We start from the raw sequence: 50,965 nt of genomic DNA, 5'->3' as shown, positions 1-50,965 counted from the left end.
CAAACATACACCCTTATTCATAAAAACTGATATGAGGACTTGGACATCTTTAATTTGTTTTCTTGGAGGCCACAATGTCTTTGCAGTCGCATCAAAATAGAATGTTATAGGTCATATGTTATGTTTTAGATAACGGATTTCTGATGGCAGCATGGTATACTGATGGCATTAGATGGAAATAACATGGTACTTTGACATTTACATAAGGGTACTCCGCCATTATCTACCTATGTATCTATTTATGTATCTATGTATCTATCTATCTAAGAGCCTGACATACATGGTGGTAATTAATATAATATATAATAAACCATGATGTCGGGCTCTTGAAATCTTATCAAAGAACAGAGTATCACTACACACTCAAAGCACTTCAGACACACGTGTGTTAAACAATGTTAAGAACAGATTGCACAGGGCTTGAGTGTTAACGTATTACAGTAAGTGAATATCTTAAAATTGGTTAATCTCACATCATCAGTTTAAGAAAGAGGAGGAAAAATGCAATACAGCTTTAGTAATTGATATTTTTCAGCATCTGTTTAATAACCAAACATACAAACAGTTGGTCAGGCTATTATTTAAAATTCTGGATCACAGAGAATGAATATTAGTAAACCAGCTTTCAATTATCAATTAAATTAAATTGTTCTTGCTTATTTTTTCCCACAAATCATTCCCACATTAGTATTCAATTATAATAAAATCCATCTTTTCAAATACAAAATATTGAGAAATATATATATATATATGAAAAGAAATTATTCAATAAGAGGTCTGATAAATAAATCTGATTTAATAATCTCTTAATTCATCACTTTGGAAGGTATCCATTCATAGTTACACACTTTGTTTTTTATTAATACTTTTCATTAAAGGTGCCCTAGAACTTCTTTTTAAAAGATGTAATATAAGTCTAAGGTGTCCCCTGAATGTGTCTGTGAAGTTTCAGCTCAAAAATACCCCATAGATTTTTTTAATAAATTTTTTTAACTGCCTATTTTGGGGCATCATTAACTATGCACCGATATATAGGTTGCGGCCCCTTTAAATCTCATGCTCCCCGCCCCAGGAGCTTGCGCTTGCCTTAAACAGCATAAACAAAGTTCACACAGCTAATATAACCCTCAAAATGGATCTTTACAAGCTGTTCGTCATGCTTGCTGGATGCATACATCGGATCATGTGAGTATAGTATTTATTTGGATGTTTACATTTGATTCTGAATGAGTTTGATAGTGCTCCGTGGCTAAAGCTAACATTACACACTGTTGGAGAGATTTATAAAGAATGAAGTTGTGTTTATGAATTATACAGACTGCAAGTGTTTAATAATGAAAATAGCGATGGCTCTTGTCTCTGTGAATACAGTAAGAAACGATTTTAACCACATTTAACAGTACATTAGCAACATGCTAACGAAACATTTAGAAAGACAATTCACAAATATCACTAAAAATATCATGATATCATGGATCATGTCAGTTATTATTGCTCCATCTGCCATTTTTTGCTATTGTTCTTGCTTGCTTACCTAGTCTGATGATTCAGCTGTGCACATCCAGACGTTCTGCCCATGTGTAATGCCTTGAACATGAGCTGGCATATGCAAATATTGGGGGCGTACATATTAATGATCCCGACTGTTACGTAACAGTCGGTGTTATGTTGAGATTCGCCTTTTCTTCGGTCTTTTAAACAAATTAGATTTATATAATAAGGAGGAAACCATGGAGTTTGAAACTCAGTGTATGTCTTTTCCATGTACTGAACTCTTGTTATTTAACTATGCCGAGATAAATTCAATTTTTAATTCTAGGGCACCTTTAAACAAACAGGACAGGAAAGATTTGTGTTATATTTTTCAAATATTGCTCCTTTGAGCATTCTGTTCATCAAGGAAAATCTATCATTTAAGCAGAGCAACTGTTTTCAAATTCATAATAATATAAAAATGTTTCTTTTTGAGCAGCAAATCAGTATATTAAAATGATTTCTGAAGGATCATGTGAAACTAAACACTGGAGTAATGATGCTGAAAATTCTGCTTTGCCATCAGAGGAATAAATTACATCACAATAATATGTTGTTACTGTATTTCTGAAAAATAATAAATGCAGCCTTGGTAAACATAAGAGAGTTCTTTCAAAAAATACCAACCCCAAAAACGCACCAGCATGACCCATGTTGTTATTCCTCCTGAACACTTCTAAACTCTAACATACTAGGTTATATCACAAATCATTGCGCAATCAGTCTTGTTTAAGTGTTTAATTGTGTTGTTATTCCCAATCCAGACACATGCTTACAGATCTAGTCCTGTTCTGGCACAGAACCTGAAGCATTCTTGAATGGAGATATGGAAAACGTCCAGAGTGTCAGCTTTCTAAAGTCAGTTAAATATAACTTCACTAGTATGTGTTGTCGCACAGGGCATCTTCTCGCCGCACCCTATGAATTACTGTATACGCGATATACGTGCACGGCAGGGAGTTAAAGGAGGGTAAGAGGGACTTCAGCAGAAAGTGGGGCACCCTTTGACTTAATTCTCAGGACTACACTCCAGCCGGCCCCAAAAAAAGCACTCTTTAATGAAAAAATGTCAGGACAAAGTGACTCAGAGGGGCTAACTGGACCAGACCTTGATTTGAATTTGTCATATGTGAATTCATCCATGATACTGAATAAGAAGACTGATCTAAGAAGCATCCATCAACAGCTGGAAGACATTCTGACAAATAAAGTCACCATGCAGTTATCACACTGTGTACAAGACCACCTGCTAAAACAGTTTCACAGCTCTCAAATAGCTAATGATTACTTAAGACTAACGTCATAAGTACAGTGCCAGTAAAGCATACTTTAGTGTAGGAGTCATGTTATGCTCATAACCAAAAGTGGTAGGCTATGCAATCCTGATAACGTTTCTTAATCATATTCATCTTTTGGAAACACGTAATTCTTCATTTTAACCACAAGGTAGCGCTTTAGACCTATTATTTATCATGGAAGATTTTACATTATAACCTTAAACGGAATTGAATGTTTTTTTCTTGAAAAGACTAACGTTAAGCACATCATCGAATAACAAATATTAAATGTAAACGATGTGTTCTAAATAGGCCATTTTTTCAAAGCTGGATGTCAGGCTTCAGACACTTTTTTCCTCTATCGACTAACCTGAATAAACCTTCACTTCACTGACTATAGAAATGTCTTACCTTTCATGTACCTTTTTAACTTTGGAAAGTCCGATTCTTAGTAGCGAGATGTCATATATTTCAATTAATCGATTCGAAGAAACTGATTCACTGATTTGTATCATTCAAGTAAGTGTCCTCTGAAGTTCCCGCCTCCCATAGGGTTTTACGTCTTTTTTTGTGTGTGTGTATTTTTTTGTATTTTTAACGTGTGTGTGTGTGTGTGTGAGAGAGAGAGTTGAGTTATATGTGTGTTAATTTGTGTGTGTGTGTGTGTGTGTGTGTGTGTGTGTGTGTGTGTTTGAGGGGGTATGGGGGGCATAGTAGCCTTATCCACAAGTTTCCTACGCCCCACGAGGCCTTGCGTCAAACGTGGGAGCGTCTTCCGGTTCGAAGTAAACAAGCTGGACGTGACACTCATTCATTCAACAGTTGACAGTGATTCAAGATTTAACGATCCAAACTTGCGAACGTTTGTTTTTTACTTAAAGATTTAAGATCCCGGCATCAATATTTGAACAATGTTTTACAATAAAAAATTTTTTTACAGTAATAGTAATGTATTAATTTATGTCAGGAGTGCACATCAATCATGCTAAATCTAACTGATATTTATATTGACAAAAAGAAAACACAGACCTATTCAGTTAGGCCTGCTTCCATTTATTTGCGATCACAAGAATGCAAAAAACAATTCCATTAAGGCTTTTAAATCTAAAGGCTTACACATTTAGAAATATATTGATAACATACCCTATGTTAACGTCACTTTTCTGAGCATTTCTATTTATTTTCCTCTAAATTATGCGATGATTGATATCCGAGGATGTTTGCGCGATCTCTCCGTCTATCTATCCTGATCCTTTCAGCCAGAGCAACAGAGGGAGCTCATGAGAAGACAACAAGAGTTATGAGTTATACGAGTTAACCGGAGTGTGAATCTGTGAAATATGCATTTGTCAGGAATCAACAGGCCCAGGGAAGAGACAGATAAAACATTAAACCATATAAATACACGATTATAATCATATAAGAACTGTCTTCATTCCTCAAGCAGTCTCTGATATTTTCCATAAGTGTATTTTCGCAGTGGTTAACACAAGTAGCCTTTAGCATCGCATACAGTGGAAACGCGACTGGTTCTGGTGCGCACGACACGTTAGGAGCCAATAACATCATAAGGCTTTGGTGCTAGCATCAGTGACGGGAAGTACAGACCGCGGGTTGTTCATGTATTGCAGGGTCTGGATGCTCTAGTCATGCAGCAGCACTTTTGTGGAAGGTCAGTAAAGTAAAGAGCAATTAAGGGCACGAAAACTGTTTATTGTATTGTGATATTAATGTAGTAAACTGAGATGTTGTCCCTGAGCGCCGCAACGACATCTCTCATAAAGATTTGCAACTTTACAAAGTAAACAATGATCCAAAAAACACTTAGCCTCTTCGCTAATTAGAACACAAAATACCATTGGTATGCTACTTCCGCCGCCTCACCGGAAGTTGTACCCACGTTCTCTTTTACAGTAGCGCCCCGCGGAAACAGGTGGATACCACAAATGTTTGATCTTGTGGGTAATTTTTTTGGTACCCCGGAGGAAAACAGCTTATAAATCATGCTAAATGACGATTTATTTTTTTATTTATTTTTTTTTTTTGTTCAGAAATATTTCTAAAAAGATATTTGTTATATGAGTGAAACAAATTTGCCCAAATCAAAACAAGAAACTTAAGAAACTCAGTAAACTAAGAAACGAAAGTTTTGTATTTTTTTTTTTTTCTACAACGCAGTCATTAGAAGGCTAAACAAAAAAGCTTGCTGCATACTACAGTACGTATATAGTGTGCAGCATATGCTGTGCACAATGTGTGAATTTTCTGTACCCAGAATTCCTGGATGACCTCCTACGTTTGCCAAAATGAACCATATACTCAAACAGAGCATACTAAAAAAAAAAAAAAAGGAAGGAAAAACAAAAAGCATACTTACTAGAATACTGTATCTCACAATGCAATGCATTTGACTGCTTTATTGGACCTGCACTTCTTTTTTTTTTCTTTTTCTTTTTTTAAACGTTTTAACACAATTTTGGAAATATTAATTAGATTAAAATTGAATTTTTCAGTAAATTGAGGTTTATTGCTTCTATTACTTGTACTAGGCAGTAGGCTATTGTATAGTGCAGTAAGTTGGTGTTAAGTTAGAGTTATTGCATTCCTTTAATTTGAGCTTGAACTTGTTACACAAAAGTCAAAATGAGTTGCATGAAGTTTTAAAGTAGTTCTGTAATTTCTAAGTTGTCAAATAACTAACTTGGCCTCTTGAAGAGTTGATTGAGCACTTGATGTTGATTGTCTTCATATGATTCAGATGTTGTGGCTTGGCTGATTACAGTGGGCACACAAGTGGGTTATATACTCTCTTTTGATTATAGTACATTTACTGTGTTAGAATCTAACGAGAATAAAAACTTAAAATAAATGAGTGCATTACTAAATGATGCTTCTGTTTCATTTTCTTTTAAATGTTGATGTTGATTGTCCTGATATGATTCAGATGTTGTGGCTTACTTGATTACAGCAGGCACTCAGGTGGGAACATAACATGTTTGTTCAGAAATATTTCTAAATTTGTAAATATATATGAGTTATGTGTTTTTTTCTCAAGCAAGCTTTCTTTTCTGAATTAACTAATGGGATGATTTGTGATTTTTTTATTTACAATGATGGATTGTTAAATGACTCATCTTTCACTTCCTGCTATTAAGATGTGGTCGCCTCAACTTCAGATGCTGACGTCTGGTCAGTGTTTTATTGTCTTGAGCTGCTCATACTTGAGGTCGTGTTTATCCATGACATCAGCTCATTTCACGCAGGACATCATTTCATCATGAGACACATTTCCTGCTTCATAATATGCATACTTCCCTGCTACACAGTATGCAAAAAAACAGTACCTCAAACAGTCAGTGACAACCATATGACAACATACACTAATGCATTGGGACTTTGCAATTCAACTATTAATTCTGTACATCAATATAGGCTATCATTTATTTTATGCATTCAAATAACAACACCAAAGCTCTCTAACATGTTCATAAACAGTAATCTACAGCTTTCACAGAATGAAATGAGGTACAAGGGGAATAAATGAATAAATATACTGCAATTGGTCTCTTAAATATATATAAATCTTCTCTTCACCTTCCAGTTTTGAGGGAATGAAGCAGGACTTATCGTTTTGACAGGAAGAGATACGGCTTTTCAATTAGCACAGTTAACACGTAACCTATAGGGATTGTCAACAGCAGATGACCCAGAAACAGGTAGAACTGAGGACAGAAAACGAGAGAAAAGAAGACAAAATGCTAATTAAAAATGCCATAACTTGACTTGATCAAAAGTGACAGTAAAGACATTTACAGTGTTGCAAAAGATTTCCATTCCCAACAAATGTTTGAACTTTCTATTCATCAAAGAATCCTGGAAAAAAACATATCAGTTTCCACAAAAACATCAAGCATAACAACTGTTTTCAGTATTGTTAATAAGAAATGTAACACTGAATGCTGGAGTATAATGATGCTGAAAATTCAGCTTTGTCATTAAAGGACTACCATTTTAAAATAGAAAACGATTATTTGAAATTGTAGTGATATTTCACGATATCAGCTTTTACTGAATTTTTTGATCAAATAAATGCAGCCTTGGTGAGCATAAGAGATATTTTTCAAAAACATTAAATGTGCTATATGTAAGCATTTTCATGTATTAATCTCTTTTTTTATTGCCACTGTGTTAACAGCTTGTAACTAATCTTAAAGGGTTAGTTCACCCAAAAATTAAAATAATGTAATTTATTACTCACCCTCATGTCGTTCCACACCCGTTGTTTATCTTCAGAACACAAATTAATATATTTTTGTTGAAATCCGATGGCTCAGTGAGGCCTGCATAGCCAGCAATGACATTTCCTCTCTCAAGATACATTAATGTATTAAAAACATATAACAAAAAAAACAAAATAACAACTTATATAGTGATGGCCGATTTCAAAACACTGCTTCATTAAGCTTCGGAGCGTTATGAATCTTTTGTGTCGAATCATGATTCGGGTCATGTGTCAAACTGCCAACAGCTGAAATCACGTGATTTTGGCGTTCCGAACCACTGATTCGGCACAAAAGATTCATAACGCTCCGAAGCTTACTGAAGCAGTGTTTTGAAATCGGCCATCACTATAAGTTGTCATTTTGTTTTTTTTGGCACACCAAAAAAATTCTTGTCGCTTTATAATATTAATATTGAACCACTGTACTCACATGAACTGATTTAAATATGTTTTTAGTACATTAATGGATCTTGAGAGAGGAAATGTCATTGCTGGCTATGCAGGCCTCACGGAGCCATCGGATTTCAACAAAAATATCTTAATTTGTGTTCCGAAGTTTAACGAAGGTCTTACAGGTGTGGAACGACATGAGGGTGACTAATAAATGACAGAATTTTCATTTTTGGGTAAACTAACCCTTTAAAGAACGAGACCTTCCCCCAACTTTGTAGGCTGTAGAAGACTAAATTTTTATGAGAAGGACTCCAGACGGTTTTGCGGGGAAAATCCAAAGGAATCATAACATTGTAATTTTAATCAAGCTCATCTTTAAAAAAAAAAAAAAAAAATGTTGGTGAATCATGTTCAGCACGAGCTCAAGCACAAGCAATGAGCTGCTGGCTGCAGTTCACTTAACGGCCACCGGTGTCGCTAATAACAATGGTTTCTGAATTCTGCATGTAGCCCCTTTTAGAAAAATGGTAACAATTTACAACAAGGTTTCATTTGTTAACATTAGTTAACTATTAGTTAACATGAACTAACAACAATGAACAATGCTTCTACAGCATTTATTAATCTTAATAAATAAATAAAGTGAGCTTATATGATGTGTGAGCTTAATCAGTCCATTTACTATACATCCACATGCATTTTGATGTGAAATACCTTAACTAAATAGTGTAACTGTCCTGCACACTCTCATCTGCATTTATTTGGAGAGAATACTTACAAAGTTGAAGTCAGTGTAGTGCATGGTTGTCTCTTGTTTGCCGTTGTACAGTATAATAATGATGGGGTGGATCAGATAACAGGCAAAGCTGATGTTAGACAGAGGAGTCCACAGGCCTAAAGACAGAATTTTATCCACAAACCCTGTACAGACAGATAAATATTTAGGGACTTCTGAACGAACACCACTTACATGCATTTTTATTTGGCTGACACTTAGCTGACCAATTATGGTGCTTATTAAAATCATTTGTTATTATTACACAGCTGGTTCTTGCCTCATATCGCAATTTAATCTTTTTCCTCTCACTTAAAATAATTTCAATTCAAATCAATGTTCATTTATTTAGTAGCAGCTATGTAATAATGTAAGGTCAGCTAGTCTTTACCACATAAATAAACCCCAACAAGTGGCTCTTCTTGTTACCTCCGTGTCCTTCCTCACAGGCGAGGATGATCCAGACCAGAGCCAGGGCCCAAAGCGAGCGGTGCATTCCTTGATAAACAGCATGAGGAAGAGATGGATAAGGCGGGACTTCTCTCAGCACATAGGCCAATCCCACTAACAGCGCCATGATTGACAGGGAGCAGAGCCAACCTATGACTACCTGCCACTGTCACATAGAAAAATTGATCTGTTATGTGACTGAAAACTCATTTTTGATCTAAAAAAGAACACTGAGACTTGTATGTATTCAAGACATTGCCTGTTGTTTTATAAGCATCTCTTTCTTGTTTGTCATGTATATTCCAGCAAGAATGCCCAGCAGATACGGCCCATATCTTGTGTAGGGTTTGTTGTAGTAATATTGAAAGTAGCTTTCATATGCCCTGAAAACAAGCCAACCAGTACAGAATATCAATGAATGACATTTCAAAAGCAATTTGAAACAATTAAGTAACTTTTAAAGGGTTAATTCACCTGACTATGTAAATTCTGTCATCAGTTACTCACCCTGGCGTTCCAAAGGCTTAATTTTTGTCCCTCCACTGACAGTCCATGCAATTACCACAAAATAGTCAAATTGACTACAGTGGTTCAACCTTAAAGGAACACTCCACTTTTTTTGAAAATAGGCTCATTTTCCAACTACCCTAGAGTTAAACAGTTGAGTTTTACCGTTTTCGAATCCATTCAGCCGATCTCCGGTTCTGGCGGTACCACTTTTAGCATAGCTTAGCATAGTTCATTGAATCTGATTAGACCGTTAGCATCGCGCTTAAAAATGACCAAAGAGTTTTGATATTTTTCCTATTTAAAACTTGACTCTTCTGTAGTTAAATCGTGTACTAAGACCGACAGAAAATAAAAAGTTGTGATTTTCTAGGCTGATATGGCTAGGAACTATACTCTCATTCAGGCGTAATAATCAAGGAACTTTGCTGATGTTCCATGGCTGCAGCAGTGCAATGATATTACGCAGCGCCCGTGAACCCCTGCTTGCACAGGGAACGTGCCGTGCAACCATGGAGACGTTTGTGAGAGACTCTGTGTAATATCATTGCACTGCTGCACCCATGATACGGCAGCAAAGTTCCTTGATTATTACGCTGGAATGAGAGTATAGTTCCTAGCCATATCAGCCTAGAAAATCGCAACTTTTCATTTTCTGTCAGTCTTAGTACATGATTTAACTACAGAAAAGTCATTTTTTAAATAGGAAAAATATCAAAACTCTTTGGTCATTTTTAAGCGCAATGCTAACGGTCTAATCAGATTCAATGAACTATGCTAAGCTATGCTAAAAGTGGTACCGCCAGAACCGGAGATCGGCTGAATGGATTCGAAAACGGTAAAACTCAACTGTTTAACTCTAGGGGAGTTGGAAAATGAGCCTATTTTCAAAAAAAGTGGAGTGTTCCTTTAATGTTATGAAGCGATGAGAATACTTTTTGTGTGCAAAAACAAAACAAAAATAACTACTTGAACCTTTGTCAAGGAAACAAACAAGGAAGCATGCACTGAGTTCACTACGTATGACAAATTGTTATTAATTGTAATTATTCAAATTGTTGAATAAAGTCATTATTTTAGTTTTTGCGCATAAAAAGTATTCTCTTCGATTCATAACATTAAGGTTGAACCACTGCAGTCATGTTGACTATTTTAACCATGTTTTCAACTACCTTTCTGGACGTCAAAAGGTGCAATGACTTTGCTGCCTCTGTGTGGATCAAATACCCTTGGATTTCATCAAAAATATCTTAATTTGTGTTTCAGAAGATGAATGAAGGTCTTACGGGTGTGGAACGATATGAGGGTGAGTAATTAATGACAGAAATTTCATTTTTGGGTGAACTTATCCTTGAAGGGAATAAAAATCAGATTCAAACTGACTCTGCATTGCATTGGCAGCTGTTAGAGGCCATAATCAAAGCATTTTAAAAATGCCTGCTTTGGATGTGTGATTTCGTCTCATTGCGGTAAAAAAAAGAAGATCTCTTACAGTGTGGATGGCTGGTGCACAGGGAGATGCAGGAAACCAGTGATCAGGGCTCCTGTTACACTGGAGAGCATTAGGAGAACTGACGACACAACGACAAGCACACGTTTGTTCCTGGAAATGAGCAAAGAGCTGTTGATTATGGCCTGGAAACGACTGGCAACCTTTATATGGTTCAATTTCACAAAACCTGTCAAGAGCATTTCATATTTTATACTAGAAAAAATAGAAATGAGAAATAATGGCTTGTTTAAAGAAAACAAAGCCAGTTTTTAAGACTATTAAGATGGCTTGCATGGCATTCTCATAACTGTAATGAGAAAAATCTTAAAATTAAATACTTTTAATCAGCAAGGATATATTAAATCGATTTCTATTTCAAATAAATGCTTTTATTTTGAACTTTTTGAGAAAAAAAGTATCACAATTTCCACAAAAATATTAATTAGCACAACTGTTTTTAACACTGATAATAAGAAATGTTTTATGAGTACCAATATTAGAATATTAGAATGATTTCTGAAGGATCATGTGACATTGAAAACTGGAGTTATGGCTACTGAAAATTCAGCTTTTCCATCACAGGAATAATTGCATTTTAAAATGTATTAAAACAGAAAACAGTTCTTTGCAATAATATTTCACAATATTGCTGTTTTTACTGTATTTTTGACCAAATAAATGCAGCTTTGGTGAGCACAAGATACTTTTTTCTGAAACATAAAAATAATAATCTTATTGTGCTCAAACCTTTGAGCCTATGAAATTATTTTATTTGTAAATACTTTTTTTGTACTGCTTTTAATCTATTTTTATTACATTACTTTATTCATTTATTATAGTGCCTTTACTGTGTTAGAATCCAGTGAAAATCACAATTAATAAAAAAATAATAAAATAAGTGAGCAAATTACTGTAATTACGATACTAAAAAAAAAAAAAAACATTTAAAAAGGGCAAATTTTCTTCTTCTTCTTCTTTTATTTTAGGGTTACCTTGACCTTGACATGTTTTCATAAAATTCAACCACATGTCTAATATGAGATATAAAGGGTGGTGTGGTAATAAATTCTGTATTTATGATACAGGCATTCTTACATTCTGTATAGGAAGATCAGAAAAGGTGTTGTTGCATAGAACTGGAAGTCAATGGAGAGATACCATGTCCAGGGTGCACACTTCAAAATAAAATAAAAAATCATTCTCATAATACCATTTTAACCATATTCTGCAATTACATAAGTGAAGTGATCAGATCAATCGAGACGTACAATGTCTGTGATGGTGAAGAGGTTGTTGATGAGGAGCAGGTTTGACCACCAGTATTTCTTACAGCTGAAGACCTCATCCTCTGCTATGAACCAGAACACCCCTCTCTGTACGACAGAGAAGAGTCCAATGGTTAGGCACACGATAAAGAGGTGGAGAGGCTGGATCCTGACAAGAAACAGACAGCGTAAAGGCAGATGATTATCAGTAAATCAACCCTGAAAAAAATGGTGTAGAACTAACATGCGCCTTGACTGGAAGCTATGAAGATAAAACTAACCGCTTGAACCGCTTGAAGAGGAAATGAGCCACCAGACTGAAGCTAAGCGTGTTATCTGACCTCTGGATGGAGTTCAGCAGTGATTTGGCACTCAAAAGACCACTGACACAACCAAACAAACAAGACACGGTCAATATTAATAAGCCAGTTATTCTTACAAGCAAGATTATATCAAGCAACATGGTTAAACAATGTTTTGGTAAAACTATTTTAAGGTGATGTTAAAGTTTAATTACACAAATAAGTAATGAGTATTAATTAACTGCATGTACTTACTATATAGGGTTTGGTTTAGGGTTAATTGCTTTTAATAATTATGTATAATTTAGTAAATTACAGATAAATACCCTACTTATCATAAGCCAATTGTACACAATTATTCTGGGCATTTTCTGTACAATATACCTGCATTTATTTTTCTGAAACATAAATCACAACTTTTACTCATGAATAAATATAAGCTAGTATTTAAAAGGCAAATGCAAATAAATAAATACAAATAATGCCATTACTTAATTTCCAATAATTCTCAAAATTTTTCCAATGGGAAGAGATGGTTTTCTCGATTTAGGTCTTGTGTCCACCAAAGCGTTTTTTAGCCAGCTGAAAACGCCAATGTTTTTGTTTTTTTCAGATGAGAGTCAACGCGCTGTTACGAAATATTCACAGAATTATTATCTGATGTCAACCAAAGTCCCTTTAAGACAAGTCATTTCACTCGGCGGCCATCTTTGAAACGCATCTCGGGCATCCATGTCTCATATTTTTTTTTCCCCAAACGCTCGAATCATGACAAAAAAAAAAAACACTATTTTTTAGGCTGGATCAAGCTAATGCGCATGCGCAGACCTAAATACGCGTCTCTTGTGCCTCATTTCGGAGGCGCGCCTCTGACTGTTTCTAATAGACCCCTTAATCGCCTACGTCACTGTGACGTCACCGCTCTAGCTGGAGGCAAAACATGAACAAGAACTAATAGCGGTCGCTCTAAAAGTTTGAGGTTTTGACTTTAAAATGTCGTCTTGTTGTGTTTTTGGCTGCCAGAATAAAAGGAACAGGACTTTTGGTTCACAACTAAAGTTTTACCAGATCCCGGCAGACATTCCTTCACAGAAATCAAAAAGATAATTGTGGTTGAAAGCAATACAGCGTACAGACTGGACGGAGACGATCATAAATAATACTCTTGTTTGCAGTGCACACTTCATATTAGGTAAAATAATCGATGCATATGTAATGGTTTGTTGGTTTTATCTAGTACAAATCAGCAAGTTTCTGTTTTATAGGTGAAAAGTCGCCAACTTTCAGCGCACTAGCTAAATGTTAAACAAACATACAGTGATAGATGTGTGTGCCATCAATGAATGGTCTCTTAAAATAATCCACATTGCAAGCCATAATCATAGTTAGCCCAGCGTTAGGTTACATTAGACAATAAGCCTTGACAAAATTCCCCGAACCACCCGAAAGTAATTCATATGTTGTCTAGGAAATATCCAAAACTTAAGTTAATTTACAAAAATAGCTGTCACGGTCCCGCAGAGTCAGTGACTGTACATATTCGAACAGTTCTGAACCTTCTTCTGCATCTATGTTTAATAAATCCCTCCTAAAACATGCTAGCTTACGCTTGTCAACATTGAGTCCAGCGTCTCTTTTTGCCTCCAGCTAAGCCCCGCCCACCAGGAAACGTTGCAATGTTTACAAACTTTTAAGGGGTCTATAGAAACCAGTGTTTCTAACGGCCGCTGCAGTGACGCGTGACTTTACCAGTCGGCGATTGGCTCTTATTTTGAAGGTGGGACTTATTCCGCCATATCCGGTTGTTAAGTCTGACGTCACGCGGCAGCGCTTCCGGGTCCTAATGCTCTATCTCATACCACAAGAAAACAACAAATGGTGCTAATATTCATACACTATGTGGTGTAATACTACAAAAAATATATAATTATAACCTTTATCTCCATACCAAAATTCCAGATGGCCAGACAGTGATTCATCTTTTATTAATCGTTAAAATATTAATATCTGTGACGCTGCAAGCACGGAGCGTTGTGTAGACTATAAGTATTTAAAATGTTTAACTTTTTAAAATGATTGATGTTTAAAATGAATAAATAGCGCTCATAAACAGCCGTCGATGGCATTCTCAAGTGAAACGAGTCGAGGCTCGTTCAAAACAATACGAGTGACATGTCTTGTGTTATTCTAGTCTTTGTGTCGACACAATGTAACATACTTGCTCTGGCACTCGTTTTGATTCCCTCTAAAGTAGATTATTTCTGATAACAAGCAAAATAAATAACAAGTACATTACATTAGCTAGCAAGTTAAACTATGTCTAAAGTTAAAACCAGTATTATTTTGGGTTACCAGTAGAAGAAAAGAACCGTTACTTGGCCAAACTTAAATGCCACAAAGTTACTACTAGACCCATTCAACAAACACAGACCGGAAATTACTGTAAACTGTGAGTTGGCATTCTGACGCAGAACCCAGAAGCCTGCACTGTACACTGCGTAGGAGAATAAGGGGAGAGAAGAAATTGTTGAATAAAGTCGTTATTTTTGTTTTGTTTTTGCACACAAAAAGTATTCTCGTCACTTCATAACATTAAGGTTGAAACACTGTAGGACTATGTATATATAGAACATGTGGACTATTTTCACGATGTCTTTACTACTTCTCTGGACCTTGAATGTTGTAATTACATTGCTTTCTATGGGAGATATAAAAACCTCTTGGATTTCATTAAAAATATCTTAATTTGTGTTCCAAAGATTGGAAAAATGAAAGGTTTTACGGGTTTGGAACGACATGAGGGTGAATAATTAATGACAGAAATTTCAGTTTTGGGTGAACTAACCCTTTGCATTTTCGCGTACAGAAGAAAATGTTACCGATGATCACACAGATCAGCGGAAACGTTTAAAAACGCCGTATAATTCATATGCAGTTGTTGGCAATGTCACTAAAGAAACAGTGTCTATAGACTGAACATGATGTCTCCGTTTCACAAATTTGCATTTTTGTAGTTTACAAGATGATATCAGTATCGTTTTGTTTGTTTGTTTTTTTCAAAAACTTTGTATACCGTTAAAAGGCTGTATTTCCAGCCCCCAAAACGCTGTTGTCGTGTAAATTACCAAAATCCATAAAATATTTTTTTCTCCTGGCTAAGACTTGACATTTGTCAAAGTTTTCGTCTACTATGACATGAGCCATTGCTAAGGTGGTCTTACCCCAGCAGCAGAAAAGAGTCAACCGCTAGATACACGGGCCCACTGAAGGCTAAGACATACAGAGGGTTCTTCTCTACCATGTCCTTCCACCTCTTATCATTATCTACATGGAAACAAATCAGGTGAAACTGATGAATTCAGGTGAAAGACACAAACAAAACTTAGTATAATAGTGCGTGGATACGGATATCTCCCCCTCACTCTCACCCAGGTTACTCCAGGCACTGAGCTGCACGGTGTGGCCTGAGATGATCCAGAGGAGACTGAGGATACGGATGCCATTCAAAGAGGAATAACTGCTTCCAGAGCTTTCTGTGGCGAGCAACCCCTGACTGCTGTTCTGCACAGAGAGCGCCTGAAGACACGATAACACAGCTGAGAAAAGAGAATATGAGGACAGAAGAGGGGAAAAGGTGGAAATAATGCGAGGAAAGGGTGAAAAAATAATCAATTAAAATGGGTCAAATCGGCATATGTATTTGCTATAAATGCTAAGAAGAGTATTTGTGTGTCTCTTTGTGTGTACTTGCTCTTTGAGATGCCGTGCTGGACATTTTCTGCATTTTGATTCTTCGTTTGTGTGGCATCGGGGGCGCCACTGCATTCTTTACTCTGATTGGCCGAGCCATTAGTCAAGATGGCGCCGTATTGGTTGGTGTTTGAGGTTTGAGCAAAACCCACCGCTGGCCTCACCTCTCTGTTTCTCTTCCTTTTTATTAACGCCACACAGATGGAAGCTATGAGAGGAAGTGCCAATAATGCACAGCACACAAACCTGAGACACAAAACACTCATTCAGTCTTTACAGTATTACTTACTGTTTTTGTTTCAAGAAAAAAAATTTGTACTTATATTTGCAATCTCATTCACCCAAAACACCTAGCAACCACCCAGTACAACCTAGTAATGCCCTAGATAGAAACCATGCATCTACCTAGCTATGCCCTAGCAACCACCAGAACCACCTAACAACTGCATCAAAAGTCTCAAACCACTTTAGTAACTACATAGCAATGCCCTAGCAACCACCAGAACACCTTATCATATAACTAGATACACCATAGCAACTACCAGAACAACGTAGCATCTGTATAGTCTCAAAAATACCTTAGATACTGCAACCTAAAATTTACCTACCCAGAACAACCTGGCACCTGTATAGTCTCAAAACATATTAGTTTTTGCATAACAGTGCCTTAGCAACCACCCAAAACAACCTAGCATATATCAAGCAATGCCCTAACAACCACCAAGAACAACCCATCAACTGTATAGACTCAATAAACCTTAGCGACTCCATAGCAACGCCCTAGGAACCACCCAGAACAACCTAACGACTGCATCAAGTTTCAAAATACCTTAGTATATGCATAGCAATGCCCTAGCAACCACCCAGAACACCCTATTTTCTACCTGGCAACACCCTAGCAACCACCCAGAATGTTCTATCATCTGTATAGTCTCAAAACACCTTAGCAATTGCATATCAATGCCCTAGCAACCACCCAAAACATCTTATAATCTACCTAGCAATGCCCTAGCAACCACCCAGAACAACCTATCAACTGTATTAGGTCTCAAAACAACTGCATTGCAATGCCCTAGCAGCCACCCAGAACAATCTAGCATTTAGCTAACAACAATGCCCTGGCAACCACCCAGAACAGGCAGCTGCATAAAAAGTCTCAAAACTTCTTAAAAACTTCTTAAACATTCTTAACTTCTTATTCACTTCATTGCAATGCCCTAGCAACCACCCAGAACACCCTAGCAACTGCATAAGAGTCTTAAAATACTTTAGCAACATTGCGAGTTCTTTGCGAGCAAATGCAAAGTTTCTTGGGGAAACACAAAAGTTTCGAAAGAGAATGCAATGTTTCTCAGGGGAGAGCAAAAGTTTCGAAACATTTTTTCCTCCCATCTCACTCCATCCCCATATCCCTTTAGGGGTCCCATACATGTGCAAGTACCACAAGTCAAATGGTACTTCTAAAAATAAACCATATATACAAGTATGTATGTGTGTGTGTTACTCACAGGCAGACTACAGCAGACAGGTCTGGATGGGGGGAATCACTGAGGCATTGTGTCATAAATATGCCCAATGTGGAATCCGACATCAAGATTGAAGGCACAGAAGGAAGCAAAGAGATGTGTTTCTGTTCAAATGCCTCTGCAGACACAAACACACAAATGTAGACAGGTGTACATTACACATGCCCCACACAAAAATGATGAAGAAGCACAGTAAATCTATATCTCTTTTATTATCTTGCATCAAGGGTCAATCATTTGTCTAATCTAATGCAATGACAAAGACATTTTAAGGGTAGCATGATTGTTTAAATACTGTTGTGTACATTAGACACAATGATTTCACTCACCATAAACCACTAGCGTCTGGACTTCTGATTCTGTACAAGAGTCTGGAACACAAAGACCCACAAAGTACTCCACCCTATCCTGCATAACAGAAACAAATATCACCAATAATCACTCTTTCAACTCAATTCAAGACCATATCAGGTTGTTTAATCAAATTGCAATATTTGTTTAACACACTGGCATGATACATGGCACACTTATAATACAAAATATGCAATATTATAAAATATTTTTTCTTAGTGAACTGAGGTGTATATATTGTGCATTTGCATGGTTTGTGTGAATGTACCTGTTTGAGGAACACCTGGCAGTACTGTCCCCTGAACTCTGGGCCCTCCACGGACAGACACTCTCTGAGAGATCCGGGTCGGTTCACATTCCCTCCCACAACATCACTGCCAATCTTACCAAATGCATCATACACTACAACAACAAGTGGAGAAGGACATATATATATATATATATATATATATATATATATATATATATATATATATATATATATATATATATATATATATATAAAACAAATGGATAAAATAAAAAAAAAGATTGATAAAGTGATGAAGAGAAAAAAATAGGATACATTATATGAACAATAAACCCACCCAGGCCAGAACACCATATCATCCAAGCAACACCCTAGAAACCACCCAGACCAACCTAGCAACTGTATAAAGTCTCAAAAACATATGGAGAAAAAATATCAGAAAACAAAGAGAAAAAAAAATTATATATATAAAAAATAAATAGAATACATATTAAAAATAAATAGCACTACGATATTTTAAATGTTTCAAATCTTATAAATAATTGATAAAATAATAATAATGCAAAAATAACTGAAAAAGATAAAAAATTATGAACATAATATACATAAAAAATACTATATATATATACATATATATATATATATATATTATATATATTAAATAATAAATAAAATAATAAAAATGAATATAAATATATAATGAAATATTATAAATCGATATTGGGTAAAATAATATAAGTAATAAAAATATTATATGAAATTTAATAAAAAATAAAATTATACATAATATCAAAAATAAATAAATAAATAGTTCTAAGATATTCTAAATAATGTTTCAAATAATATAAATATTGTTAAATAAAAATGACTGATAACAGTGTTACATGATTCTGGGAGTAAAAAGCAAAGCTCAACCTGAAAACATGAGCCCCATTAAGAATTATGCTTCAGTAAAAGTCTGGCATTATTACTTACTCAAGACTGCATATTTGCTTGGAGTTTCTTTCTGTAATTCCTTGAGGAACGTTGTTGTGTCCTTCATGCATTTTAGCGTCACGTTCCAGGCACATGCGTTGTGGCAAACAAACAGGTACATCAGAGTGACAGCACTCCATGTTAACCGTAGCATCTTGTACAGTATTTCATTTTTGCCGTTTCACTGGTTTAAATAATGTGAGAGCAGGACACATGATGGGTGAAGAGGTGGACATGTGACCCGTCATACTCTCGCACCATTAAAATGACCGTGGAAATCAAAACGCCACGCTCAGATGCTAGTCTGCTCATCACACCCAAAACCAAACATAATCAGCCCTTTACCACCAGGAGGCTAATGAACAACATTGTTTGTTTTGTGAATGTGGTCATGATTAGGTCTCTGCTTTGAAGACCAAAATCTGCTGAAAAAAAAAAAGGCCAAATCATCTGAGCTATGCAAACCACATATGGTTAGTTCCGTGTCAACTCAACCCGAGGTCCCTGGATCAAATTTTTGATTCTGTTAACATTTGTTTTTCTGTACAAAGACAAACATAAATAGTGATGAAAGCCAAAATATTAAATGTCAAAGATATATAATTACTGAGTAATCCACTATTTTGTAGAGGGGGTTCAAATGTCAATTTTCACCTGAGATTTGGAGCCAAATTAGAGGGGTGTAAAATGACTTTAGAAAGATGGCAGCATCATTATTTTATTTTTACACCGAGATTGGTAGGTCTATTAGTGAAATCTGTTGACTTTAGCAATCTTTGTTTTATTATATGCATCTTGAGACAAAAAAATGACACTGACATATTTTAAGATATATCAGTACAAGTTGCTTTCAGTTAAAATCATGAATTTTAGACTCGGACTAGCTTAAGCCTTGTCTGTGAAACCAGGGGAAGAAGTATTAAATATATCTTAATATCCTTTTAGATTCTGGTTCTTAACTAACTTTCCTTTTGGTATCTTCATTTTAAATGCCCTCGATGGCTCAATCCCAGAGATATGGAGATCTTAATGTGGCTTCATGTGTAAATTGGTAAATTGTTCACATTTCCAGTGGTCAAAAACCAAATGTGGGTCACTTTGCATACAGCTGAGACTTTTTTTTATTTTACAGAGGACTATCTGAAGAACAAATAACTGCATATTTGAACTCTTGGTAGCTTCAGAAGCTGTTAAAATGAACAAAATCCCATTTTCCAAATATCCCTATAACTGATTGAAATATAGATTCTTATAAATAGACTTTTGAGAGCAAGTTAATGTGCCTCAACCATTTTCAGTGGATTTTTGGTACTCAGGGAGTTATGTTTTATGCAATTCTTTTGATAGAAGGAAACAAGATACATTTCTAGTTTAAACATTATTTATTCTTCAGACATTCCTCTTTAGATGCAAAATGTATCAGCTGTATGCAAAGTGACCCACATTTGTTTTTTGACCATTGAAAATGTGTACAATTTACTCATAGAGCGGCATTGAGATCTCCATATCTCTGGGATTGAGCCATCAAGGGCCTTTAAAATGAAGATATATCTTTAATACTTCTTAAGTTACAGGCACACAAACTTGAGGCAAAAAAACACAAGAAGTGCTTTTTACCGTTTTTGAACTGTCACCGTTGGCATATAACGAAACAAAGATGGCTGAAGTCAACAGATTTTACTAATAGACCTACCAATCTCTGTGTAAAAATAAAATAATGATGCTGCCATCTTTCTAAAGTCATTTTACACCCCTCTAATTTGACTCCAAATCTCAGGTGAAAATTGTCATTTTGACCCCCCTCTACAAAATAGCGAATTACTCAGTAATTATACATCTGCGACATTTAATATTTTGGCTTTCGACACTATTTATGTTTGTCTTTGTACAGAAAAAAATATTAACAAAATCAAAAATCTGAGCCGAGGAAGTTTCCGAAATTTGTTTGATTTGAAACTAAATGACCCATATGTTTTATATTGCTATACTCTTAATGAATATCAAAAATTATCTCATTAAAGGAGAAACAAAAGACAAATTAATATTTCAATAAAACCTAAAAAATTTAAAGAATTAAAACTATTAAGAATAAAAAAACTAAAAAAAGTGAGAACATTTGCCAGAAAAAATATTAAGACAGAAGAAATTTTACAAAATATATTTTCTCTAATGCCTCAGATTTACAGTACAGCGATTGATTTTAAAGTCACATTACATTTCACGCCGGTCCCTTATTCTGAGAATCCTGACGTTTAATTCCCTTGTAACAATGGTAACCAAGACCAGTGGCTAACAGGACAATGCTTTCAAGCTAATGAAACAGACATTTTTGAAGCACAGAATAAACTCGATACCCATTTAGACACGTAGTATTGTTTATGTATCATTTATTAATGATAACTATTTTTTGCACAAACATAGAACAAGGTCTACCGAACATCAGCAAGACATTCTATAAAACAGAACCACTGTGAATGGCTTCTCTCATGCACATATGCGTCCTCAATAGTACTCATATATATCCGTCCAAAGGAAAAGGAGAGCAAAATACAGCGTTTTCGAGATGGAATGAGGGACAAATAAAAAAAAGAACCTTTGTACTTTCACAATTGAGCTCATCATGAAGTGAAACATTGAAATTATATGCTACAGCTGAGTCAGAGCAAAAAAATGTAAAGAAATTTTACAGCTCTTTCACATTTGACCAAAACATTCATTTATAGTGAAGGCAGCATTTGTTGCCCCCCCTTTTTATCACACTTGGCATGTGAGTCAGTGGAACACTATCCTGGAGAATTTTTCCATAACATGCTGCTCTAAAAAAAACACGCACATTAGGATGTTGATGTCAAATCTACATTTGGCTTTTGAGCGCCGGAGGCACTTGAGCACAATGTATAGTATATAAGCACTTATGATTTACTGATTCCATGAACGAGAAAACAAGTGGGGTGTCACATATAGGAAAGGAACTTTGGTTTCAAATGAAATGGGCTAAATGGACATATTCAGTATTTGTTTCATTTATACTTTCACATATCTGCAGGGCAAAGTGGTTTTGGATTCAAATTACAAATAAAAGCTTCCCAAAGTACCACAAAATTAAATGGGCATGAATTTGAAATGTGGTTCTTGATAACAGGCCAAAGCTAACACACTCTTAATAATCCAAAATACAAATGCAGTCAAACATAACTCAAACTGATGATGATTTGAAACAAGCTGCCTGAGAAGAAATGAAGTGAGGAGAATCGTCCGGGTGTGACGACACCTTAAAGTTAAAAAGCACATATTGATTCAACACGACCTCTTGGCAGTGGCTGAGATATATAAATTTAAAGAACTACTTTCATGTCTTGTTCTTCCGTAGTGCTAAATTATAGTAGACTAATTCACAGAACAGAAATGCACCATAAAAAAAAAGCTTTCGGGCTCAATTCCATGACCAAATTCATTCAAACGCCATTTTCGGCTGCTTTAGGAGACACTTTTCCTGCTCGTGTTGTAGGTTGTGGACTGATTGTCCTTTTTGGAGTGCAAAATGTCTCACTGAGAAGTGTAACTGTGACATTCCGTGCACTTTTATTAGCAGCAGTTCGGGAATTAGGACCGAAAGTGCATCCCAAGACTGAGACAGCCGTTTGGACAGTATCTGCTCTCACGAGAAAACAACGAGAACAGTCTAAAATAGAAAATAAAAAGGAATCTATAAAAAGGTCTATCCAACACGCATACAAACATCTATCATAAAGTATACAAAATGTGTTCTCATAGATAATTAAATACACATAAATCAGTTTTTAATATATTACACATCTTTAAACACACATTCTGTGTGTATAGATTTATACATTTCGTATATATGTATATTTATATATATATGTATATACGTATGCACAACAAATGAGCATACAAAGAGGCCAAAGTGGATACAATGTGAAACATTTCTACACGTTCAACATACAAACAATCCCTTGCAAACCAACATCCATCCACTAGGGGACACTACCTCGCTCTTACTTCTCAGCTGCACTCAGCCGTTTGGACTTAATGAAGGCCATTCCATGTGTCCGCATGTGTGTGTTTAAGGCTCCCTCCGTTTCAAAAGTTTTGGAACATACTTTACATTGAGTATCCGGGATTCCATCGTTGGACTCCGGGTTAGGCGTATTCTCCTGCTGACCGTTGTGACGTCCGAGTCCTTGGGCCTCCTTCATCTTGTGCACGATGAACAGGTGCCGGGAGAGGGAGTGGTGCGAGGTGTAGCACAGGCCGCATTCACGGCACTGGTAGGACGAGACGTCGGTCTTGTGCTGGGGAATGTGCTCGTGGAAACGCACAATGTCCTCGGTGGTGAAGCTACACACGGCACATTTGTGTGTTTTGAAGACATTGATCTTTAGCTTCTTCAGAGGTTGCGAGGATGAGCTCTTGGACCGCTGACCAGGGGTCACGTCCCCTCCGGCCTCCTCCGCTTGCTCTTCCCTCTCGGCATCCTCATCTTCAGAGTGGTGCTTTCGTTTTGGACTGGGTAACTGAGGATACAAAACAAAATGAAAACAATTGTATATTTTGTTAGCAAGTTATTCTTGAAAAAAAACAAAAAAACATTTAAGATTAAAATTAATGGTTTTAAGGCATCACAGCATTTTAAAAGTTTAGAAGAAATTAGAAAAAAATCTAATATACAATATGGTACTGGTAATTTTAAAGAAATTAATACTTTTATTCAGCAAGCATGTATTAAAATGATTACAAGTGACAGTTAAGACTGTTTTAATGTTACAAAATATTTCTATTTCAAATAAATGCTGTTCTTTTCAACTTTCTATTCATCAAAGAATTTGTGGAAAGGTTTCCACAAAAAAAATTAAGCAGCACGGTTGTTTTCAATATTGAAAACAAGAAATGTTTCTTGAACAGCAAATCAGCATATTAGAATGAATTTTGAAGGATCATGTGACACTGAAGAATGGAGTAATGATGTAATCACAGGAATTTTAAAATATATTAAAATAGAAAGCATATAATAAAAATTATATTTCACAAAATTTTACTGTGTTTTTTATCAAATGCAGCCTTGATGAGCACATTCTTTCAAAAACATTTAAAAAAAATCTTACAGATTTCAAACTTTTGAACAGTAGTGTACATCTGTCTAATACACTTGCAAGAGTCCCAGACAATACAAATGCAAATGTGCTAGTCTGTCTGTTGGTTACCTGCTCTTTATCCACGGTGACCTCTGTGCTGCTGGAATCTGCTGGAAGCTTGGCCTCTGTGTCTTTGATGCCATGCACCAACTGAATGTGTTTCTCTAGCAGCAGTCTTTTGGTGAAAGTGCGACTAAGTTCTGGACAGTGTCTGAGAAAACCAAAGAGATCTGTTTGACACTCATAAATGTTTGTGATTAGCTTTAGAGTAAAATAAAGTGTTTTAAGCATGAACATGCATGCGTGAGGAATCTAGAATTGAAGTCACAAGCATGGATGAAACTAATGGATGGTCCAGAAACACATGATACTCACGGACATGAGTAGACCTTCCGTAGTCCCTTGTGTTTGATTCGGTTGTGTCTACATAAACTGTGAGAGGAACTGAAGGACTTTTCACACTGTCGACATGGATGCTTTTTCAGTTGCTGTTGTAGCAGAAAGAAAAAGACTTATCATAATCATGCCCATACGGGTGCAATAATGTACATACATTCAATAAAGTTCATAATGTGTCTTCCATACTTTTCAGATTGTTCCTATAGCCCTGGGTATAGCTGTGAGCAGCAATTATCGAAATTCAAGTGCTATAATGCTAAGGCAGAAAGAGTATAGGCATAATGTTTTAATTAGCAAGCCTGTAACTACCTCGATCAGAGATGGAAAAGAACATTTACAGGCAATACAGGCAATTTACCATAGGAAATTTATGGTTTAAGCTTTTGAACAGTTATCGAGGTTGAGCCAAAAACCTAGTATGCCAAAGTTAAAAATAACCTCCAATATTTAACGATATTTAACGAACGATTCGGTGGACAGCTGCGGTCCTAGAGGCAAAGTTGCTTAGAATGAGGAGGACGAATGTCGTGGATGTGCGCGAAAAATCCTTTACGGACATTAAAAAGTGTCCGATTTATTTCGAATTTCTCACAGGCCTCTAGGGCCGTGATTCAAACAGGCCCAGTGAGTTTTGTTTCTATCGGCCTGTTAACCTTGTCTGATAGCTGCTCAAACTTCAGCGGCCAATGGCGGACATGGTTTTGAGATGCGTCAGTGTCCTCAAACATAATCATGGCACCTCAGACGAAGACACTGCATGTCAATTTTCAAGTCGATCAGACTAACGGTGAAGTAGTTATAGCCATGTTCATGTTTTTTCCTGTTATAGCGCCACCAAGTGGCCAGTCACCGCGTCCTTTTTCACACGACCACAGAATGAGCTCTTACATACGTGTGCCAAGTTTGGTGAAAATATCTCATTCCGTTCACGAGTTATAGCCATTTTAGTAAAAGCGGCTCCACCCACCTCAAATGTTTTGACGGCACTTAGAGACCGTGAATCAGAATTTCAACTTTTTTTGATAATTGTTGACAATCAGACTGCAGAGAATCTCGCTGCACTGGTTTGGTTCTGATCGGGTCAAAAAACTAGGACTAGTTCGCATAAGTAGGTTTTTCAAAAAATCCAAAATACCCAAAAATTTTGCAGAGCGAATCCGAGGCATGCATCTTGTCTTTTAGGCTGATTGGGGGCAAGACTTGCTGACTTTGTAGACTGTGTGAGTACTACCAGCCCTCAAAGTTTCAAGTCTCTATGACTTACGGTTTGGTCTGCCTGATCACTTTTATGGGAAAATGCTGATCCTTGGAAATTTTAACAATTAAAATAGGCACTACGTGCTTGAATCCCTAACTAAAACTGGTATAAAACAGTTGTGCTTTATTATATTTTACCTTTCCATGCTCTCTTTTCATGTGCGAGATGAAGACTTCTCTCTGTGTAAACAAGCGGTCGCACTCCCTGCAGGTCCAGCCAGGGCAGGAAGTTGACGATGGGACTTTTTTGGGAAGGTCTGTCCCATTACTGTTCTTCTTTGTCGGGGATGTTGGCTTCTTCTCTCCCTTCTCGAGGCTGTTGATAGAGCTGCTCTCCTTGTTGTTGTTGTTATTATTTGGGCTCATGGAATTAGTAGGTTTGGAGCTGAGAGGGAGATTGATTCCCAGGTTTGGAGGGCCTTCGATGGTCTTCAAGGTGCCATGCAAGGACTTGAAAGAAATAATAATTTTAATATTAAAATATATTAAAATGTAATCAATATTTTAATATTGTCATTTTTAATATTAAATAATAATACAAGTTTTCTTAAGCCAACTTTAATTTTTTATCAAAATTAATAATAATAAAAAAATATATAAGATTTTAATTTAAATATATTTAAAATGACCTGTTAAAGGTGCTAAAGAGGATCTTTTCGTCGACTGAGAAACCAAAGACTGTTACTGAGTTTTTGAAATGAACGCATGCGTAAGAACAACCTCCTCCTTTGAAGAAACGCCTCCCAAAACTCGTAAACACTTGTATTGGAACACGAGTGTTTACCACCGGCATTCGCTGTGTCGTGTTCGTGGATTCATTATGTCGGACTCACCGCAGGTAACTCATAATCTGCAGTTGTTACTCCTGTCTCCTGACAAAAACATTGCATGTGGCGCCTGTGGAGTGTGGAAAGTTACTGGAGCGCGCAGCCACGCCCGTCTCTCACAAGGAACGTCACGGCAGTGATTGACAAGCCAGAGGGCCAATCAGCGCACGTCTCTCACAAGGAATGTCACGGCAGTGAATGACAAGCGAGAGGGCCAATCGCGTAAACGATTGGCTGATGTTTTTAAGGCCCTACCTTGTGCACAGATGATGTATATTAATATTATTCCTTTCAGTGCACCTAATAAATAGTCTTTTATCAGTTAGTAAAGACAGTTTCAAGTAATATTGAAAAAATTTATTAAAAAAAACATCCTCTTTAGCACCTTTAATACAATTTATTATGGCAAATGACAATTAATAAAAAAATTCACAAATTTGACTTCCTTACTTTAATATGATCCAACATGAGCTGCTTTTGGGCATAGTGCATCGAACAGTCTGGACACTTGAAGACAGACACTTTCTGATTAGATATGTGCTGGTCAAAGTGCGTGTAGAGCAAAGTCTGCTGGGTAAAAACTGTGTCACACATGGAGCACTTGTAGATCAGCCTGCAAAACAACACATAATACATTGTCAGTGAAAAGAGTATTTTCTAAAATGTTTGGATGCCTGTTCCTACTTGAGAAGTAGGAATGTACTGAACAGAACAACATTCTCTGTCTATAAAGTAAGTATTGTGTTGAAGGAATTATTCCATACGGAAGCTTATCAGTTCATTTATGTGTCAGACATCTGCATTAAACGCTCACGTTGTCAATAAACCAGCTGATCATGTTTCCAACATGGATACAGGTAACACAGGAAGTGCAAACAAACCATCTGGCCTTTTCATTAACAAGTGCTGATGAACATGACAGGCCTCTTGGGGAGTGGTTGGGTTCAAAGAGAGGACACACTAATTAAAGCCACCGTACATAATTTCTTTCTGCACCTGAAAAGGTCAGTGGCGTATGAGTTATAAAAGAACCGATTTGACACTCCTATTGAGTTTCCCTCCACTCTACTACTACTAAGAATTACTGCAAGCTTGTTTTGTCAGAATGATGGCAGTGTTTAGTCCACACATGCTTTTGCACGATAGGAAAATATCATTTTTTTTTCACCGAAATAGAACACTATACATCTTCAAAGTATAATACTCATTAGTATCATCTGCTATAAACAATATTACACAGCTCTATGAAATACTTGTTTCTGATGGGTATATTGTGGCACTCTGAGGTCAAATAATTTGTATAATTACTGCTCAATTGAATAACAGCTGTGTGTTTCATGTTCCAGTGTTTCTTCTCACATAATACAATTACTTCCACCTAAATCAATATTCACGTCTATTTATTAACTCATTTGTCAAGTAATAAATAGAACATGAAATCAGATGACCCATTTGGGTTTATTTTGGTTGAATGACTGGCTATTTATACATTTTCCTTTACTTAACCATGTGGTTTCTCAAAAAAAAAAAAAAAAAAAAGTTTCCACCTTCAAAACAACAAGAACGAAAAATAGAAACTGGACAAAGATAAATTCTATAAATGTATAGAAAAATGACTCACTTAGGCTCTCCAATTTTAACTCCTGGATGCTGGGTGTAGGCGTGGGAATGTGTACCCGGGGCCGATTTAAAAGCCATGGGGCAGATGGGGCATTTGTAGAAGATTTCACAGTGCGACCCCTGAATGTGTGATTTGAGAGCAGCAACGTCAGCGAAGATGACACTACAGTGAACACAGCTATGACCAAAGAAGAAAAAAGAAAGTGTTATTCTTTAATAAAACTCTTTTTTTTGTTTCCATAATCGATGCCAGTCACCTTTAATGCGGCATCAATCATGGGTGAATGGCAGTATAATAACAGTGAATAGCTCTGTGATTGCTGTTTTGAAAGCATGACGAGCCCTCGTTTCAAATTCCACTCAAACCCAATTAAACACTTAGGCACCTTTTTTATTTCAATACATGTTTTATGCATAAATAGGAGCTTTTACGTCAACTCAGAAATAAGAATAAAAAGAGGTCAGTAGGGGTGGATACACTCATCTCACAAATTGGTTCAATACATGACAATGAATTCGTGACTTCATACTCCCTAAAAAAATTTCTTATTGCAATCAATTTTTCATATCCTCAATGCATGTTGCTGCATTTTTGAATTGTGATATATTGTGGCATTATGCATTTGCTACACCCCTAGTGGTCAGTGAAAATAACTACACAGTTTTGATAATCTCTGGCTGAGGTTTAATGTCCCCCAGTGTTGTATTAATTTGGTTTGCATAAATAAATAAGTAATAAACAAACATATTATACTTGAAAAATAAAGCCATTTCTAGGAATCATGGAGCTTGTCTTGGCCTTGACAGTTATAGGGAGTAATGCATTACTAACCGATAGCCCACTCGGCGTGTGTAGTGCAGGCAGTTCTTGGTCACATGGGACTGAAAATGGACAGACCGACAGATAGCTCCACATTCAGGGCAGATATATGGAGACTTGTGCTGATGGATCCGCAGATGGGAAGCAAAGCTACACTGGTTTGGCAGTAGCATTTGGCAAATGGTGCAGGTTTTCTGTTTTAGTTGAAAGAAAAGCACAAGCAATTTGTTAAAAGGGTCTTTAACACAACTTTTAAGTACTTCTGTGAATAAAAAAGGAAGCCAGTGTTGTAGTACTTAATTACAACTCAGACTTCGCTCCCCTACTGATGTAGGAAAGGGATCTTATTATTATATTACCACCCCTTAAGCTGCACGTTTTCTGCTCTGTCTTTTTTTTTGCAAGTTCTAACACCATGGCGTTAGTTTGAGCGAAGCATGCTAACTGTTCTGTTGTTGGCTGCACACTCAAGCACAGAACACTATTTAGAGTCTTGTTAGCTTGGATAGCCTGCAAGTTGACATTGGCAAGCTCGATTTCTAAAAAAGGAGCGTTTCTGTCCGAGCAATATTTTGGAGAAAATATTAGACCATTCATAGCATTTGATAGCAATCATCAATGTTAGCCTAAAATGTCCAGTTGCATTTTAAAAGTTGTAACTTCCTCCTGAGTCTCTCCATCAGTGTCCGAGTACGGATTGTGCAATGTAAGGCTGAACACCGTTACTAACAATCATCATTTTGGCTGCGTGAGATTCTCCAGATTTGTTGTTGTTGAGCAACCGAAGCGCGAGCTGTTAAAGCTCCGCCCTCTTGTGGAAAGCGGTCAGGGAGCAGCAACTCATTTAAACGCATTTAAAGGGACACACAAAATGGCATGTTTTTGCTCACACCCAAATAGGGGCAAATTTGACAAGCTATAATAAATGATCTGTGGGCTATTTTTAGCTGAAACTTCACAGACACATTCTGGGTACACCAGAAACATATTACATTTTGTAAAAGGGTCATAATAGGTCCCCTTTAAGGCTGGACTCTACCCTCTTCAGGTCTTGGCCTGGACTCAGACTCAAATGAGCTGATCTCGACTACAACACAGAAGGAAGCTGAGAACCTTTCCAACTCTTACAAATAATCACAAATAATACATGCACCCACCTGTCCACCTGACTCGGGAGCCTGCTGGTAGTGCATTGCAAGAGATGATTCTTCCTGAAATGTCTCACTACACTCCAAGCACTTCAGATTCGATTTGCAGACCTTGGAGGCGTCCTTATCCAGTGGCATGGCAGCAACAACGGGGGCTGAAGAGGGTGCGGAGATCACTGTGGTTGGGTTTCCCTTTCCTTGACTCCCCACTATGGAGGATCCAAGATTAGCTGAAGAAGTGGGAGCGCTGGAGGTTATTGATGGTGCTAGGATCATCTGGTCAGCTGGAATTGGCTTCAATATGAGATGTGAACACTGCATGACAACCCCTTTGTCTTTGTGTCCCCTAGCATGTGATAGAAGGCTGCACTTGTTGTAGAAGACCAGGTTTTTGGCGCAGTGGTTGCAAGTGACCTCAATGCGAACACTTCTACGGTCATAATGCTGAGTGAGGCTTTTTTCCAGGGCAAAGGAATCACCACATTCTAAGCACTTGTAGCCACGGGATGGTAAGGATATACAGGCAGAAGTCGGAGGACTGAGATTGGGTACATAAACTGGCACTGGGTTAATGCTACTCAAAACCTTATTGAAGGCCTCTACCACTGAGCTCTGGGAGCTGGTTAGGACCTGGACCCGAGACACTTTCTTTTGTTGTTGTTGGGCCAACATGGCTTGTTTGAGGGGCTGTTGGGACTTGGTCAGGACCTGGTGGAGCTCAGCCGTTGATGGATTCTGAGGCAAGAGATTTAAGTTAGTTAGGTGGACTGTCTTTGGCACAAGTTTGGTGTTTGTTAGGCTGGAAGCAGGCACCATGACAGTTTGTTGCTGAATGGCATTAGCAGCTTTGAGGATGGCGCTGCTGGCACTCTGAACGGATGCCGCCGGTATGACAGTCGCCTTTACAGTTGTATTGTTGGCAAGTTTCAGATTAATTACTTGGGAACCTGCCGTCTTGACGGCTGAAACGGGTAAGAAGGCAGTGGCCACGGGTTTGATGGTCATTTGTTTAGTTACCTCAATGGCAGAGCCTCCAGAAGTTGCTACTACTGTGGTTGGCAAAGTTGTTCTTGTGGGAGATGAGAAAACAGAAGTAGAGGTTGGAGAGGACAGCAGAGAAGAGACAACATTGGATGAAGAATCAATACCTTTCTTCAAGACGTCAGGATCAAACTCGGGCAGGATTCTGGTAACTGTCCTCTTGATCTGCCCTGATGATGTCTTGATTGTTTTGATGCGGACTTTGGGAATGACTGGTATGGATCCTGCTGGAGATGTTGGAGACTCTTTGCTGCTGCTTTCGCTGGTAACACTGCAAGGACTCTCAGGTTGTTTCGAAAGCATCTTCTTGCCAAGTTCCAGAGCTGACTCCTGTTCTGGTGATTTCTCTGTAACCTTAGGGATCTCTTTAGCCTCTCTGGGTGAGTCTTGAGGTGTAGCAAGGGAGTCTGGAGACATTGCTTCTGTGTTAGCTTTCTTTGCACTGAGTGCTGCAATTGCAGCAATGCAGGATGAGAGCTTTGCAGATGATTTGGCCTTGGCCTGGGAGAGGTTGGCCGTGCTCAACTCAACGACTGGTTCTACCAGCTCTTTTGCTTCTTGGGATCTGGAGGTTTCTTTGGAGGGCTCCTCAGTTTTTCTTGGTTTTTGAGATTCATACAGGTTTGAGTGTTCCATTGTGCCATTGGTGCTGCTACCATTCTCAACTTTCATATGATTGTAGTTGCCATTTGTTCTTGGTCTAGATGGAACATCTGGTTTGGTGAGTTGAGATTGAGGCTCTTTTTTCTTTGTGCTCAGAACAGTTAGAGGGTTTGGTCTAAATGGTAAATTACTTTGTTTGTCAGCAGGGTCATCTACTTCAATCTTGTCATCATCATCAAACTCCTCGGCACTGGAGATGGGACTAAACTGGTTGAATGTGGAGATATTTCCTGCCATCCCATGGATTTCACTTTTTTGAAGCTTGTTACTCTCTTTACTGTATCTATTGTTGGGTGAAACAGGCAAGAAACCGTTGTGCAGTCCATTTCCTACAGTGGGATGAACATCTTTCTCTGAGAGATGTTCAGTGGTATCAAAATTCCGGACGTTCTTAACAATAACACTAACCCCAACATCTGGACCGGAAGAGGCATGTGAGTCCTCTTCATGGTGGGCATGGTGTTTGAGTTGTCCCTCATGATCATCATGGCCGGACTCAATGGCAGCCTTGGGATCGACCATATCAGGAATGTCAAAGGCTGCAAGCAGATCATCAAAGTCTGGGGTTTTCATGTCGCCCATGGTCTTATAAGAATGAGCTAAACACCTTTGAGAAAAAAGGGAAAATACATTCTATATTACAATTAGAGAAAAGGATTGCTGCACATTTTTTAAAAGTCAAATTTAAGGCTTTTTAGGACCTTTTTAAGACCTGAAGTGTACATATATTGATATTTTCAAAGTTGTTTCAAAAGTTAGTTGACAACAATAATTAGATTAGATGATATTTTGTCGAGTGTGTTTTTTTTGCTGGTACCATGGCTGGTTTAGGCCTGTTGTGGACAGCTGACTTGTGAAGATATTCATTATTATTCATATTCTGTGCTATGGTTAGTTCACAGCAGTAACAGAAATCAGCATTTTTATTAAGGGCCAATATTTGTCAACTTAAACTGATTTCCAGAGTCATTTTTACCTATTAGTTCATTTTTTTCTAAATTTGTATGCATCACCTTTCATGTCAAATTCTAACATTAACATAAATTCAATTAGAATAATAACACAGAATATTTCTGTTACCAATCAAATTAAATCATTATCAACAAAATCCATCTTTGTAATGCAGAGGTGAGCAAGTGACACAGAAGCGGCATTAATATTTTTACAATGCATTTACAATTTGTCTACATAAATTTAATTTGATATTTAAATATGAAATGATTTCTACTTTAAAAATTTTAATTAAAATGCACTTTAAATATAAAACTAAAACTACCAGTAGGTGGCAGCAAGTCACTGTCTTAATGAGTGAATCATTCATTCAACCGATTTGTTCATTCAGGAACGAAGCTGATTCGTTCAAAACGCGGATTCAGTCAGTAAAATCATAGCTGTCTGCTGCACGGACACAAAATTGTATCTAAAATGTACTCACAATGTAACTTATCGTTTATTTAACTGTATAAAATATATATCACATTGACAATCGTGCTGATATTTGGGGAAAGCAGCACTTGCTCGTGTGATATTGTAATATAACAAACTCGATGTCAGCTCGCACATCGTTTAAACAATAATTATGATAACATCATAGACCATACATATCACACACCACTAAGCACATAAAAGCTGAACATTTACCCATTTCTTCTGCTTCTCTCTTCCTTTCGCGTGCAGGAGACAGGACATGCTGTGACTGTCTTAAATGCCGCACATTGTCACGTGAACAAGCAAATCCACAAAGAAAGACTATTAAAAATAATAGGCTACGTACGCTAATTTGGTAGTTTTAGATAGTAAGTGATTTAGATATGCCCAAGTCAACGTGTCATCTAAAATTTAAGACCTCTCATATGTAAAAATAAGACTTTTCATAGCCTGCAATTTAAAAAATCTAATTAAAAACCTTTAAAGGATGCGCGGGAAAACCGGAGAAGTACATTTTTGCCTATAACATTATATTCTTGCGTTGAACTATGCAAAATGACCACAACTAAATGTCTTTTCGAGGCATTAAAACTATTCAAAATCTATGCACCAAATGCATAATCTTATTACAAACATTCTATTATATTTTATCTGAGATACAAATTGAGTTCGGCTAAATAGATGTAAATATAAAATGGAAATGTGAATTATTTGGCATTTTGTAAAGGAGTTTTAGTCTACCAGTAAATAATCCAGTATATAAAGGCACTGAAAAATAGTAAAAATTGTAAATACAATATGTAAAACATAATCTAAACATAAAAAAAACAACAGAAAACTGAGGAATTCGAAATACTTAATTTATTAAGCCTAAGCATTTTTTTTGCAATTTTTTTTTTTTTTTGCAAAGGCACTAGAATGCAGGACCAAATCTGCAAAAATAAGGAATAAAGAAATAATTAAAAGTGACATTATTGATAAAACAATACATTTGTATAATACAAAAACAACAAAATATAACAAATTACTAAAGAAATGAATAAAGGATTAAAATATCTTTAAATTATAAAACAAATAATGAATTTATAAAATAATCACATTGAAAAAAGACCACATTGTGTGAAAAACAATACATTTTATAAAGAAAAAAAACAAACAAAACAGATTTGGTCCTCCATAAGGTTGATCCTACAATATCAGCACAGACTAAAAACACAACAACATATGAACATCACCATTTGGCGTATTTAAAGTGTTAATCATAAGGAAAATAAAGCTGTGTTGTGCTACGGTTAGCCACCCCCATTACTCCTGCTACTGCTGCTTTTATTGAAATGGAAGAGAGCACTGCAGCCCTGCCTCCATTACAGCTAATAACATCTGCACGCACAGGGTATGCAGGGCCAAGACGGCCTTCCCCGCACACAATGGAGCCAATGTGGTAAAGCATGTAAGCAGAGAAGGAGCAGCAAACAAAAGACAGAAAAGGAATGAGAGAAATAACACAAGGACAAGAGGATTTTAATGAAATACATTAAGCAGTTGAAGCCAGTATGGGGCCTAAACACATTTACAGCAGCCTGATTTCAAATGAGGGTGCCGCTCACAGGAGAACAACTGTGATTCTCGGGTTTCTATCCGAGGCCTTTAAAATCAGGCCACTGTACGACGCGGTATCCAACGATATAGAATATCACACATAATAAAAGTGAACACACACACACACACACACATACACATGCAAACATATAGAAGTGGAAACATGCAAATGAGCCACTCCTCACCCTCGGTGTTCCGACAACTACAGCAAACAATCTTGCTTTGCTTCCCTTCTTCCTTCCTCTTACCACCTCCACAACAAAACACCACCACCCTCCTCCTCCTCCTTTCTCCCTGACAGCAGAGGGGGAAAAAAAATCCACTTTTTGCACTAGGCAGGGCCCATCAAGAAACGATCCACCAGGAGGGCTGGCATGCCAAAGACCATTCTGGATGGCGACCACTATGAATAACAGCACACAGTGACCCACGGTCACCATATCTGCTCAGTTCTCATGGCTGCCTCCCATCCCTGATGTGCATAACCGTCTCGAGGTGTGTAAAGACTGTCTCTCTGACATCCCTGCTCGGGGCTGTATCACTCCCGAAGACCCCTTTGCCATTTTGGCTGCCATGAAGCAGTCGGCTATCTGCCTGTAGCACAGTGACTGTATTGTTTCCTAGCCTCCTCGTCTGCCTCAAACCGGTTTCAGCCGGTTCCGGTCACCCTGCATAATGTGTGTGCTGCAGTGCAGCCACACAGGAGACACGGGAGCTGCCAGTTTCTTCATCAAATCTTCAATATTCCTGCAAAATATTCCTGCTTTGAGTGTGTGTTAATATTATCAAAGAGGTCTGTGTTCAGAACGCGTGTACAATTCACGTTGCCGAGCCGAATCAAACGCTAGGCCTGAAAAACACAAGGACTATGGAGGATGTTTATGAAAAATACATGCACACCAGAGGCTCTGAGCTGGTTTATATGGATTGATGGATGGATGAGAGAAGGAGAAATGAAAAGCCAAACAGCAGATGCACATTCCAAAGGAAACCCACAAGCACTGTGTAAACCATAACCACAAGATGATCACCGTTTCCTGACAGAAGAAAACAAGACACAGAGACAGCAAGTAGAATTTAAACAGGCTCGGTACCTGACCTCTTTTTGATTGTGCCTCTCGCTTTTACCCCATTCTGCAGCACTGGACTGTTTCTACTTCCTTCTCTGCCTCCCCACTCCCTCTCTCTCTCTCCCTCACTCTCTCCATGGTCCCTGTTCCTCTCTTCTATCCAGTGTCCCTGCTTCCTCCTCTCGTTTTTCCCCCCAGAAAACCAGTGAGAAACACGGATCTTTGTCAATTAAAATCAGCCGCTCGTCCCCTAATCCTCCAGCCCTGGGCAACCGTGTCCGGTCTCTGCCAAACGAGAGAGAAAACAAAGGCCGTGACACGTATAAAAACACACACACAGAGACACACAAACAGGGAAAAAGTAGGCTCTCGCCCTACCCCGCTTCTCCTCGGCCCTACTACCGGGAATCTTCGTGGAAAGGCTTATGCAAGACGTCAGTACAGCCAGGCCCCATTCTCTATGAGTGTGACTTTTTTTCTCTTCACTATGAGCCTGCTGGTTCTTGTTCTATAGGTCACTCTCTCCTCTGCAGATGCACGGCAGTGCAGGGAGGAAGGGGGCAGTGTTCTGACAAGCAGCCCTGGCCTTTTGTCTTTGCGTGCACTCGTGGGGGGGAGGGGGACGCGGGATGAGACTCTGGCTCAAGACTGCAACCAGCTGCTGCAGCCAAAGAAGACAAACAGTTTTGAGGAGAAAGGCAGAGAGATGAGAGAAACAGGCAGAGGAGAGGTGGAGAAATAATGAGGGAATATGAGACGTGACTGGAAGGAGGGGTGTAAGGGGAGAAGGCAAGCTCTTCTGGAATGAGAGACTGCAAGCAGGAAGAACAAAGGCCCATGATGGCGTTGGCTAGATTGAAGATAGAATGCAGTTGAATCGCGTTTGCGTGTTGTTGTTTTTCATACTGAAATATTCAATCCTTTTGGCGCAGGTATATTTGTAGCATCAAAAAGAGAAGTAAGACCAAGTGACATTATCTATAATAATCATTCAATGCAGTGATGGTGTTGTTTACTTAAATTATGGCCCTATGGCACAATTTACTATGCTGCAAATGTACAAATAAGCACTTGTTTCTGCCATTTGGCCTTTGTCAAGCAAACAAGCTAATCGGAGACACCCTAACAAAGCAGAAAATACCAAACCAAATGCTATTCCCAATGAGTCACATATCAGAACAACGCAGATTCCGTTTGGTTATTTTTCTTTAAAGTCAACATAAACTGTCATTCGCAACCTACTGTACTTCCATTATCTGATGTATATCCATCTAAAACGGAATATTCAATGAGATTTCATTCATTGAGAAGTCACTGGATTGTGAAAAATGGGCAGTATACAGCATAACCAAATGTGAGTTTACAAAAACACAATGCCACAAAACAGTTGTTTGGCTATTGGTTAGCATTATCCAATAGCATTGTAAGGCCTATGTGATGACATCAGCAGTGATGTCGTTTCACAGTATAAGCAAATTACAGCATTTTGATTTAAAGGGTTAGTTCACCCAAAAATGAAAATTCTGTCATTTGTTACTCACCCTCATGTCGTCCCACACCCGTAAGACCTTTGTTCATCTTTGGAACACAAATTAAGATATTTTAGTTGAAATCCGATGGCTCCATGAGGCCTGCAAAGGGAGCAATGACATTTCCGCTCTCAAGATCCATAAAGATACTAAAAACATATTTAAATCGGTTCATGTGAGTACAGTGGTTCAATATTAATATTATAAAGCGACAAGAATATTTTTGGAGCGCCAAAAAAATAAAATAAAAATAACGACTTATTTAGTGATGGCCGATTTCAAAACACTGCTTCATGAAGCATCGGAGCATAATGAATCTGTGTATCGAATCTGCAGTTCGGAGCGCCAAAGTCACGTGATTTCAGCTGTTGGCAGTTTGACACGTGATCCGAATCATGATTCGATATACTGATTAATTTATGATCCGATGCTTCATGAAGCAGTGTTTTGAAATCGGCCATCACTATGCAAGTCGTTATTTAGTTTTTTTTTTGGCACACCAAAAATATTCTCATCGCTTTATAATATTAATATTGAACCACTGTACTCACATGAACTGATTTAAATATGTTTTTAGTCTCTTTATGGATCTTTAGAGAGGAAATGTCATTGCTCCCTAAGAAGGCCTCACGGAGCCATTGGACTTCTTTTAATTTGTGTTCCGAAGATTAACGAAGGTCTTACGGGTGTGAAACGACATGAGGATGAGTAATAAATGACAGAATTTTAATTTTTGGGTGAACTAACCCTTTAATATTACAAAGATATTTTTGTCCAAAAGTCACTTATAATATAATAATGACATGCATGAAGAAAGTAAATGGGATCGATTATGATTTCTTGTTGACTTTAAATAAAAATGGAGAAAGTTATATTCCAACTATAATGAATTATTACAAACAATATTGTTGACTGAATATTCAATATCAATCAGAAAAAAATAAAGGACGGGACTAGATTTATCCATCGGAAATTGACTGTATTGTGCAAAGTGCCAGTATGCAGCCAAACCGAATGCAAGATTACAAACACACAATGCCTAAATAGTTGTCTGGCTATTTGTTAAATGGCTGGTTGATTACGATTTCACTTTTTTTTAACTTTAGTTTCTGTGTAATGTTGCTGTTAGAGCATAAACAACATCTGCAAAGACGCTCAAAGTTCAATGCAAAGGGAGATGTTTTCTTTTACAGAAATCACTGTTTAAGGACTACAACAAACTGCTGGCAGGAACTTCAACAAGCTTCTTCCCAGGTTGGTGACATCACTAACCTCAAATTTACATAAACCCTGCCCCCGAGAACACGCTACAAAAGGCCATGTCGGGCTGCTTTAGAGAAGAGGAAGGGATGTTGTAGTAGAGTGTTGTTGTCATGCTGTCATTTTACGCCGAACTTCTTCACAAACTGTGGGACTGCTAGTCGATGAGTTGAATCAACTACATAAATGTATCCACTAACTTTTCAGAAACGTCCAGATGCATTCTAAAAGTTGTAACTTGTTCCTGAGTCTCTCCATCAGTGTCCGACTCCGGTTTGAACAATGTAAAGCTGAACATCATTAGTGACAATCGTCATTTTGACTGCGTGAGATTCTCCAGCTTTGTTGTTGTTGAGCAACCGAAGCGTGAGCTGTTAAAGCTCCGCCCTCTTCAGGCCAGGAGCAGCAGCTCATTTGCATTTAAAGGGACACACACAAGAACGGCATGTTTTTGCTCACAAGTTTAGGGGCAAATTTGACAATCTATAATAAATTATCTGTGGGGTATTTTGAGCTGAAACTTCACAGACACATTCTGGGGACACCAGAGACTTATAATACATCTTGTAAAAGGGGCATTATAGGTCCCCTTTAACATTATCCAATAGTGTTGCACGGCTTACGTAATGACATCAACAGTGAAGTCTTTCACAGGTTGAGCATGTGACAGCATTTTGATTAAATATTTGATATAAAATTAAATATAATTATATTTACTTTACATATATATTTATATTAAATATAGACATTTTTTTCAAAGAATCGTTACCAATCCAAGCAAGACATGCATTAAGAAAGTAAATGGGATCAATTTTGACTTAATGTCGACTTTAAATAAAAATATAGAAAGTTATATTTCTACTGTAATGCAATATTAAAAATATATTAAAAAGAAAATGATGATAATTTCTTGTGTTATATAAAGAAAACATTGGTGGTTGTGGCCTACGTGAGGATTCTTTAGCTCTGGCCCCTGAATCATTTACAGGGAGGTTCACTTCTGATGACTTCTGGAATGAGAAGAACATGAATGCATGTAGCTTTTGCAAAACAAACCAACAGACTTAAAGTCCAGCGAACAAAAACCTCCAATCATACCAGAAAACAATGACGGCAGCAATGGCCAATAAATGCATGTAATGTATCCCCACCATTATCAGCAACCCTCCTGGCCTTCCACGATGACAGCTATCGGAAGTATCAATTCAAAGAGCAAAGAACAGATGCTGACCTACCTGTGGGTTATTGTAAGAAAGGACTGTGTCTCAATTAAAAGCTTGCATGTGAGGGCTCTTCTTCTCAGCAGGGCAGCAAAGGCAAATATCAAAAGCAAGAAGGCCAGCCATGATTCCTGCTGTTGCACCACCAAATTCAGCTATGCACAGCACAACCTAGAATGACAAACATCATCAGTATTCATGAAAGAGGGACTCAGGAATACATTGCAGTGCTGTCAAAAAGCATTGCAAAACGTTGCTCATGGGTGCAAGCAGCCCTTATGACAGCACAGCTCTAAAATGATCGAGAATGCATGGCTTTCCCCCTGCCGAATACAGCAGTAAGACATGGAGAGAGGTTGCTGCCCACCCCCCGAGATGCAAGCGCAGTCACATGACCGCCTGTGTCCTATTGATTCCTTAAATCGTGTGATAAAACTACAAGCTGCAACATTGTAACATTCGAGTTGCAGAACGTTCTATGACGACACCACGAATTCTCGCTCAACGCGGAGTGTTATTAACCGACATAATGATGTTTTTTTTTTAATTGGGAAGTGTTCTCTCAAAGCTTGCCCATACATTGCAGCCTGTTTCCAAAAGGCGTCGGTATGGAACGAACATTTACGTTACATAATCACGTTTTTGTACTTCACTGTTATAAATGAGTGAGATTTTTGTGACTGTCAATCCCACAAGCACTTGCGATTACAATTCAGCAAATCGGCTCTTTTGAACAGCTCATTTTCAGAAAAAGTGATTCAGTGAATCTTTTACGTCATGACGCAATTACGCCATACGTGCTTCCGGCGTGCTTTAAAACAGCTTATTACGTTTTTATAAACATATTTATGTGTCTTGGTGCAGTTTGGTGCAGCCTTGATTCAGATTCAGAAGTAATAGTAATTTAGAACCTAGAAAATGACAAAAAGCAAATTCTAAGATCTCTTGGCTGTAAACGTTTTAGTTGAAATGTTTGAATACTTTTAATAAAACATTAAAATCACACTGTAGCACGCTGGAATACAACGAAATAGCCTATTTCCTGTACTTTTTTGTATTGTGTTAAAAAAAATCAAAAAAAAAAAATCAAAAAAAAAAAAAAAATATATATATATATATATATATATATATATATATATATATATATATATATATATATATATATATATATATATATATATATATATATATATTGCTTAATTTTTTGTTCTCGTATTGAGCTGACTCGAGAAATTCGTGAACCATTCGTTCAGTCCGGTTATGTGAACCGATTCAACAGATTCGTTGAAAAGATTCGATTCATAAGAACAATTCTTTCACCGCACTTGGATAAAGAAAATCTTCGGCAGTTCGGCTGGTAAATGATCTGAGATCATATATCATTGATCTCTTTCGCAAAATAAGACCATGCAATGTACTTACGCTCTTAAAATAAGGCGAAATGCTGGAAGTGGAACATTTTGTGCATTGTTAGTTGTGTGTCACACTTACCCATGAATCACTGCGGTGATGGCTATTCGCTCCTCATAATCTTCAAGATCGGACTTAATATTTAAAGATGCTCCTATTGAATGAGATTTTTTATTATAATATTTAGCTGTTGATATGCTTAACATCATGCGTTTACATACTGGTGTGTGAGTGGCAGCCACCCAGTTCAGCTCCTCATAGGATCAAACCTGATTCCCAGAAGTCTTTGCTGTACACATCAGCAGTGTGCTGGTAGATAAACAGGAGTCTCTAGTACACAATTGAAATACATTATTAATATGTGACCCTGGAGCAGAAAACCAGTCAGAAGAGGAATTTTTGAAAATTATACATCATCCGAAAGCTGGAGAAATAAGCTTTCAATTGATGTATGGTTTGTTAGGACATTTGGCTGAGATACAATATTTGAAAATCTGGAATCTGAGGGTGCAAAAAAATCTAAATATTGAGAAAATTGCCTTTAAAGTTGTCCAAACGAAGTCCTTAGCAATGCATATCCACTCACAAAAATACATGTTTGATATATTTACACTAGGAAATTTGCTAAATATCTTCATGGAACATGATCTTTACTTAATATCCTAATGATTTTTGGCATAAAAGAAAAATTGATCATTTTGATCCATACAATGTATTGTTGGCTATTGCTACAAATAGGCTATACCCGTGCGGCTTACGACTGTGGTCCAGGGTCACATATGTCTATAAAGTGATTGTGAATAGCACATTTGTGGACATAATCATCAGAATCAGAAATATTTGCAGAAAAAACACAAACAGAACGGTGGAAATTACATACAGGCAAGCATATTTAGTCAAAATATAGCCCTAAGACAGCAGTGGCCTAAAATCTAAATGTTTGACAGAATTCAGGGACACTTAACCTGGATGTCTTTAAGGGTAGAGTTGTGTTGACATCATTTCATTTATGACCTTTTCATCTTTAATCTTACCTGAAAAAAGTTACTCATGCAGTTTGCTTATTATATCCTGAAGCGATACTCTTAGTCAAGTAATATCTTGATAAATAATTGTCATTTTAATAGTGATTTTGAATGCAGACTATACAGAATACAGCCATTTGCAATATTGCAAATAAATGCATTTGTTTTTTACATGATGAAATCAAATAATCAGATTATTATAAAACATTATCAGCCGTAACTGGGCTTTTATTATTATAAAATGTATTATAAAATGTATGTACCTTCTTCTCTGGTCAACAGATCAGACTAGTTAGTGTAATGTTGTTGGTAACCTTCAAATGAAAACAAATAGTTCCATCTAGTGGTGAAAGTGATGCTGTGTTTATTTGCATGAACTACACTTTATCATTTTATTATTGCAGGGTTATTGGATTAAACACATACTGTCTGTTTGCCTGTTTTAGTGTGTGTGTGTATATTTAGATGTTTCTCATTTATTGGTCCTATCTTGCAAATATTTCAGTTCATTAAATTTTAAAGCAACATAATTTGATTTTTGCAAGACCTTTCAAATAATCACCTCCACTCATTGCAATAAACTAACATTTCTCTTTTGACATTCAACTTCATTTCATGAACAACTTGCGTAATAGGCTATGCCTCAATCAGTGATGATGACGTAAACCACAGCATGAGAAATCCACCTTGGCTGTCCTGCTTTTTGCTGGATTGTTTCAAAACTGACAGTGCCTTCGAGGTCTTATCCAGGCTTTGCTATCTTGTTCATTCTATCGTGAAATATTATAATGCACCCCTCAATAATATCCCGATATGATAACTCACGTACACGTATAATCATTTAAATTCACAGAAAAGCTCACATATCACTTCATCTGCATGCACACATTGTTCACTTGTTGGTTTTTCCATCCAAGTGAAACCACAAGCATCAGAGCCCATCTGTTCTTTCTGTTTTACAGAACAATACAAGCTTTTAGGAGGTTACCAGGGGTGTTGTTTTCCTTCAGTGCCATTGAATGCAGGCATGAGCAATGTTTGCCATGTAATTAACACTATTTAAATTTATCAAGGCTTTTCTTATTTTTCATGGCTTGTTTATGGGCTTACTTCCATTCTGCCATTGTTTGCTGGATGAGAGATGTGAAATCAAGAGCGGAAATCGTTTGAAAAGTGCCAAGTAATTTCATAATGCTTACTATAAGATCGTCCTCAAAAAATCTTAATTCTTCTCCCAACTTGATGGACAGAGTTGTATGTACCTTCTTCTCTGCAGTATTTAAGCTATTAGCTGCTTTCACCTCATCCACAATAATGCATTTTGTTTTTGTTTTTTTACAGTAACTGTCTGGAACTCTCTTAATTGTTAAAAAATTATAAACATACACACACATTAGGTTTTCATGTTTTATATAGAGACATTCTGTAAACATAATGATTTTTATACTGTGCAAACTGTATATTCTATCCCCTAAACACAACTCTCACAGAACATTTTCTGCAGTTTTACATTTACAAAAAACATCAGTTATGATTTATAAGCTGTTTTCCTCATGGGGACCAAAAATGTCCCTATAAGGTCAAAAATATCTGATATTTCTATCTAGGGTCGCAATAAAATAGGGTTTACCAGGACAACACACACACACACACACGCAAGAAGAAAAAGATGATGACGGTGAAGAAAAATAATAGGTAGATCTTTCATCTTTCTGCAGAACCAAACAGTGTTTTTATGTATTGCCTATAATGTCTTAAATTAAATAGAATTGTAACTGGAGATCTGTTGACAGTTTTAAGCTGCAGTGTCCATTACAAGGAACTTCATTATTTATTAAACAAAGGCCTTAACTGGTCTGTTGGCTGGTTTTACAGGGGTTTCGGGCACTATTTAGCAGGTCAGACTGGGAGACCAGTTAAGTTACTGTTTTTTTCTATCCTCATTTTTCTATGACACAAAGCAATGGGACTCTATTGCACGAGAAAACAATAAGGAGCCATTTACAAGTTATTTTTACCCCGCATCTAATGAAATACTGATGACACTTCACATTGAATCTGTCTTGGGGAGCATAATAGCCCGTGGCTGAGATAATGACAGGTTAGCTCAACATGACATTCAGTTTTTTTATATCAAGTAGCCTAACCCACCAAGATACTGACGCAGAACCCCTGGGAGGGGGCATTAAACTTTCAGCGTAACACCCTACGCGAATCATCCTGACATTGACACAACAATTTCTCTCTATAGCAGACGAAATTATCGCGTCATTTTCTTTCATTTTTTAAGAGGTCGTCGTCACGGGAGTAGCTATATAAATGAACTGATTATCCAAACGCACCATTACAGGGGCCTCTACAAGCAATAAGTAAACGAGCAATTACAGGAGTACTAATCAAGGAAAGCGAAAGGACGTCAGTCTTATATGGGCGTTATGTGCCTCGTGTGGAGATACAGATTAGTCGTATCCATGATTCTGGTTGTTGTGCTCTGTGATGTGTATGCATCAGACGCACAACCAATTGGAAAAGTTTATCCACGCGGAAATCACTGGGCTGTTGGTGAGTGAAAATCTTATTTTGAATTTTACAAAACCAAAAACAAGAATATAATTTGGGCGATAGCTACTATATGTGTGTGTTTTTGTTTTTGGAGCCGAGTTATTGTATTTAAATTGATAGTACATTTTAAGCAGTTATCCTGCATGTTTTTAAAATCCAAGAAGCTACTCTGCAACTATATTAAATGCTTAGAGTCACTGATATGTGCTTAAATACTAAATGTTGACAATTAAAGTCAAAGTTTTATGTGTCAAATGTGCAACAATAGTATTGACAAATTAAAAGTATTTTTCTACATAATATAAATTTATCAAATTTAAAGTAGTATGTGCATATACCATAAATTAAAAGAAGTAGGCCTAATTAAGTTTAGAAACAAATATGCTGATATAAAGGACCTATTGATGTACAAAGAATCATATATGCAAAAATGGTTCTGGATAAAAAGAGATTTGTTGCTGAACCTAAGGAGCTGCAACCATTAAAAAATGGAAGAAAGTAAATGAAATCAATAACACTATAGGCACTAATAATATATATCACCTGATTAAACGTATCAGTGGTAGTTTATTGAGTATATTTATCAGATATGTATATTCGGAGTGATTGCAAAATACTTAAGCTTTGAGACTGATGAGGGAAAGTGGATGCATGTGGTGTAATGAGCAGACTAACAGCCATATCTTCATTGGATGAAAATAGGAGGTGTGCAGCTGGCTTTTTGTATGTTTGTGAGATTAATTTGTTTAAAAATAAAGAGGTAATCAGGTAAAATATGATACGTTATTTTGATTCTGATTTTGAGTCTGAAAATTTGTCATATTTTGTCTTTACCCATTGAATACATTTTTTAAGAATGTTTACAATAAATAAACAATGTTAAATTTTACATATGTTGTTGATTTATTTGCTACCAAGGATATAATTTTATAGAAATTTATAAATAAGGATTGTCTGTAAAAGTACAGAAAATGTACTGTAAATTTATAGAATTTTCCGTATTGGAGTTGAAGGAAATGTCCGTAATTTAACGGATAATGTACTGGTAATTTTCTGCCAGTACATTATCCGTTTTTTTTACAGAATTTTTTTTACAGTGTTCTATTGAGGTTTATTCTGTTCTATTGAACTTGTGTTGAATTCAACATTTCCTCATAAAGTCTATCTAGGAATTATGGATTATTTTGGCTCACATTTTGTTTGCACATTAATACCAGACTACCTTCAATATATGTGTTTTCAAAATATACATCAACTGCATTGTTATTTTTGCTTGTGTAATGGAGGCAGCTAGTAAAGAGCTGTACAGGTAAACCTCAGTCTGACTGACACTGGAGGCACGCTTGCCTCCTATGACGGTGACTCTGGTTCGAATCCCATTTGGAGCGGTGCGAGTAGGGCCAGTTACATTGGTGCCGTGACCCAGATGGGAGTGAGGTTTAGGGGTGAGTGTAACTGAGGCCAGCTAGTAAAGATCTGTGCAGGTAAACCTCACTCTGACTGACTTGGAGGCTGCGGTCTTCAGTGTCCTTGTTAGTGCACCTGCCTCCTATGACGGTGAATCTGGTTCGAATCCCATTTGGAGCGGTGCGAGTAGGACCAGTCACATTGGTGCCGTGACCCAGATGGGAGTGAGGTTTAGGGGTGAGTGTAACTGAGGCCAGCTAGTAAAGATCTGTGCAGGTAAACCTCACTCTGACTGACTTGGAGGCTGCGGTCTTCAGTATCCTTGTTAGTGCACCCGCCTCCTATGATGATGACTCTGGTTCGAATCCCATTTGGAGAGGTGTGAGTAGGACCAGTCACATTGGTGACCCAGATAGGAGTGAGGTTTAGGGGAGTGAGTGTAATGGAGGCCAACTAGTGACTGATACTGGAGGCTGCGGTCTTTAGCGTCCTTGTTAGTGTGCCCAGCTCCTATAATGGTGACTCTCGTTCGAATACTGCACGGAGCAGTGCAAGTTGTCACATTGGTGCCGTGACCCAGATGGGAGAGAGTTTTACAAGGGTGAGTGTAATGGAGACCAGCTAGTGAAAGAGCTGTGCAGGTAGACCTCACTCTCTTGGCCTTGAGGCATCCTTATTAGTGCACCTGCCTCCTATTAGAGTGACACTGGTTCGAACAGGACCAGTCACATTCGTGCCGTGACCCGGAGGGTAGAAAGTTTTATGAGGGTGAGTGTCAGCGGCCAGAGGCCAGCTAGAGGCCAGCTAGTAAAAAAAGCTGTGCAAGTAAACCTCAATCTTCTCGCCTCAAGAGTAACTGACACTAGAGGCTGTGGATTTTATTGTCCTTGTTAGCGCGTACACCTCCCACACTGGTTTGAATCCTGCTTGGAGCAGGTGCGAGTAGGACTAGTCACACTTTGCAACCACATGAAATCCATATAGTGTGAATTTGGTATGTGTTCAGTCATATTTATATTAAAATCATGAATTTTACTTAAAGGGATAGTTCACCCAAAAATTTAAATTTGATGTTTATCTGCTTATCCCCAGGGCATCCAAGATGTTGTTGACTTTGTTTCTTCAGTAGAACACAAATGATTAATTTTAACCCCAACTGTTGCGGTCTGTCAGACGTATAATGCGTGTCAATGGGAACTCCATCTACACAGCAAAATCTCCAGAGTTAAATCAACTCTGCTCAGAGTACATATGGTCCCTCTCTAAATAGTGTTAACATAACACTGAAGCAGAGTTAAAGTTAATGAGATAATTAAGCAATTAATTATGTGATGATTGTGCATTAGTGATGAACACCTGCTGTTAGCAAGCAGAATCACAGAAGAAAAGAGAAACACAAGAACTATAACTGACTTCCAGCCACAGCCTTATTAATTGATTAATTATCTCATTAACTTTAACTCTGCTTCAGTGTTACTTTAACACAATTTAGAGAGGAACCATATGCACTCTGAGCAGAGTTGATTCAACTCTGGGGATTTTACTGTGCATAAGAGTCAAAAAACACGCACAGACAAATCCAAATTAAACCCTGTGGCTCGTGACGACACATTGATGTCCTAAGACACGAGACGATCGGTCTGTGCAAGAAACCAAACAGTATTTATATAGTTTTTTACCTCTAAAACACTACTATGTCCAACTGAGTTCAGCACTCGATTAATGAGGTCTGATCACGCTCTGACAACGGAAGTGATGTCTCGCACTTATTGAAGTATAAGCGCGAGACATCACTTCCGTTGTCAGAGCAACTGAACGCAGTTGGACATAGTGGTGTTTTAGAGGTAAAAAACTATATAAATACTGTTTGGTTTCTCGCACAAACCGATCGTTTCGTGTCTTAGGACATCAATGTGTCGTCACAATCCGCAGGGTTTAATTTGGATTTGTCTATGCAAGTTTTATTTACTCTTAAAAGAGTTCAAAGTTAAAAGTCATCATTTGTGTTCTACTGAAGAAACAAAGTCATCTACATCTTGGATGCGCTGGGGTTAAGCAGATGAACATCAAATTTTCATTTTTGGTTGAACTATCCCTTTAAAATCAGAGCAACAATCAGTCTATAATGACCAATAATTGTTTTAGGGCACTTAATGGGCAAGAAAAGCACAGATGAGCAGGTCAGACCAGAGGAATCAGAAGGCGATGACAAGACTTTTATGATGACCTCAGGTCTGCAGCCGGAAAGATTCAACAAACATCTCCTGCCGCCACTCCTGTATGCGCTCATGAGAGGACGCACAGAAGCAGAGAGCATGCAGGAGCAGGAGGGCGCAGAGGAGATCAGTGCTTCTAAACTGCTCCAGCGCATGCTGACAAATAGACGTCAGTGGGAGGAAGATCACAAGAGAGGCAGACTGGTGAGAACATAGGAAGTAAATTCTTAAGATATAATGCAAATGCATGAATGTGTGCAAAATGCATGTAAAGTGCATAAAGATGGTTTTGATATAATAGTGTTTTTTTTTTTTATCACATAACTCCTCTGCAATGTATATAATGAACTGAAACATTTATCATTGTTGGGCAATTAACCTGATAACTGTTAAGCATAGAAATGGTTTTCACAGGATGAATATCAAGTGTTTAAGCTTTCAAATTATAAATTTATGATGATTAGTAAAATTTGTGATAGGGAAAAAAGGCAATGAAAAGTCCCGCTACCAAGACACTGACAGTTAACATGTTACAGTTTTTATTTGACAAAATAATGATGATCAGTGTTGGGTGTAATGCATTACAGTATTTAATTACTGTAATTCAATTATTTTCCATTAAAAAATAAAGGGATTACTCTTATTTTTTTCTGTAATTTAATTACAGTTACTTCTGATGTAATTGCATTAAAAACTGTATAGACTATAGAGAAATAGTGTATTTAACATCAAAATTTAACATCTATGTCTTTAATATAACCTTCTCCCTTTAAATACTTTGGTCATTTCAAGAATAATTTATGCATTTTTATATTATTTCTTTGAAAGAATTAAAAGATCAGTTTCTTGTATCCTTGTATTGTTCAACTGGTTAAGGTTGATATATATTAATTAGTAATAAGTAGTACTTTTTCGAGAGAGTAATTAGTACAGTAATCTAATTATACTGTCGAAGACCTTTGTTTCTCATACAAGAATGTTTCTTTATATATTTCACATACAGATTGCTGACTTGTTAAAGGCCTTAAGAATGCAGGATGACAACGAAAGCTGAGGATGAAAGACTGTGGTTTGAAGTTCACTTCAACTTTGTCAATCTTATTCAAGTCAACTTATTCTGTCGAATATGAATCTCTTTATTAAACAACATATAAATAAGCATGTTATATTTTTGTATGTCACTATCTCAATGAAATACACATAAAACTGAGTGTCATTCTGTATATTTTATGCTATTGTTTTATAAATGAATTCATCACCTTGGTAACTGACACCATTGTAGTCATAGTTCAACTGACTAATATTTAATAAACTTTATCATGTTGGGCTATTTGCGGTTTATAAAAATGACACTGTGCTCTCTTGCATTTGAAATGTCTTGGCTGTATTTAGAAAAAGACTATTAACATTAACATATGAATTTCTTGCTTTTAGTCTGTGCTGTAGAAGAGTAAAATGTATTACTGGTTATGATTGATCTCTTGAGGTGGCTGGCCATAAACTGCCTATTAGTCAAGCAGTCACTTAACAGAGAAGGGCAGGTGACAGGAAAGCTCTTCACTGCACGCTAATGACCGTCTGAATAACTAAATCACAACCTTTGCAATGTCTGTGACAACTGGCAGGAAATTGTTGATGGTCTATCTGTCTCGCTGCTCTCAGCTGTCTGTGCACAATAATGGCTCTAATTACTGTTTCTAACAATGAAAAATGTAAATTGGAGCCACTTTCATTTGGTTAAGTTCATCTACTTCACTCTGATTTGTGCTTTTCTCATTTGTCACATATGAACGACCACTAATAGAAATTCAGCATAATTGCATCATTGATAACGTTATTGCAAAAATGCCAAATGTCAGATCTGGTGATAGTCGTGATGTGTGTTCATGCAAATGGATTTGGTACGGGTGTCTTGAATGATCTTAACTGGTAATGCAATATGAAATTTGTGAAATTTAGCTAGCTGATGATATGTATCTATATGTACGAGGTTATTTTAAAGGTTTGCACATCTTACAGTGTGTAAAAAACAAACAAATATATATATATATATATATATATATATATATATATATATATATATATATATATATATATATATATATATATAACTGTATATTACCTTGATTCATTTGAATATATATATATATATATATATATATATATATATATATATATATATA

At 37.1% G+C, this 50,965-nt stretch overlaps 3 protein-coding genes across 9 annotated transcripts; 1 reads left to right on the top strand and 2 right to left on the bottom strand.

Moving 5' to 3' along the window:
* Positions 1–6,383: 6,383 nt before the first annotated feature.
* On the bottom strand, positions 6,384–19,282 carry oacyl (O-acyltransferase like). Its single transcript, XM_067377041.1, has 15 exons — positions 19,129–19,282; positions 18,172–18,305; positions 17,882–17,960; positions 17,535–17,670; positions 16,028–16,272; positions 15,705–15,872; positions 15,498–15,600; positions 12,256–12,357; positions 11,978–12,143; positions 11,805–11,884; positions 10,710–10,820; positions 8,970–9,093; positions 8,690–8,876; positions 8,264–8,406; positions 6,384–6,532 (listed from the first exon to the last, which is right to left on the bottom strand). Exons 1-15 carry the CDS (start codon positions 19,280–19,282, stop codon positions 6,434–6,436), a joined length of 2,031 nt encoding a protein of 676 aa, XP_067233142.1. The 3' UTR covers positions 6,384–6,433.
* Positions 19,283–21,478: 2,196 nt separating this feature from the next.
* On the bottom strand, positions 21,479–41,845 carry znf532 (zinc finger protein 532). 7 transcript variants are annotated; one of them, XM_067375831.1, is made up of 12 exons: positions 41,794–41,845; positions 41,654–41,726; positions 40,178–40,333; positions 39,892–39,952; positions 30,362–32,663; positions 29,217–29,398; positions 28,386–28,562; positions 27,215–27,377; positions 26,076–26,387; positions 24,657–24,769; positions 24,351–24,492; positions 21,479–23,663 (listed from the first exon to the last, which is right to left on the bottom strand). In XM_067375831.1, the coding sequence occupies exons 5-12, from the start codon at positions 32,636–32,638 to the stop codon at positions 23,145–23,147; spliced, it is 3,885 nt and encodes a 1,294-aa protein (XP_067231932.1). In that variant the 5' UTR covers positions 32,639–32,663; positions 39,892–39,952; positions 40,178–40,333; positions 41,654–41,726; positions 41,794–41,845; the 3' UTR covers positions 21,479–23,144. The 7 variants fall into 7 exon arrangements, with proteins under 7 accessions (XP_067231932.1, XP_067231930.1, XP_067231933.1 ...); XM_067375829.1 differs by having other exon boundaries at positions 41,654–41,814; XM_067375832.1 differs by lacking the exons at positions 41,654–41,726; positions 41,794–41,845 and adding an exon at positions 40,742–40,850.
* A 2,928-nt stretch (positions 41,846–44,773) lies between these two features.
* On the top strand, positions 44,774–50,104 carry grp (gastrin-releasing peptide). The gene is made up of 3 exons (XM_067376867.1): positions 44,774–45,159; positions 48,712–48,986; positions 49,786–50,104. The coding sequence occupies exons 1-3, from the start codon at positions 45,024–45,026 to the stop codon at positions 49,834–49,836; spliced, it is 462 nt and encodes a 153-aa protein (XP_067232968.1). The 5' UTR covers positions 44,774–45,023; the 3' UTR covers positions 49,837–50,104.
* The last annotated feature ends 861 nt before the right edge of the window (positions 50,105–50,965 follow it).

Source organism: Chanodichthys erythropterus, chromosome 22 (assembly GCF_024489055.1).
Source record: "Chanodichthys erythropterus isolate Z2021 chromosome 22, ASM2448905v1, whole genome shotgun sequence".
Taxonomy (NCBI): Eukaryota; Metazoa; Chordata; class Actinopteri; order Cypriniformes; family Xenocyprididae; genus Chanodichthys; species Chanodichthys erythropterus.
Note: the sequence above shows the minus strand (reverse complement) of the source record. Positions and strands in the feature narration are given on the sequence as shown.

What these genes read in the sequence shown, in the direction of transcription:
- oacyl (XM_067377041.1), bottom strand. Translation starts at nt 19,282, where the DNA reads ATGCTACGGTTAACATGGAGTGCTGTCACTCTGATGTACCTGTTTGTT. An exon ending in GACTCTTTTCTGCTGCTGGG is followed by an intron (nt 12,358 to 15,497) that starts GTAAGACCACCT and finishes TGGTTGTGTCAG; the next exon opens with TGGTCTTTTGAGTGCCAAAT. An exon ending in GTGCACCAGCCATCCACACT is followed by an intron (nt 9,094 to 10,709) that starts GTAAGAGATCTT and finishes GCTTGTTTTCAG; the next exon opens with GGCATATGAAAGCTACTTTC.
- znf532 (XM_067375831.1), bottom strand. Translation starts at nt 32,638, where the DNA reads ATGGGCGACATGAAAACCCCAGACTTTGATGATCTGCTTGCAGCCTTT. An exon ending in ACACGCCGAGTGGGCTATCG is followed by an intron (nt 28,563 to 29,216) that starts GTTAGTAATGCA and finishes CTTTGGTCATAG; the next exon opens with CTGTGTTCACTGTAGTGTCA. An exon ending in GTTAAAATTGGAGAGCCTAA is followed by an intron (nt 27,378 to 28,385) that starts GTGAGTCATTTT and finishes GTTGTTTTGCAG; the next exon opens with GCTGATCTACAAGTGCTCCA.
- grp (XM_067376867.1), top strand. Translation starts at nt 45,024, where the DNA reads ATGGGCGTTATGTGCCTCGTGTGGAGATACAGATTAGTCGTATCCATG. An exon ending in CGGAAATCACTGGGCTGTTG is followed by an intron (nt 45,160 to 48,711) that starts GTGAGTGAAAAT and finishes TAATTGTTTTAG; the next exon opens with GGCACTTAATGGGCAAGAAA. An exon ending in ATCACAAGAGAGGCAGACTG is followed by an intron (nt 48,987 to 49,785) that starts GTGAGAACATAG and finishes TTTCACATACAG; the next exon opens with ATTGCTGACTTGTTAAAGGC.